The sequence below is a fragment of the Erpetoichthys calabaricus genome, chromosome 4 (assembly GCF_900747795.2).
Source record: "Erpetoichthys calabaricus chromosome 4, fErpCal1.3, whole genome shotgun sequence".
Classification (NCBI taxonomy): Eukaryota; Metazoa; Chordata; class Cladistia; order Polypteriformes; family Polypteridae; genus Erpetoichthys; species Erpetoichthys calabaricus.
This window is the reverse complement of record NC_041397.2, coordinates 102,355,603-102,427,691: the sequence shown is the minus strand read 5'-3', so window position 1 is coordinate 102,427,691 and position 72,089 is coordinate 102,355,603. Positions and strand designations below refer to the sequence as shown.

Here is a 72,089-nt window from a genome sequence, read left to right as displayed (position 1 = left end):
AGACACCAGTTCATCACAGGGTACTCTTCCTCACACAAAATAAATGTGCCAGTGTGGTTCTTCCGAGTGATGATATAGATGAATAATTTTTGGTTTCCAAAACAGTCATCCACATGAAGGTTCCAGAAAGAACCTTTATTTATTTAGATCCATAACAGCAGGCTCCATACAGTAAATACCCATGAATAGATGGTAACAGATCTGTGAAATACCAATGTATGCAAGATTTTAAGATTTTCAAAGGAGTCTTGCTGCTTACAGGACTGTATGTCCAGTAATACAAACTAATCTCTTATGTCCTATTAAGTAGTCTATCATACATTAAAGATTTTTGGTTTTTTTTCCTTCCTTTTACATATTAGGAATTTTTTCAACACACAAAGAATCAACTTCATATGCAAAGAACCCTTCCTAGAAGGAGATTGTTCTTTGTCAAGCAATGGCTCTGTGAGGAGCCACACTTCTCAGTAAAGAGCTATATAGTGGCAAAGATCCATTATTTTTAGGAGTGTACATACCTTTGGGTTGTATGAGAAAATCAAATGTTCCTGGAGAAAACCGATACAGATGTCACTCAAAAAACTCTATACGTATAGAACTATCAGTTACTAGTTCAATCACAGACTGTAGTTGAACTAGTGATCAAATCCATTACCTCTGATCTGTAAACTCTGTGCTATTATATCATGCTCAGATTTATTCATTTTGAGATACAGGTAAAATTCTGTTACAACGAATATCTTTACAATGAAGTATTTTTATGGTCCCGACAGTTTCCCCATATGACACGACTCTATAGAAATCTTGTTACTACGAAATACATTTAGCAGATACATTCATTACAACGAAGTGCCCAAAAGACCTTGAAATGCCTGAATGAATCATCCACAGAGCAGTTAGTTCTGTGTGTCACAGCTCAGTTGTGCACAATGATCCCCAAACAGAAACATTGTAATTTTTTTTTCTTTCTTCGAACTTTCCTCATACTGTTTTTTTTTTGCTGTGATTGTTTTCTGTGGTTTTCAGTGATAACCTTTTGCTTATTGCTCGTTAACATTTGAAAAACATCCATTGGAATTTAACTCATTGTCACCCTCCTATAAAAACAGCAGACACAAAAAAATGATAACAGTTCATATTAGAAGAAAAAAACTCTACATTTTTGCAGCTCTCAATTGCGGCAAAAAGAAAAAAGACGTTGCCAGTGAATTCAGAATGTCGCCATTGACACTGTCAACGTTCTTCAAACACTGAGCAAAAAAAGAAGAAAAATCTCGGGTTGCAAAAGTATGCAAACTACTACATTTGAAGATGTCGTAAAAGCAGTTTTTATGTGGTTCATTGATGCTCATTCAAGAAACATTCCTATTAAAGTGGCACTCATTCAAGAAAATGTGAGGTTTCTAAACTCTCTTGGGACCGCCCTCAACTGCACAACACGCCAAAGAGCGTCCCGAAGTGCGATCACCGCGTCTGTGGAAGACTGTTTATCCATTGCAAGAGCAACAGCAGGCTCACAGCTGTGCTGCGGCTCCTCACCGAAACAAACAGAAAAGGGAACAGTATTACTTGGCCACTAACCTGGCCACGATCCTGCCTGACTGCTGTGTCTGTGTGTAGGATAGCGGCAGATCCCACTACAATAAATAACCCTGCTGCTCCTGTTTCAAGCTGAATAAAGCTGGTTTTGCTAAAGTATCAGACTAAGCCTCGTGTTTTGGGGTGTAAGACGGACTTAAAGCGCGACCCCAATCTTTTATGATTTGCTTCTGTGGAGCTTCACTGCAGCGCCAAGTTCAGAAACCTCACAATATGAAGAAGAAAAAAAGGATGATTCGGCTTCTGAATGATAACTGTACTGCCCACAACATGCTTCCAGATTTAGATAATGTTTGTGTTGAATTCCTCCCAGCCAGTTTCACAGCAGTGCTTCAGCCATTGGATTTGGGCATCATTCGCACCCTGAAAGTGCATTATCGCAAGGAAATGCTGAGAAAAATTCTCGTCAGCATAACTTGTAGACAGAAGGAGATTAAAATTAACATGAAAGAAGCTATTGCAAATGCCTGGACGCAAGTTAAAGAAAGCACTATAGTAACAAATACAGAATCTCATTACTACGAAATTTTCATTACAATGAAATATTTTTAGGTCCCTGGCAGTTCATTGTAATGGAATTTTACCTGCATTTGGTTTTGTACTAGATAACACTATTAAAGGTTTAAGGCATATTTCTGAAAACAGATTGTAATCTCAATGGTATAATAAAATGAAACTGTACTTATTCAAACTGTTAGTCCTGTTAAATATTTAAAGGCAAACTGTATTATGTATTGTGAAATCCACGTGTCCAGGTATTACTGGGCTAAATGACCTTCACTATGAATCATATCAATGTAATTGAGGTAAAAGAGCATGCCCTATGAACAGAAGAGGCAACACATTTGCATAGAGAGTTAGAGAATTTCTGGCAATTATTAGGAGTTATGTGGATCACATAGTTTGTGAATTCTCTCTGTTTAAATTTATTGGTGTGCAAATAAATTTAAGTTAGGATTGTAAATGACTGTCACCAGCTTCATGGCCTCATTTTGACTAGAGAATCAATATTGCACATTATAGAAATTAGCAGTTTCATTACAAATTCATTATGGAAACATCCCTCTGCACATTTTTCAAGCCTGGCCAAAATGTTTGCAGAGTCTAGGGAAGCTAGCATGAAAGAGAAATTAACCTTAGATGTCATATGAACTCATTACAGAGGTCTTGCAGATACACACTGACATACCCACAATGAGTAAATTTTGCATTTGTGATGTTGTAGGGAAAATGAGTACCTGGAGAAACACTCAAGTAGACATGGTGGGGAACATGCAAACTCCACTCAGACCTAGAGCTTTGGAGCTGTGAAGCAGCAGTGTTAACCAATAAGCTAACATGCTGCCTATTATGAAAACATATACAGTATTATATATTTACAGTTTCAAAACACATAGAGAAAAAGCTTGCAATAAAAATGAGCAGTCTTAATCTTTTGCATGTTTTAAAATGTGATTTAATTATAATCTGTAAACTGCCACATGAATTTCATCTAATACTAATATATTTTAGTAATTTTTGTGAATAGTTTTCTTATGTACTTACACCTCAACAATAGAATCTGAGCCAAATCACATTAATCTCAGCTAAACATCAGTTCATCTTCACACACATTTTGGGGTTTTATTGTTTCCCATATTTGAGCTTTAGAATTACTTCAGTCATTTTTCCACCTATAGTTTTATGATAGTGTTACACTTTGTCCATCAAAAAACATGTAATTCTCTTTAATGTGGAAAAAAAATATTAGTACTGGATATCGATGACAGAAATGTACAACATACCGCAACAAAGAAATGAGGATTGTTCCCTTGAAAAGGTATGAAGATTTTTACTCCACTGCTTGAGAAATTAATTTCAGGCTTCTTATACAGTATATTACTGAAAGTTCTATTTGTTGCTTTCCCATGTTGAGCATTGGATATGATATCACCGGGCAAGTCAGAGCATCCAAAGCAATACTGTTCATATAGTTCAGTTTATAGCAAGGCAGCCCACACAAGATAAGTCATGAAAATAAATCTTCCTCTTCAATTATGAATGCTTCAGAAGCGGCAAGCAGTGTGGTATAGGAGCAAACACATGGGACAACAACTCACTTAATGAACCACTCATTTTATTGGTCCCACTGACAACTTTTTTATTGAGTTTTTCACATAAACTGTGCCAATACTTCCATTCTGTTGCTGACAGTAGAGCACATAAACTCAAGAAAATTAAGAAACCCTTCATCTTAAAACATTCTTGAGGACCCTTCCACAGAATAATATAACTCTATTTTGAAACTGTGAGTGCAATTGTCTCTGTGCTCATGAGTTACTTTAATGATATACTGTAACTCCTGTAATTCCACTATATCAGTGATGTTGGTAGAAATATCTATTTTATTTATAGAAGAGCAGCAGTTTCCGTATGTCGTCCTGCACACCATCCAATTTATTAGCCAGGGGCCAATTTCTCCCTTTATTTGATGTCTTTTTTCAAATAATCATTTCTCCATTTGGCAGAATGTGAAATAGACATTAATGTTTTGTTAATCTTTACAGTTCCACTTCACTAACTAGGAGAAGCATAATGCACTGCACAGGGACTAATAAATTGTTGCCATAGCTTTTAGCACATATGACTTCCTGTAGGCTGTTTATTAATTTTGGTTTCAGTTTAAGAATCACTTTCTTTTTTAGATTTTGCCTCAGTGACTGTGTTTCTTTAGTTCATTCTTCACCAGGATGCAATCAAGGTTCTGCCTAGACTACAAAATATTAGAAATTAAGACTCTCATCTCTCTAAGCTTTAAGACTCCTTCTCTTAACTCAAGAAATGTTTAACAGACTCATTTCACAAAAACTCCTCAGTTCCCCTCTGTTGAACTTATTGCTCTGAAGCCAAAGACTATCGGGTGACTCTGAATTGGAATAACTTCATCACAAGCTCATCACAAGCTGCCTCCCTGGCACAATGCTAAATTAGTCTCTGAATCAAGGATTCCAAGACTCCTGGTATCTCAGGAGTCTTTCAGAAGGGAAAGAAAACAATTGGACTGTATATAAAATGGCACAAAAGTGCACACCTGTATCCTGAAAAGAGAAAAATAACAGAGAAGCATTAGCAACAGTACAAATGATCAATAACAAATGCAAAAAAAACAGAAACTAACACTTGTAGTCAGAGCATGATATATTAAAGCAGTGAATCTTCAGCCTAGATTTAAAAGCTGAGACCAAAATGGCACAGTGTACATTATATTAGCAGACCATTATACTGTATATCTGAAGGGTCCTGTAGATAACAGATCGTCCTCCCACTGCTGCTTTATCAATTCTTGGATTTTCTTTGTTTAGTAGACAAGCATCTTGGAATGGATAATCTGTTGTGATTTTTAATGCAATGATTAGTTCAAATAGCTAAGAAGGGTCTAGGCTATTTAAAATTAGATTTGAAGAAACATTTGAAATCAGTTCTAAATTTAACTGGAAGCAAATGTAAGGACCTAAGGACAGTGGTTATGTGGCTGTACTTTCTTATTCTAGTAATGATTCTAGCGTTTTGAATTAACTGAAAGCTTTATCTAAAAGCAATCTGAAAATGCAGGTAAATAACACAATCACACATCCTTAAATGTTTTGTTTAAAAATGAAAATTAAATTGATGGTATTGCAAATGGCAATATTTCTTAAACAGGTGCTGATATTAAAGATTCATCTGCACTGGTATGCTTATCATTAATCCACCCTTATAATGATACAAATTTTGAAAGTAATAAAAGCAAACTCCTAGACTGTAAATTCAGAAAACATCTCTTTATACAGTAGAAAATAACACCCGTTAAAAATAATAAAAACTAATAAAATTGTATTGAATTACATAGCAATGTAAATGCAAGCAAATATCAACAGTAATTGATACATAGAAACAAAATGTGTGCAAGAGTTAATCTTTATTTAACAAAGTAATGTAATAAAATCAATAGTTGTAGGGTGCTGGACAGACTCATAAGTATAGCTTAAACGGCAAACAGGACAAAAATTCTAAGAGCATTTACTTTTGATTTTTTTTCTTATGTTACTTGAAAGAAAAATTTACACTGATGGGGTTGCTGTGTGTTATATGTGTAACAGAACATACATCCTAAACTGCCCTATACTTCCTTTGATAATGAATTCACTTTTGTAATTCTAGACATCTATTTAGCCTCGTCATATTATTAAGAAATATTAAACCAGTCCACTAGAAAATTATTCTAAACTTTCATGTAATATTTGTACTAAACGTAAGGCATTTTTATACATACGGATTTGCAGAAAAGAAAAGTAATTGTTATGTTACCTTAAGTTTTTATTTATTCTTTTCTTAACTCCTTGGTTATTTCTAGCTAGCCATACAAAACTTTATGAACCTATAAATTATTGGTATTACATTGTATAGCACTATATCAGCAACAAACTCCACTAATTCCTAAATTATTCCCAGGCTCCCAGTAAATTGTGTCTCAATGAGGCACATGACCAATTTAATACCACCACAAAAGCATAAACAGTTAAAATTACCTTTGAGAGAATTTATCTATTTTTATCCAGTATTACTTTTGTGCTTTTATTGCCAGAGTGGTAACTTTCTTTCTCTGCTAATGTTTCCCAATGCAGCAAGTATATTCTGCCTTTTTTTATCCAGAAAAAAAAAATCTTCAAATAAATTGGGAGGATGGGGATGCTAGGCAAACAAGTTCAGTTTTATTTGTGATTCTGATACATTTAGCTTGGTTTCAAGTTCAGTATCTGTTTCTAAGATTTACCATTTCACTTGTCCTGTGTGTTAAGACTCAAGAGCATTCAGTTAGTTTCTCCTTTGGCAAAATTTGTGCGACATTTGTATTTAGTTCATTTAATGTCATAGTAATGGCCAGTTATTTATAATATTTTATGTACATTTTACAGTGTTTGGAAGACTGGTGCTAAAATGCTTTTTGTGTGTATTAGAATTTCACAATTTGTTTTTACTCCTCATGTAGGTAGAGTCTATCCCAGAAGTGCCACGTCCAAGGCATGAACAGGATGGGCTGTCAGCTCATCACAGAGTACACTCACTCATATTTACTCTCACAGGGCTGTTTTGGAATCGCAAATCAAATTATTGTGCTTGTCTTCAGGCTGTCGGAAGAAACTGCAGTACATGGTGAAAACATGTACAAGCATTTTGTGATCATGTAAACTCTGCCCACAGACAGAGCCCAGACTACACTGGGGCCTCGGACTCCAGAGCATTGCATAGCAGCACCTCTGATCACTGCCGCTTTACGCCACCTTTCTTGTTTCCAATGTACATTAAATACACCTGTAAAATGAATGTTTTAAAAATGTTTAATTCTGTAACTAATATAGTATGTTATTCCATTCTTTCACTGACAGAAACTGTATCTCTGTTGTAGGAAGTACTGTGTTTTCTATCACAGGATCATTTATTGCCACCTTTTTCATTCCATATTTATTTTTAGTAGCAACAACATTTATACTGCCCATGTTCAATAAGCAGAGGGGAAGAGCATCATACAGCATTCGTGACATTTCCAGCTTTACTTATGTCTGCTTAACTGCATGTTTCCTGTCAGTGCTGGCAAATCATACAATACATAATCCTCGATTCTTGTTTATTGCATACTGTACATTTTATTTCCATAATACATATGTTACTAGTAGAGTTACTACACTTTCAGTTTGAGTTTTGGGGAGAACTGTCAATGTAATTCTATTCATGAAAATAACACACATCATTGTTAAATGTTTAAGAGAAAAAAGCTGCACACTGTTAGGTTCAATAAAACTCCTTTCTTAATAGGAAGAAGCAGACACAGATATTGACTTAAGTGTTATTCATTAATCACCGCAGGAGGATCAGAGCACAAAGCTCAGACAGCACTCTGTCAATGTACAAATTGACATTTTTTTCTCACTACTGTGGGTGTATACTTGTAAAAGGTGTTATTCATACTCATGCCTGAAAAACAACTGAAAATCCACAAGGCAACCTACTGAAAAAACATAACATATGATCAAAGAATTTACTGAAATTTAGTCAAACAAATTTCCTGGCGACTTCTGCATCTTCATAAATTTAAATAAATCAAACTGTTTTGAAGAAGAACTATGAAGGCATATTTAAAGCAAGATTATTTAGATTGTTTATTTAGTTTTGTCTTTGTGAAATGATAAAAATACTAAAATTCCCATATTATTTTGACCATGTACGATATACTATTATTAGTATTTTAATTAATTTAAATTATTAACCATTGCTTTCAACAACTATAACAGCAACAATATTTATTTATATAGCACATTTTCATATAAATGATGTAGCTCATAATACTTTACAGGATGAAGAAAGAGAAAAAAAAATTTAAAATAAAATTAGGCAATACTAATTAACATAGAATAAAAAGTAAGGTCCAATGGCCAGGGAGAACAAAAAAGAGAAAAAATAAAATGTACAGGGGTTCTGAGGCCACGAGACCACCCAGCCCCCTCTAGGCATTCTACCTAACATAAATGATCTCAATCAGTCCTAATTGTATTCAGGGTTCACATGGAAGAACTTGATGATGATGGTCAGGTGGAGTTCTGGCCTTCAATCCATCAATGTAGGGACAGCACGGTGCTTTGATCGGGTGGTGGTGGTGCAGATCACCACCACAGAAAACTGGAAAAAGAACAGTAGAGAAAGTAGGGGTTAGTATGGATTTTGGAGCCACCATGAATAATAATGATAATTAATTGAATATACAGAGCATTAGGATTAAACGAAAATGAAGATTTTAGAAAGCCATTTTACAATAATGTGTTTTTAGCAGTTTTTTAAAATGCTCCACTGTATTAGCCTGGCGAATTTCTATTGGAAAGCCTTCAATCTAAAGTTTGCTTTATTTAGGTTATATGGATTGAAGGATAAGTTGTATATTCTTTCAAGTCAAAGTTATTTCTTCACAATCAGTGTCTATATTAATTTGACATGTAAAACTTTGTTCTAAAGTGAAGTATTTTCATAAATGTTAAAAATACTTTGTCTGTTCTTGCAGCTTACACTGGGATTCTATAGAACCCCGCATCCATACATGATAGAAAAAGCCTTACAACTTGCCAAATACATCAATTTTTTCAAGGCATAAATGTGATAAGGTATTGATCCGCATCTTGAGATTAGACACTTATTGCAAAACAGCATATCTATTTCATTTAAAGAAGAAAAAAGCTAACCACTGTTTTGAGATTGAGCCATTTTTAAAGGCTGTGAGCCTCATGCTTTCACCAACTTCCCTATTTGTCTTACACTACAGTAATTTCATTGCTCTGTAAACAGCTACTCAATAATAACGGAAAAAAATCACACTTGTGGTCACACATATTCTTTCACTATAAAGAAAATACGGTTTGCTCCAGCTGGAACCAAGCTAGTGTTCTAAGTATAATCTGCATGTATTTAAAGATTGACTGGCATTAGGGTCAATGAATTTACCCACTCAAAGGCATTGTTCTTAGTTCTTTTATTACTATATCATCAACAGCTCATCATGCATTAAAAAAAACTCAATAATTGGTTTGTGGCACTTTCTGTGAGAAAATGATTACAGGTATTTATAGTTTCCCTTGTTATCACAATGATGCCTCAAAACGTGGAAAGCGTGTTTTCTTTAATCAAAACCTTTGCCGGATGTATATAAGTTTTAAGGCTTTTTCTATCACGTATGGATGTGGGGTTCCATAGAGCCCCATTTTAAGCTTCAAGAACATACAACTGTTTTTAAAATTTATAGAAAAGTGCTTCAGTTTAGAACACAATTTTAGGTGTCAATTTATACTATGACTGTGAAGAAATAACTGACTTGAAAAATACCAACCCTATCCTTTAAATGTTTAAATAGTTGGCGATACAGCATGCAGTTCTTTAATGCTCTCTTAAAGTATAACTTTGGCATTATGTGGGAGCATGTTACAGATTGCAAGAGCAATTTATTGATAGTTGTACTTCATAGCATATTCATGGCCACAAGTAACTTCTTTAATCTTAAAGGAGACTTTTTCACTTCATAATACAATGTTTATGTTTAATACAATATTACTGACTAGCCGACGCCCACCGTAGCATACGGCAGTGTAAGAATAGGAACGGAAAACGGTGAGAAAGGAATTCAGAAATCAAGAAGAAATAAATACTTCTTAAAAGACGCAGTGTGCATGTAGAATTTCCAGCCAAGCAGGATTACATGTGAAAGTGATAAATAAAATCAGGCTTTCCGAATTTATGTACTATGGCCATAGCATCCTGATAGTTTTGTTGCATGTACCGTGGACTTCCTGGAAATGTGGACGGTAATATGATCATTTTGCCTACACGTACGTTGTTATTTTCAGAGTTTGCTTGCAGTGCGTCTGATAGTCCTTTGTATTGTTCCACGCGCAGATCTTGTTGATGTAATCTGAGATAGTTGAGATGCGCGCCCTCTGTTTTAACATACGCATCTACGACGTACTGTTGGAATAGTTTGCCGCTGGAGTGCAAAATACTAAATGTATTCCTCATTGCTAATCTGTACGCGTAAAATTGGCATTGAGTAAGCCTTATTCGCATGGCGGTTCTTTTATCGGGAACATGTTGTAAATCTCTGTGCCAGCCAATGTCTCTATAAGGGAATAAAAGTGCATAATAAAAGTGGGTAAACCATAGGATCGCAATTCATATTGAGCGTGGAAATCTGTTTACAGGAGTTGCCTATGGGTTTTGAAGTGGAAGCAGGATGAACCAGAAGAGAAATATATACAGTATAAGAGATTATTATGATACAGTTTTTTAGCAAATTATAAATGTAATGAATACTTTTTATCCTGATCAGTTAACTAGATAATATAAAACTGTAAGTTTAAAAAGTAACTGTGACAGAAATTTGCAAAACCCTAGCTTAACTATAGTAAATACAATCAGAAGCATTTCATATTCATTTCATTGGCATTAACTTTGTCAAGACCCAAATTACAGTATTTGTCACAGAAGGGGTCTGTACAGAAGGAGTGACACTTCATAGGAGTGACATAAATAACTCTATTAAAGGAGTGACATTTTATTGGAGTCACCTACCACACACAACTTAAAGTACGCTCGACAAAAAAATCGTTGCTACCACTTAGATGGTTGGTTGGATGGTTGTCACTCCTTTGAAATTTATATCTGAGGTTTCACTCCTTTGTTATGTCACTCCTATGACATGTCACTCCTTTGACTAGGACCGCACAGAAGTTGAGACTTGGAAGCAATCATGACTTTAGAGCCCTTAAAGGATAAGGTCAGTACTTTTCAAGTCAGTTATTTCTTTACACACATGCTCTAGCATATTCTATAAATGTTTCAAGTCAAGACAGTTGTCAAGTATTAATTGACATATATGTCATTTTGGAACAAAAAAAGACCAATATTATGAGATTCAGCCATTTTAAAAGAAAACCAGCTGTGTGCACTACTTGAGCACTTGCAGTCTTCCTCAATAGCCTTTCATCCCCCCAGGGATTGATTTCCCTTCAAAAGACTAAATCACAGTAAACTGTTTGTGCCAAGTGATGTGTTTGTTTTGATTTACTTTCATATTTATTTTAGAACACAAAAAAAATAAAAAAATATATCCTTACCTAGAGAAAAATAATACCAGGGATTTTTGATAAAATAATTATTTCCAGATCCCTTTTGTTGTCATAAACATGCATTGGAAACAGAGAAGTCATGTTTACTTTTATCGTATCTCAAAGAGGATATATTTCATAAGTTTTAGGCCTTTATTTTTCCAGTTGTGCTTTGTGCTCCATTGCTTTCAAAAATAAAGCGCAAAAGACAAAGTATTTAAAAAAATTATAGAAAATGCTGGATTTTGGAAAATAATTTAATGTGGGAACTGCATACAGTATATACCGTGCATGAAGAATTAACTTTGACTGAAAAATTCCTAACTGAGCCCGTAATTTCTGGATATGGTTAGTAGGTTTGTGATACCTGTGGTAGGCCTGATACCTACCCTCATCCTGTAGTTCTTAGTCCTGAACCCTGTTTTACCTTTTAATGAAACTGTTTGGCTGACAATCCCCTTAACCCCTGAGACCAGAACAACATATTGTATGAAAGTCAGATTAATGTTAGAAAGCCTTCTTTTATTTATTTATTAGGTTACAAGATGTGATTATAGTAAGCTAACTTCTTTTCTAAATGGTATACAGAAAAAGCTTTATCATGTAAATAAAATAATTTAAAGAAGTGTGTATAGTCTAATGGTATTGTTACAGAGAATCTACCTTTTTTCTTCTGTCTTGAAGAACATCCAAACAGACATCATGACATTTTTTTATAACATTTAACTTTAAAATAAGAATCTCCTTGAAACCATCCAGGGAACTCAATCACACTGCTCCAGTAGTTATTCTGTAAATATAATACCAGATCATGTCACTTGCAGAAACTCTCAGATGATTCTGAACTTATGGGGTGTATTGATAAGGGGGATGAGACAGAGTTTAGGAGTTGGATGGAGAAGTTGTTTTCTTGGTGCAAAGAGTATTGTCTACAACTTAACATCAGCAAAACCAAGGAACTGGTTATTAACGTTCACACACACCAAAGAGGAGGAAGACATAGTTCTCTTTTTTATGGTACTAGTGACATGTAATATATTTCTGCTAATATAAAAAAAAATCCTATTTAATCCTTCGTCAAAGCCCAATGGTGTCTAATACTAATTAACTGAAAACAGTGCAACCTATAAAACTATGTATTAATATAAATGGGCAACACATGAATAAAAACTAGACTAATTAATTAAGACTTCTTGAATCTTGAATGTAGTTTTAGAATTCTCTTATTGTTTTCTACCAAACGTTAAAATACTACTGTACAGTACATTCATTTAAAAGAAGAAAAAGCTGGTGAAGATTATATTACTTGGAGGACTTATTGTTGCTGCAGTCAATATTTTTTGTTCATTTTTCACTTCTACTCACTGTGAGCTTCAAATGTAAGAGATGAGATGTCATCATTTGTAGCTGAAAGGAAGCCAAGTTATTCTACAACTCTTCCCCAGGAGTGATGTGCATATTCTATTGGTTACTTTAGCTGCACACTGTACCGATAATTTATGGCCATATTTTTCACTGCCTTTATTAGTTATATTCAGATATTAGCAGAATGTCACAATGAAGATGTCAAAAGAAGTTCAGCTCCTGTTTTGAAACTCATCTTCAAACATAATTAGGAAGCCTTTTTCAAAATGATTAAATGTCTAAAGTGTGCCTCATCCTATGATAAATGTTAATATTTGAACATAAATATGGAGACTTCAACCACTGTATACATGCCCAGTGCCTGCAGAGGGTGCATTAGTTTATGTCCATTTGTTATCTTCTGCAGGTTTCTTCTTCTGACTGGATGTAAAACAGGGTGGTAAGTACCTGTGTTCTTTTTATTTATTTAATCATGGCTATAGCCATCCTTTCATGACTTACAGGATTATTATAAGACATTTTTATTTATGAGAATCTACAAATAATTATCAGTCATATTATGAACAGTCATTATTTTACTTTACAACTCTTAAGCAACAAATCAAGTCTTAATGAGCTGTATATTTTAACTACTACAGCTATTAATCTCAGTCACACAGTGTAATAGGATTATTAGTTTACAAGATGATGAACCCCTTTCTACCTGCACATTCAATCCCTAATCATACATAAATGTATTCTGTCTGAATAGCTACAGCTACAATAAAAATGTTCCAGGCAGTAGGAACAGTAAATTCTTAGAAAATAGCAGCTGTTAAAGTAACAGAAGAGTATACCATTAAGAAGAACAATAAAATAGAAACAGTATATAGTGTAAGAGGCATTAGATTATCTTACTGATTATATTTTTTAAATATTTAACAGTTATCAATATGCGCATATAGGTGGCACAGTGGTAGTACTGCTGCCTTGCAACAAGGAGGCTGGTGTTGGCATCCTGAGTCCTCCCTGCGTGGAGTTTGCATGTTCTCTCTATGTCCTCTGGGTACTTAGGCTTTCTCCCACAGACATGCTGATTAGGTGGATTGGTGATGCTAAATTGACCATGTGTGTTTGTGTGTTCACCATGTGATGTAATGATGCCCTATCCAGGAATTGCTCCTGCCTCAAACCCTATACTTGCTTGAAAGTCTTTAAAAAAAAAAAAAAATTTATATTGCAGTTTACAATAGTTACATCTTGCTTGTTTGCAATTTTTGAGATTGTTACCTGAATTTAAACTTGCTGCTGAAATTTCCTAAAAAAGAAAGATAGGTCAGTCTTAGATTTAATAGTCACTACTAGAAGTATTGCTGATTTTTGTAATGTAGTGGGTACAATGTTTGTAATAAATAGAAAAGTTAAAAGACAAGGGCGCTACAAGTATGCAGAATGAACAGGAATGAATCTGGGTCGATGGCACACTGCTGTCAAGTCACATTGAGTAACCTCTCATGCAATTAAGCCTGAAATAAGCCTCTGGTAATGGTGATTTGATTGTTGTTGCTATGCAATTGCAAGTAGTAGGCATTTCTAAGGGCATTATATGGTAAGGCTTGTGACCTAACAGCTGCAAGGAAAATAAAATGGTGGATAAACCAAAGTCTGTACATAGTTGCACAAAATAACAGGAAGATACTTTGAGTGTGCACACAAATATGAGAAGTACAAGTAACCAAAATATATAACAGAAACAGCAATTTATGTCAAATTTTACAAAGGACGGTTTGAAGACTACAGGGATGCTACTGTGTGAAAACCTTGTAATAAATGGGCTAAAATACTTAAAATATAAATGTATCGTATAGAATATTTTTGATAATTTATATTTTTGATTAAGCAACCCAAACGCAAGAGGATTAAATTAACATGATGCTACAAAATGCCGTTTTAACATTTTATACACATATATTTTTTGGGAATACATAAAAGGGTTGTAATTCACTGGTAAACATATTCACAGATGTACTGTAGATTTTAATAACAAAAATTTTCCCTACATTTCACCAAGGTTACCCATGTGCACAATCGCATACAGTTGAAGTTACAATAATCTGACGTAATCTTCTTAGAACTGCTTTGCCTTACTGTTTGAACATACTGTGTCTTTATGTGTATGCCATATGTAATTACTAATTTGTAAAGATGTAATTGCATTTTACCTGTGAACATGTTACAGTGCTCTGAGCCTACTCTTACAGAAGAGAAGCAATGAGTGAACCCCACTGAATTTGCTTCACCACATGTATGGAGAAATCATGGAAATATCTGTGAAATGCATTAAAGTCAATGAGGAAGGAAGAACTGAACTAGTTCTGAGAGGATTAGAATGGTGCAATCGTCTTATTAAGTGATCCTGAGGTGTATAAAAAGGTCTTCCAACTATGTAGGACCGATTATTGTGGCCTATAATAACAAAAGACACAGACATAACTTATACTGCAAACAAAATACAACAAATGGCCACAAACTAAAAATAAGCAAATAAAATGTCTGTCATCATATTCATGGAGTTCCAATCTGGACACACACATTATCCGTGAAACAAAGCAACGGTATGGGACTGGTTCGTTCGGTCATTTGAATTCACAGCTCCAGGTGCAGTAAGAATGTCATTTTGTTTCCCAAGCATCTGTTCAGATGATTCACACTTTCTTCTTCCATTGAAAAGATACGCCTTGTAAATAGTAATACATTTTTTGTTTATATTTCTTAAGTGTGTCCTGTGCTTTGGGATTGTGGCTTGGCACATGGCCAATTTACATGCATAACTGTGTCACCAGACATATGATGTGTCTGACTTTGTCTGTTATAACTGGCCATGAACTCCCCAGATATTTACTTTCTCCAGGAATCTATTGAATGATGTTTTTGTTTTCCTTTCCTCCATTGTCAACTTGTCAAATCTCAGTTACAATGTCTGTACACACACATATATATATATATATATATTATTAACAATAATCCTGCCGGCTACGCCAATTGTGCAATATAAATGAAATGAAAAAGAGGCTCCACAAAAAACAAAGTTTTGGGGACCATCCCTGTATATTGTTCCACGGACAAAAATGAAGCAGAAAAAACTGTTTTCAATGATCAAAAGTACTGTAATTTGTAACATTTGATGAAGTACATGAGACAAAATGGTGTTTATATACAGATGGGAAATGAGTACAGGAAATGGTTGGCAGGAAATGATGCCAAATTCAGGAGCCAGAAACGACGTCATTCTGAAGGAACCGGAAGTGAAGTCATCCAAAGTGGCCGGAAGTGGTGTCATAAATGGTGCCGGAAGTGACGTCTTGGCAGCCATTTTGGAACCCGGAAATGGATGGACTTATTTTTCCTCGGTTTTCCTGTTGGAAGATTAAGAGATTCGGGTAAGTACCACGTGACAACCCCTTGTCTCACGATGTTTCACTCGCCTTTAGGCTTTTTGACTGCCTCCTAAGCACATGTGTGTGACATGAACATAGGCCCAGACCCACCGGGTCAGGTGACCTGCACCGAGAGGTCGTGGGCACGGGAGAGGGCATCCACATTGGCCTGCAAGGAACCGCTACGATAAATAACACTAAAACGATAAGGTCAAAGGTCCAAAAACCACCTAGTGACACAGGGATTAGATTCCCGGTGAAGGGACATCCACTGTAGAGCAGCATGATCCGTCACCAGAATAAATTCCCTTCCCAATAGGTAGTACCTTAACTGCGTGATAGCACATTTGATCGCCAAGGCTTCTCACTCCACCGCGGCATACCTGGTCTCCCGGTCCAGCAGTTTCCGGCTGAGGTACATAATGGGGTGTTCAGAACCATCGACGCATTGGCTCAACACGGCCCCTAAACCTGTGTCCAATGCATCAGTCTGGAGTATGAAAGGAAAAGAAAAATCAGGAGATTTTAATACAGGTGCTGACGTAAGGGCCAATTTTAAGGTCACTGCAAGCAGTATCAGCCTTATCATCAAATAACCACTTTTAAAGGTGCTTGTTTCTTGTTAAATTAAATAAGGGCGTAGCAATTTCAGAGAAATGAGGTACAAAACGGCGATAGTAGCCCGCTAAACCCAGAAATGCTTGAACTTGCCTCTTAGTCACCGGACGGGGCCAATTGTTGTTGGCATCAATTTGGAGCATTGTGGTTTAACAGTGCCCCCACCCACCAGATAGCCCAAATATTTGGCTTCTTTTAATCCAAAGAAACATTTCTTAGGATTAATGCAAAGTCCTGCTTGTGCTAGTGTGGAGAGCACAGTTTTGACCTGCAATACATGTTCCTCCCATGTGCCGGAATAAATGACAACGTCATCCAGATAGGCTGCACTGAATGAATTGACATTGGAAAGTTGCTGGTGCCCCGTGCAAGCCAAAGGGAGAACTGTGTACTGCCAATGTCCACTTGGAGTACTAAAAGCGTTATTTTCTTTAGCGGAGGCCATTAAAGGAATTTGCCAATACCCTTTAGTCATATCAAAAGTAGTTAGGAATTGAGCATTCCCAAGCCAATCGAGTAAATCATCCACTTGTGGCATGGATACACATCAGATTTAGAGACCTGATTAAGGCACTCAGAAGTCATTGCAAAACCTCCACAACATATCAGGTTTAGGAACTAAGACAATTGGACTAGACCAAAGGCTATAACTTTCTTCAATAACCCCTAATTCCAGCATTAGTCTAGTTTCCACTCTACTTCCGCCTTCTTTGCCTCCTAGAGTCTATAGGGTCTTTCTCTGACAATTATCCCCGGGTCAGTAATGATGTCATGTTCAATCAGAGCAGTCCGTCCTGGTAGCTCGTTCACTACTTCTGGTACTGAGAGGATTGCCATTTCTAGGTCCTGTTTTTGTTCCGGGGTTAAATCAGGTCTGAAATTAAGGCAAAACTGTTATATGAAAAGGGAGCGAGGCTGGCCGGAGGAGGGATCAATTTCCCTGTCCTTCCACGGCTTCAGCAAATTAATATGATATACTCGCTCACTTGTCGATGATTTGGTTGTTTAACCAAATAATCTACGAGTCCTTTTCTTTCCTTAATTTTATAAGGGCCTTGCCAATGTGCCAATAATTTAGAATGGGAAGTTGGAATGAGCACCATTACATGATCACCTGTGACAAATTCCCAAATGGTGGTGTTTCTATTATAATAACAAGACTGCGCTGCTTGAGCTTTTTCCAAAATTTCTTTTAGTATTGGCCTAATTTTTTCCAATATATCCATTAATTGCGCAGTATATTCAAGTATATTTGAGGTAGGAAGGAACTCCTCTTCCCAACCTTCTTTTAATATGTCCAATAGCCCATGGGGTTGTCTTCCATATAATAATTCAAATGGAGAAAAAACTGTAGAGGCCTGTGGGACTTCCCAATTGGCAAACAATATGAGGGGAAGCAACTGATCCCAGTTTCTCCCATCCTCGTTAACTACTTTGCGTAACATCTGTTTTAAAGTTTGATGAAATCGCTCCACCAACCCGTCTGTCTGGGAATGATAAACCGATGTTTTCAGATGTTTTATTCTGAGTAACTTAGCCACCTCCCTGAACGTCTCCGAAGTGAAGGGAGTCCCTTGATCCATCAGAAGCTCTTTGGAGATCCCTACACATGTGAATATCCCTACTAATTCCTGTGCAATGTTTTAAGAAGTAGCTGAGTGCAGGGGAACAGCTTCTGGGAATTATGTGGCATAGTCTACTAGATCTAAAATATATTTATGACCTCTCAACGAGGGTTCTAACGGTCCTATGAGGTCGATACCGGCTCATTCAAATGGTACATCAATAAGGGGAAGAGGGACAAGAGGAGCACAGTCCCTCCTAGGAATCTGACGAAGTTGGCATTCGGGACAAGAAGCGCAAAATCGTCTGACCTCCTCATTTATCCCTGGCCAATAGATTTGGAGCTTAATTCTCTCCAATGTTTTTTCAGAGCATAAATGGGCTACTAGAAGGTGAGCATGCGCTAGTTCACATACTTGTCACTGATAAATACGTGGTACTAGGAGCAATGCCCTCACTTCACCCCCGTGTTCTGCCACTCGGTACAAGAGTTCATTTTGTATTATAAAGAAAGGCATCGGTGGCATGGGATCTAGGGTTGTATGACCCTCAGTAGATACTATTGCATTCCTCGCAAGTTTTAAGGAGTCATCATTCCATTGTTCTCTTTTTAAGGAAGAAGGGGTAATTAGAAATTGGGCCGATAAATTTTGAATTGGGTCTCTGGTGACCTCAATGGGAGGGGCTTCTGCCACCACATCCTCTACGTTAACTGTATCAGCTCCAGCAGAGGATGATGGTACATCAACTCCCTCATACTGAGTACCTACATGGGTCCTAGTGACCGTTGTACACGGCGTGGAGGCAGTTGGAGTAGAAGAACTCTCCATTATTAAGCCCAAATTCTTTTTAGGAGCAGTTGTGTTTATACCACTGTTAATTTTCTCCCAATCTCTCCCTAATATGACTGGGAATGGGGGATCCAGTAGCACTGCCATGGTTAATTTGGTCATGAAGTGATCTACTGAAATCACGCAGCTAGCGTTCTCTAAATATCAGATATCCCCATGAATACACTTTAGGCTAGTTTTTATTCTAAGCCACTGTCACAGTAAAACGAATCGGGAAGCAACAATGGAAATGTTATTCCCGGAATCGAACATTGCTCTTACCTTCCTGCCATTTATAATAACTGCACCTGTATAAGTAAGAGACAAAGGGTTAATCACAGTGGCACAGTACCTTTCTGCTTTAACCAGCAAGCAATCCATTGGTTCATTGGTGGAGTTTGGGGACAGATGACCAACCTCCCCACACTTGAAACAGCAGGGAAGGCTGAAATGTTTGTCCCTTTTACGGACGAGAGGCTGGGGAGCTTGTCGAGAGGGCTCAGGGGCTGCCCTACGTGCCTGTTTGGTATGGCGAGAGAACCGTTCCAATCACCCTGATTTGCAAGCCGCCCAGTGACATTCAGTGACCTTGATCAAGGTGTCCATGTTTTCAAAATTTTGTTTCCGGATTTCCTGGGCGATATTATCAGGGAGGGCATGAACAAAGGTCTCACACGCTAATAGCTTGGCCATTTTGTGGGAATTGTTAATATCGGGCCTTAGCCAACAACACACCTTACTCCACACCTTGAACGCCTGTGTTCTTATAGGAAGTTCGGGATCAAACTGCCACTCCCTCCATTCTCTCGCCTGCTGTTCCAGAGAGATAGTGTAGCGTTTGAACACCTCCGTTTTTAGAATGTCATAGTCTGTGGCCTGCTCCTCAGTTAAATCATAGTAGGCTCTCTGCGCTATCCCCTTCAGGTAGGGGGCCAGTAGGTACACCCATTCCAAAAAAAATACCAAAAAATAGGTCTCGATATCATCATCCTCAGTCAAGTATGTTAACTACGTCAGTAATGATCGAGCAGCCTCCGTCCATACCGCGGCTGCAGCGCGAGCCTCAGACTCAGCTAGCTGTGTCAGAGTTTTGCCCATCTGCACCTTCAGGGTACGAAGTTCGCCCATAATTGTGGAATGTACAGTATGCAGGTCCTGTGCCTCCGTCATCTTCGAAAAAAAATAATCCTGCCGGCTACGCCAATTGTGGAATATAAATGAAAAAGAGGCTCCACAAAAAACGAAGTTTTAGGAACCGTCCCTGTATATTGTCCCACGGACAGAAATGAAGCAGAAAAAACTGTTTTCAATGATCAGAAGTACTGTAATTTGTAACATTTGATAAAGTACATGAGACAAAATGGCGTTTATATACAGATGGGAAATGAGTACAAGAAATGGTTGGCAGGAAATGATGGTGAATTCAGGAGACGGAAACAACGTTATTCTGAAGGAACAGGAACTGAAGTCACCCAAAGTGGCCAGAAGTGATGTCATAAATGTTGCCGGAAATGATGTCTTGGCAGCCATTTTGGAACCCGGAAATGGATAGATTTATTTTTCCTCGGTTTTCCTGTTGGAAGATCAAGAGATTCGGGTAAGTACCACGTGACAACCCCTTGTCTTGCGATGTTTCACTCACCTTTAGGCTTTTTGACTGCCTCTTAAGCGCACGTGTGTGACAATATATACAGTATATATATATAAACACATTTATTGTACTTCTATAATCCTTGTGCTTATTAATAAATTGTATTATTTTATTCCTTATTACGAGTGGGCCTTAGTTACCTTGATATATGTCTAAAGGTTATAGACTGCCTCCTACAAAAGAGGAAGATAAGGTAAATAAAGTAGGAGCCTTTTAGAGTTACCTGATTAATTACCTGTATTACCAAAGGCAAAACAAATAATTAATCAACCACCTTAAAATTACTTTTACATATACTACATTATTATGGTGTCCATGGGTGGGCGTCTTATATAATTCATCAGAATCCTACAATGATATATAGTGAAACATCTATGACTTTTTATTAATTTGATGTTTCATTAATGTTTTCATGTTTGCTATGTCTGGGTGTAATCATTCATTTTTGTGGTCAACATGTAAGGAAATGCACACATAATGCCAAAACTGTTGCTATGAATAGGGACTTAAAACCATCTTTGAAATCACAGATTTAAAAACAAAACTGCTTGCATATAACTGATATCCTACAGAAAGGATAAAAAAGTCATAGTTAATCTTAAAATTTGTACTTCTGACCCCATGTTTTGCTATGCCCTCTGAAGGTTTGGTCAAGAATAAATTATTAAAAGCCTTGACCTGTCTAACCATAGCAGTTCTGAAAAGAAAACTATTATTTTTTTCTTTACTCAGCATGCTGTCCATCTATCAAAAATGTTACCAGACTTACTCCAGGTGAGACACTTGTATATTAAACATATGAATGTACTCTTATCAGCTTTTAACAACAAAACATAATAGCTTATAAAAGTGAAAAAAGTTAAAATCAGAATGAGCACTAGATTGATGCGTTGAACTACCTTTACAATACATTGGTATTTCAAAAACAGTCAAGATGCTGCTTCAGTGTAAACAAGTTGTAGCACAATAAACTGAACACCATTGTTTAGAATATCTACTGTATTCTAATAGTAGTAAGAAACTAATTTGAAAATATGTTTTACCTTACTTATAATAACTAATTGCAAAAATGTTAAGAGTTGGTATCACTATATATGTTGGATTATGAACATGTTACAGTGCTATCTACCAAAGCCATGAACAAATAGTGCAAGTGTTATATTTCATGTTTTTACATTCAACTTGCTCATGTACATTGCTTCACTAAAGCTGTAATTGTGGTTAACGCAGCATTACAAGCATGGTTGCAGTTTATTAAACAATTTAAATTTGGGAAAAAGAAGCTAAAAATTAGAAATTAATTTTTGGAAATGTTGGGCCATTAGGCTTTTTTTTATTTACGGATATCACAATGTATACTGTTGAATAATGTCCCACAAACCAAGAGCATCCATTGTATTTTCATTTTTATTTCATTGATCTTTTCCAAGTTTGCAAAAGTGACATTTACCAATGTTTGCCTATAAAAATAAAATCTGCTCAGGCCAGTTTATAGGGTAGGTGACACCTCTAAGCAAATAATATAAATGCATTTTCCATATTGTTTTCTCATAAAAATATTTTTGCTATGTATGTGTAACTCATTTTACACCTTTGGAAAATGCTTTGGCTTTAGGGACACATGATAAATATGACACTGCGTTTCTGAAGGTCAGAAGTTTCTTATATTGTGAATGCAATCCAGTCTTTGACAAATGTAATCTGTTCTGTAAGTACATATAAAAAATATTCTGCTTTATCGAAAACTGAAATCTGTACCTAATTTTTCTTTTTAGATACATTCTGTCTCACACAGTTGGCCCTTTGGAAATTCAAGTTGTTAAAAGGCCATATAACCAAAAGAAAAACAAAATACATTTGAGTTTTACAAGTGTTACTTTCCTGTTACATTATTTAGTTTCTCAAACTAGCATTGTCTGTGATGTTTCTATCCCTATTGTTACATTTCCCTGCTGCAGAAAAAAATGATACTTTCTTAATAGAAAAATGTCTGCTTCAGTAGTCTTACATTATTGAAACTCAAGCACTTAATGCTTCTGGGGTTCAAATGAGAAGTGACCATGTGTACCATTTTAGAAGTTATTATTCCAGAAGTACTGTGTGAGTGAATATATGCATGCCCATCTATGCCGTTTATGTCAGAATCAAAATTTTCAAAGTTGAAATAACTTATATTCTCTTGAGGTCAATGGTTCGTTATTTGTGAAACCATGAAGGCAGAACAGTATTAAATATTGGCAGTGAAAACCTTATGAAAAACTTCTCAGTACGGTGTAAATTAAATAGTTTTTGAACTTGAAACTTTTTTGGGGGATTTTGTGATATCTAATGTATAAAGATGAATATGTATTTTGTAGATCCAGAATGTTAAACCTATTTCTTCAATCTTCCAATGGCCTTTCTTGTTTCAATAAGTTTTATTGATTTTATATATTATAATGTAATGAGGAGCACAGTTCAGTCAGGAATAAAAACTTTCCATACATTAATTTTTGGTTGCAATAAGAAATACTTAACACTAAAGCCATTTAGAGATCTATGTGAACAAAGTGCCCATTGTGAGGTATGTCCTCACATACTGTACAATCAGGGGTAAAGAGTGCTGATGGGAGTGAAATAAAGTCCAGGTTTGGTCACTAAATAAATTCCCCAGGAAGGAAAATTTTGGTCTCAAACCCAAATTTCACTGACTAAATCAACGATATGGAACCACTTTGTATACCTTTGCCATATCCTAAATATGCCTCCTAAAGGTCACTTTACTAGTAAAGTGCTGCTGTGGTCACTAAATAATGTTCTCCAAGGGAAAAAAAATTTTAATGGTATTTTCCTGTATAAATGGGAAATTTGGGCAATTTCCGGCAGAAATAGGTTTAACATTGTGGATATGAATACCAGACAAACAAGCAAACACATATTCAGCTTTATATCGTAGATATCACTAAAACCCCCCCCCCCCCCCCCAAAAAAGTTATGCAGTGCCCCAAGCCACCTACAGAGGTAGGTGTCCTGCTAGTAGTTCAGGACCAGCCAAGACCGGGAGTTGATGCAGGCAGAGTCAAAACAAAACATTAAGGAGGTAGAATATTTAAAAAAAAAATATATATTACAGTAATCTCTTGGGGGAAAAAATTCTCGTACAGGAATATATAGAACGCACACAAAAATACAAAAATAAAGGAAAAATAATACAGCAAATGCTTCACGCAGGCAAATCTATGTACAAAAATAACACATTCCTACTTTGGTTCCACATACTTAGCAAGTGATGCATAACCACATTGATGATAAATGGGCAGTAGTTATTAATAAATGTACCAGAGAGCAGAGATTAAAGCTTGAATGAGATATCATAGTGATATAGTAGTGACATCATGTGCTGCTTCATTGCTTTCTGATTCCTACTATACATAGTCTGGCATGGCAAAACTGAAAGTTAGGTAATTGCGTGTCTTTCCATTGCCATTCTTTTCTTTAGATCAGACAGACTTTCAAAACAAAGAAGAAACTGGTAAATTTATAATAAGGCAGCTATTTATTTATTTTCAGTCATTTTTATACAGCTTCTTCTCCCTTGATTTACAACAGACACATGCGGACTATGCCCTGCAGTTGTCCTGTGCTTTTGACCAAAATTAGTTAACTTTTTCTTAACAAGAGCCCACAGGTCTTTTTTTCCTTTTCTCTTTGGAGCAAAAGCTATCTTTATAACAAGAAAAACCCACCCCAGATTTTAACTGATTCAAGTTGCAAACTGTGAAAATTTCTGTTTTCAGTTTTGTGATTCCCCTGCCTCTAACATAAAGCCCAGGAAATTTAATTGATAAGCAGACATTTTTAAGTATATATTGGACAATGAGTTCTGCAGTTGCTGGCATGATTCTGTCCTGAGGAAAACATACAAAATGAGCAGGTTCCCATACTTAAGAGTATGAAAGTGAAACAAATGAACAATGTGGAAAGTCAGTGTAGTATGGAGTTAACAGCTGAAGCAATAGGATAACCATACAGGTTATCAAGATTGTTGGAATTTTTAGTAGGATATAAAAAACACTGAGATATGGAGATACTGATTATGATAAAAATGTTGCAAATATATCATTAATGATTTCAATGATGTCAGAACTGCTAAGGAGGAAACATGGGGTGTATGTTTTCTGTTTATAGTGCTTCATAACAAGAAATATCATTTAATTATCTGCGATCTTGCTCTGCATAAGTGAATTTGTTCATTGCCACAAAAGTTCCATCATTATCTGATGTTCATTCTTAAAACCAAGCAATGCTTTGTGTTCAACCCGAGATATAACAAAAAAACAAGTACCATAATTTTTTCAGTGGCATCCATATCCCTTATAACCACTAATCAGAATCTGTTAATTTTAGAACTAAAAGAACAAGGGAAATTAAAAGTATACTTAAAAGGAAGTGTGGACTGTTGAGTTCCTTATCATCTTATAAAATTTGAACAAGTCAGTGTGTATGTTAAAAATGTAATATATAAAACTATGGACAGAAGAGAAAAGAAGAAAAAAAAGAAAAATCATTTCTTTGATAAGAAGAAAATCTAATTGCAAAGCTCATAGACTTGAAGCTTTGTGCCACTCTGCAACAGTATTTTGGGCTTCCTAATAGGAAGCATCATTTCCTCCACACTGATCCTTAGCACAGGTACTACAAAGGCAAGTGTACTGAGCCCCTTGCTATACTTCTTTTATACCTAAAGATCAATAAGTCATAGGTGCTGCAGATCCATCATTAGATCTGGCAAATATACCACCATCGTAGGCCTGAATACGAACACTAGTGAGATAACTTACAGAGAAGAGATTTGCCTTCTGACACAATGTTACCATAACAATAATCTCTCCTACAATGTCAACAAAAACAGTACATAGATTTCACGAAGCAGGATGCAGACCATCTTGATAAAGATGCTGTGAAAACGGTCACTATATTTAAATTTCTGGGAGGTCCATCGCTGGACATTGGTACAACAGAACTGTACTAATGTAAGTTCAGAATTTTACTGACACACTTCTCCTTTCTGTACCTTGCATAGTCACTTTTCTCCCTCCTTTGCTCTGGCAAATGCCATTTAACCATTAGCACTTGATCCATGATATTAAAGTAGAGTTTTGATCCATAGGTCACAAAACTACTCAAAAGCAACCGATATTGCCAGCTGTGTAAGGGTTTCTGGTATATATCATCTGATGTCGTTTTAAAGTTATGATGTTGTAGTGTTGTATTCTTTATTGATTGTCGGTTTCGGACTAATGTCACTAGCCTATAAGACACATGCAGGTAAGAATTTCATTGTACTGTGTTCACATAACAATATACAGTACTTGACATTAAATGTACCCGGGGCTTTAATATTTAGTGTTTTTCTACTTTGCCATATATATTTTTCTTGTACATGTCTATCATTTACTCAAATAAAACCTTTTTGACCATATAAATATTTCTTGTACCTGTCTATCATTTACTGAAATAAAACCTTTGCCCATGCCTCACAGAACTGATTCAGCTATGCAGTTCTGAAGGTTATCTTTTATATGCAACTCACATCATGTCAAAAAATTTAGGTTTAGGATTTAATTTGGCAAGTTCAAAAATCTTTATTTTGAGTGTGCAGTATTTCTGCTTGCCTGTAAGAACAATATTTGATTTAGTTTTAACATTTTGACTAATGGACTCACACTCTACTAAATATTTTGTAAGGAATTATGAAGCTCAAATGAGACCTAAACCACACTACTGCCAACACAATGTTTATGAGCAGGTATGAGTTTCTAATGCTGAAACAAAATTCTTCACTTACATCAAACATCTGTAACATATAATATTAGTTAGGAATAATTTCGATTTTGGAGCCCATTGTTTCAAACGTTTTTCTATACCCAGATGTTAGCCACTCATTCTGGAGAAAAAGCATTTTACTTTCAGACGTATCATGTACAGCAAGTTTTTACAATTTCATTCTTAAAGTTTACTTTTGTATATTAATCATGGCAAAAAAGCTTTACATAATTTGATGTTAATCTAAATTTCCTTACTTGGCCATCTTTCAGTTACTGCATTGGCTGAATTTGGGTGGACTAGATCCTTTTCATAGACAGTGTGTGCAGAAAAATTCTACAAAAAAATTTTTAGTTATTAAGTGGTGAATATACAGCCATTAATGTATTCGGATTTGTATTCTGATTAAATACACAAAACATGTAACTTATTCTGAATACTTTATGCATACTTTTCAAATACTTTCAGGAATTAATATATAGCTTAGTTTATGAAAATGGTGTATCAAGTTAAACATACTGTATTTAAATTAAATTGTGACCTGAAATTGCACTTCAGTCTCACATAAAACAGAAGCTTTGTTTTTACTGTTCATCAAAAACAAGGGAAACAAACTTTTTCAGGAAACTTTTATTAATAAAAATGGAATACTTGAAAAAAAATTACTGTAGCTCAGACTGTGTTTTAGCCATTTCACTTTCTTGAGTTGTTCTTCTTTTAAGAAGTAAACTTAAAAAGAATTCCAATCTATGCATTTTTCATGTGGCACACATACTCTTTACTAACCTACCATGTAAATAATTCACTAAAATATTAGTATTTGCATATAACCTATCCACACCCTAACATATACTTTAAATCATATCAACCCTGATAGCACAGTTATAGCAGATAGCTAGCGGCCAAACCAGCAGTCTGCCAGCATTTGGCACGGGTGGTCCGCTGGGATTTTGCCACATTACCTTTTGGTGGCAGCAGGTAGCTGACAGTCAGTTCTTGGGCAGCAGAAGAGCATTTGCCAAGAGAAATATGAATATTTAATTTATCTTATATTAAATATTGTTGTTGCCAAACCATTAATTGACTATTGTTCCTGCAGGGAAGAATTTAACTGGACTACAACATACCTAGTAAAATACTTCATATTTTTATTATAGTTGAACAGCAGAGATTATATACTATACAAATTTAGCTTTCATGCAACACAAACTTGCCTAATTTACAAAAAAAATTAAGACATAATATATTTGAGATATATGTACTGTAAACAATAGTATAGTGAACAAAGAAAGCAATGTCAAAATAAGGCCTACTGTTTTGTCTAACAAGGTGCAAAACAATGGTTACCGCAAAATACTGCCGGATTACGCCAATTGTTATGTCTTGGTAGAGTAATATATATATTGCTCTACTTTCCCCTATTGTATTATTAATATGTAGCCTTAGAATGCCTAATCTCACAGACTTACCACTGTTTATAAGGTATTACAGTATATAACTTATCCCCACCTTCCCTTCTATATCTATAACCTTAGGCAATTAGATGTAGTAAAAAGACAAGCAGAAGTTAAGTTACAGTTTAAACAATGTATTAGTATTATTGATAATATTCATAAATAATAACAAAATGCAAAGTACATTTGAATATTGGCAACCATACAACCTGATTAAATGGTGATATGTAGTTCAGGAAGCACAGACTTGTAGTTACTTAAATGTCTCTAGTTAAGGCATCATTGGTGCTTAGCTTTCAGCCACATGTCTGTTCAAAATGGCTGCTGAGCTGTGCTGTTCATTGTGTTCTCTTCATCATCACAGGTTAGCAAGAGAGATGCTTCTTCATCATATGTTGGTTGGTAAGAGAGAGATACTGAGGTTAAACACATACATTTATAGATATTCTGTCCAACCCCAAGAGCCAATAGGACATCATGGTACTTAAAGGCCTCTGAGACAAGCCAATTCCAAACAGCCATACCTCAGACCAATGGGGGAAATAGAACATCTTAACACCTGCCCCAAAACCATATGTTAAAGTACACCTTAGCCCATTTGCGGGGGTAGAAATGACTTTAGCAAAGAAACACTCGGCAAACTGGTTTAAAACACATCCCCCAAATCCTGTCGTAAAATTCAAACAGACCCATTCCGAAGGGGGAGGGTAAACACTAAATTACATTCCTTTGCCTAAATTAGAAATAAAGACATCCATCCATCCATTTTCCAACCCGCTGAATCCGAACACAGGGTCACAGGGGTCTGCTGGAGCCAATCCCAGCCAACACAGGGCACAAGGCAGGGAACCAATCCTGGGCAGGGTGCCAACCCACTGCAGAGAAATAAAGACATGCAAAACATTTATCAAGTTATATGTAAAATCTCACATCACAACACCTACCTATTATAGATATTTTAAACCATATAATAAATTTGCAAAAATAGCCTAATATATCATATTAAAGTAATAAAATGTATATGTGATATGTATACAATGTAATATAAATTAGAATATTAGCAGTAATAATATTATTAATAATATATAGTACAATTTTATGCACATTTGTATGTTGTCCAGTCTCTGTGTGATGTTAGAGATTTTATTAGTGAGCTCCTCGTGCCTCTTCCACATCACCATCATGGTAATTCTGAAGTAATCTGTAATGTAAAAAGGGATATATCAAAAAATATAACTGTACAAATAGATTGTAAACAGAACAGCCTATAGCTGAATGATACCTTTAGTAATGCAAGCTTCTGGAATATTTGTTTGGTTGTAGGCAAAAAGAGGCAAATGTTGTCCCTCAAAGATAAATAAATACACCCATAAGATCCAGGCAGCTAAAAGGTTTTACAGTTTTTTTCAATCCTCAGTTCTGCAATTCTGAAGATACTGTCTCAAAACTCTGTATGCAGCCTGTAACACCAACACATAGCTTGGCCAAACAGTTAATCTCCCCTCCAAAATGCACGACAGCTGCCAAAACAGTTAATCTATGTCTCAAAATAGACTCATACCACCAAAACATTACCACTTTGTGTCTTTCTGGAAGACCACTATATCACACACAAAAGAAAGGCTTACAAAACACTAACAAGAAACAGCATTAGATAACATATAAAATGGTTCATCATTAATTAAATCCAAATTTTATTTTTCATACAGTATACAATACAGAATACTCATTACTTATTGTCAATGCTACAGCCAGAAACAAAACATACACACCTGCAGTTGTTCCACAACAGTAACAATACTATACAGTAATTTTCTAATCTATCCACTCCTCTGGATATGTACCACAAGTTCTCACCCACATCGCATCTAATGTCCTCTCTAGCGATGCATTGTAGGTAGCATCTATTGGTATGCCTGATCCATCCTTGACATTGCTCCAGCGAAATTTCTTAGTATCCAGCATTCATAGCATTCAGTAGTGACATGTGATCATGTGGCCGGTGGTCATAAATCTTCCACCTCCATGCTGAAAAGAATTGCCCAATACAATAGGGTTTAGGAAGGGGTAGTATAGTGGCAGAAACATTGAGGACATCCTTGGATGTGCTGCAAACCACTCTATGACTGCAGTGGAGTGGTGGAATGCCAAATTATCCCAAACCACAACAAATACCGAAGCATTTGTGCTCACTCGCTCTCTGTCATCCTCTGGTACCAGTATCATGTAGAGTTCATCAAGGAACAAGATGAAGAGCTCTGTGATGTATAGGCCAATGGCTGGTTTATATGATAACACACCATCATTGCATACTGTACTGCTGCACACATTGTGATGTTAGCTCCTCTCTGTCCTGGAACTTGCACTGACACTCTTTACCCTGCAATTCTCTGTCCATGGTGTTATTGTTTCACCAGGTTAAACTCAGCTTCATCCACAAAGATGAACACATGGGCTGTTTGCATAGCCTTCACCTCCATGACTCTCTAACAGGAAAAACACAAGGTACCAAATTGCGAGGATTACAGTACCATACTATATACATAGCTTTGTATGGTGTTTTATCTTCGAAGCCACAACCACTAAAGAACAAGGAGTGTTAAATTATATTGAATAGACCTCTTACCTGGACATATTGGTATCAGAGTTCTTTCACACGTACACTGTTCCTCTCAAATGGGACAGTATATAAGCGCTTTGTGCTTACTTCATGTCTGTACAGGACAATGGCAGCATTGCCAAATACTGTACTGTCTGCCATAATTCTGTCCTGGATTTCCTGGAGTGTTATGGCATTGATAGTGATGACCATGTCACCAATGACAGTTTCCTCAGCGGTAAATATTCTGCCTCAGCCCACTGTGCAATGTGATCTTTGGATCCTAAAGAACAAAAACAATACTCAATTGATATCACTTTACTATATATAGTAAATACTATGAAGTAATATGCAGTTTTGTCTGACACTGCTGAAGAATGTGCATCTTACCAGTTGGTATGATAGAATGTTCTTATGACTTGTACAATTGTTGTGTACTGCAGATTTGGCTGCACTCGTAACCCTGCTTCTCTCAAAGAAAATCCATGGTTGATAACATGGTCAATGACTGTAGCCCTTATTTCATCTTTGACCACTTCCCTTGGTCTTCCTCTCCTTCATTGCCCTTTCGTTCTTCTTGCAACACATTTTCTCTTTGTTGTTGCTGTTCTGCTTTGCCCATGTTTACAAAGGAAATTATTCCAAACTAGCCAACCCGCGGCATAGCATACGCCGCATAATTATGTATTGATGGGTGAACACTTCCTGAAAGACACAGTTGTCCAAATGGGGTGGGTTTGAGGATACAACTGTGAGTGAATGAAAAGATGGAACTCTGGAGAGAGCAACATACAATTGTCCGTGACTGAAAACTGGGTTTGGCAGATACAGGCATATCGTTTTGAAAGTTTGTCCCTGTGCCTTATTAATTGTCATTGCAAAGGCCAATCTAACAGGAAATTGTCTGCGTGTAAACTTAAAAGCAAATTTGAATCTGATGGGGTCAGGGATTCTCTCTCTCTCTCGCGCCTGTGTGTGTCTCTCTCTCGCGTGCGCGCCTGTATGTGTGTGTCTCTCTCACTCTCTCTCGTATGCCTGTGTGTGTCTCTCTCTCTCTCTGCTCCTGTGTGTGTGTGTCTCTCTCGCGCGCGCGAACGCATGTGGGCTGTAAGTGAATGAAAAGATGGAACTCTGGAGACAGCAACATACAATTGTCCGTGACTGAAAACTGGTTTGGCAGATACAGGCATATCTTTTTGAAAGTTTGTCCCTGCGCCTTATTAATTGTCATTGCAAAGGCCAATCTAACAGGAAATTGCATGTAAAAGTAAAAGGCAAATTTGAATCTGATGGGATCAGGGAAATCTGGGGAATAAGGACAGTTTGTGAGGTAGCAGCTGCGATTGTTTTACATTCCAGTACATTGCGGTGAATGCTGGTAACAGTCAGTCTAGTGCCTTTACAGAGACTTCTTGCTGGCATGAGGTTTCTGAGAAGCATGACGACTGAACCAATTTTAAGTTTGACTTTATGCGGAGGCATGCCAGTCGGCATCGTTTATGGTTGGAACTATGATGGTATATGATCTTCTTCGAACCTCCGACTTTCGTTCTTGATTAATGAAAACATTCTTGGCAAATACTTTTGCGCGGATTGTTGGCTCTGTAGTGCGTGTGCCATGGTCGGCTGCTTAGTGAATTGTTGGTGTGCGGGGTTCGGCCTTGCGTGCGTCTTGCTTGCCATGGACTTAGTAAATTATATATATAGATATGACCTAGTTATACAGGATGATAATGAGATCAGCTGACAGGAAAACACCTGGTTAGGTAATCAACTGAATTGGATACCTGATGTGTTTGATTTCATTTGTATTATATGTGGTTATAATATATAGGAATGTAGTTTTCAATGCATGTTTAATATTTTTGACAACAGTATATAAGCATGTGCAAAATGCCATCTAAAACATAAAGTTTTGAAAATAGTGGTTTTTGAGTGAGAAAAGTATCCATGAATTTTGAGGCATTTAGTCAATTTTAATTTTGTATGAAAGCAAGGCAAAACAATTCACAGTTTAGCCCATAAACACAAATGTTTTTGGTGACTGTATGTAGAGGTTTGAGAAAGTGACCTCAGACTTACAGGATATTGCCTTGGCAATTGAAAAAAACTGTAATATTTAGTATAAAATCCAATATTTTTAAATTGATGTTAATCTTTGGTTTATCATAAACACTAGAATACCTGAAGCCTAAGAAAAAACTCGTAATCCTGGGCCAACTGTGGTCATCGCTGCTCTTGTGAAAAGAATGGAGATAGATAGATGGGATAAATGCCTTCAACTCAGAGAGGAAGATGCAGGTTCGTTGTACCACGTGAGCGTTACTGAGACAATAAAACTGAATAATAAAAAAAATGTGCTAAATTTTACAAGTAGCCAAAATTTACACTGGGTGTTACAGACTCAAATCAAATGCATGTTTTTATTATAGTAATAACCAGGAGTGGTGCTGCAGTGAATACACTTGACTTGAGCTTTCATAGTTTTCCCACTCTTTCTCTGTACGTTTAGCATTCATTTGCTCAGAGATTGATGCGGTTGCTGCTTCCTGAGCAGTTCTTCCTTTCTCCACCCTGGAGGCCCACTTCTTCTCTTCTTTCATCTGCATCTTTTCGCGTTAAAAGTGATTAAGTCAGTGTTTGTGTTGCTATTACTTAGTATGTTTTCTTTAATTTTTCACATAAGCTGGCACTTAAGTCTTCAATCTGCCTCAAGAATGATATAAGATCTGAAGAGGTAGGGGAAGTGCTGGCAAAGGTGGTAGGGATGAGAACAGCGCCCGTACACATGCGCCACAGGGCGTCCTACTGGCCGCTGCCAAGAGTTGATTCTACAATAAAATAAAAGAAAAAGAAAAAGAGGAATAACCTTGGAGGTCAATCATCACCCCGAAAGCGGATAGTAGACGTTGCATGGTATATGTGTACCAAATTTCATGTCAATAGGTCAAACGGTTTGCAAGCTACAGGTGTATTTAAAATTTTGGACAGACAAAGGGACAGCCATGGTAGCATATTATACAGTATATAAAGATAATAATAGCAGCACACTACTCAAAACGCAGAGCGCCAGGACTCGAACTGGAAACCTTTCAGTTATAATTATAAGGCAGCAGTTCTTAGCTCTGTACCATTCGAGAAAACATATTAACTTTCTGACGATTAACATTTGAGTTTGGGTTTGTAACTCATTGACAGAAACATGCAAACTGAATGACTTTTTTTTTTACTTTGGTTATTTTCTTAAACATAAGTGCATGTCTTTATTTGACATTTGGACTTCAGTCTTCACACACTATACATTTCATGTCGTTATTAGTATAACATGGAAAAAAATTCTACTTTAGGTATGTGATCAGCATTTTTTGCCTCACATTTCCTTTCATCCCACACTTCCCCATATCTTTGTAGACACGGAACACACATGAAATGCATGTGTTCCAAATAATGATATACTGTAGTATTTACCCTATACAACTCCAGGTACCTCACCTGCAAATAAGGAGCCTTGAGCTGGAAGATCTTTTTGCCCGAGTTCAGCTCCAGCACGGTGTCGGGGGGGGGGGGGGCGGTGTTAGGGGGGGGACTATGAGGGGTTTAGCAGGCTTCTTGTGCTGATTGACACATTTACAAAACAAAACACAGTGATGAGGAGAGGTACAAAGGAATTTAACATGGCCTAGGATTACGAGTTTATTCATAGGCTTCAGGGATTCTAGTGTTAACACTTTGAGTGGCCTATTTTTGCTGATAGGTTGGTTGCATTTAGGCCCTTTACCTGTTGTTAAGCCTAAACAATTTGATTTGTTTACATCAGTTTATTAGCACACCCTATAGGTTGAAAATAAATAGGCCTAAATTGTACAGTAGTTTGGTTTGTATTCAAAGTAGTTTACCAAAATGTGGCCCACTTATGTTTTTATCTATTTTTCGGCGCATAATGACCTTAGGCAAAATAGGCTAACCTTTAGGCATAGGCCTGCTTGTCTGGGAATAAGACAGCCCATAATCAATGAACATTTTGACTGTTGATCTTGCAACTGATATTTGCTGCCAGTGAAACATTGCAGGGCCACTACCTATAATAATGGCTGGCTGGCTGGTTGCCACTGGCGTTCTAGTACTTACTAGCTGCTGTTGAGGCACTAACTACTGAGCAGCCAGTCAGTGGCTGAAAACTCTTTTGGTTTGCTTCTGCTGTAACCCTCCCTCCACCAAACTGTTGTACCGCCAATGATGAATGGTGGCATGCTGTCCCAAAACAAACAGTGGACCAGCTTGCTTACTGGGGGATGTGAATAGCAGAATGTGGAAAGTAATGAAGCTGCAGTCACTCATGATGCAGCAAATAAATTAAACGCGTCATGACATAAATACTAATTTTATTGCTGAGGTTACACAGTGAAAGGCTATGATATTGTATTGTTCTATTACTGGATTCATTTATTTTATGCATACTGTACTTCTGCATTAAATTCAGGAGCTGTGGAATGTTACTCTTCTCTCCTGTGTAGGAAAAAAAAAAACAATACAGATTCATCACTGAGCTTACAGTGCACTGTGGATGGCTACAATAATTTTGTATTGTTATGTACAGTATATTTACTTTTTGTAGGATTTTTTTCCTATATGGAGTTTAATTTGAGAAACATTGCTGTATTTTTTTTCTTACACTGCTACTTTATTTTTAGAAATGTAAGTTCAATGTTGTCTGCTTATTCTGTGTGGGTTTCTTGCTCTGAAAACACCTATCTGTGTTGCAATCCAACGTTGTCTCTCTGCTTTGTTTTCTTGATCAGTCTTGGTTGGTTTGTTACCTGATTTTAGGTTTGAATAAACCACCTGTAATACATATTCAGCAGATAGATATCACTTCTCTGCCCATTGTCAGCTTTTCTTGAAAATGAATAGTGACAATAAAAAGTTTTTAGCAAGATTTTGCCTTTCTAAGTGGATTATCTGATATATTTTGGTATATTCAAGTACTCAAGGCCTTGAAGAACAAACTACAAGAATCAAAACTCTTTGCCACAGTTGTCTAGTATGTGTTTTCGTATAATTCCTGTACGTGCCGAGAACCTCTGTTTACATTTTTTGTGCTTTTGGAGAAATTTAGAAGTTGAATATAGTCTTGACCCACCTGTGCCTCAGAACAGGTCATCCACTTGAAGCTAAGCATGTTTGGGCCTGGCCAGTATTTGGATGGGAGACCATCTAGGAAAAGCTTGGGTTGCTCCTGGAAGAGGTGCTGGTGAGGTCATTAGGAAGCACTTATCACATGGTCTATGTGTGCATCCCGATACCCCAGTGCACTGATGGGGACTATAAATATGGCTCTGTTATTTGGATGAAATATAAAACTGTGGCAGTGACTCTTTCTGGTAATTGAAGATCCCTGGGCATCTTTCAAAAAGAGTAGGGTGTATCCCGATGTCTTGACTAAATTGGTCTGGTCCATTCTGACCGCCTAATCATTCCGTCTCTAATTGGCTATCTCTCTAATCTCTTCATCACTTAATAGCCAATGTGTGGGGAGCATTAATGGCTGTTGCCACATCATCCTGGTAGGTGTTACACATTAGTGGTGATTGAAGTGTTTCCCCTCTCTTTATGTAAAGCATTTGTGGAAGTGAAAAAAGAGCTATTTAAATGTGTTTGATTATTATTATTATCATATTATTATAAATGTGTTTGTGCTAAAAATATATAACATTTTGGAATTAGTATTTGAAAATTTGAACTTGTTCAAATGTCAGAGCATGTTCCTCAAGCTCCTCATTTGAGTCTTCAGAGGGTTAAAGTGTCAACACCAGGTGCTAAGACCAGAAATCTGAAACTGCAGGGCTCTAAGGTCACCATTGCCTGCATATCTCTCACCCCTTAGCCTAAGAAAGAGAGATGGATATCCTGTGTATCCCTTCAGGCCTGGATCTAGACAACTTAGAATAAGTAGTGTCTGTTAAAAAGGTTACCATCTGACTGAAATGAATACAGGTGGCAAATTTCATCAGTTGTTGTAGTTATTTAATTAAGAAAGAAACCTGTAAAGGAGTAAAGCAAGTTTTTCTTCAGATTTATGTTAGTTCTTACAATTCATGTTCCTAGTAATATTAATATTTTTTTTATTTCTGTACTTGCCCCAGAAAAGCAAACAGATTTGTGGATATATAAATATATTCTATTTTTGTAGGTCAATGAACATTTTAATGGTCCTTGTCTGACCTGCATATTCCCTTTCAAATTAATGTCATTTTGTGGGTTATTCAGACAACAATAAAAGATATGATTTCCCCTATCCAGTGGTTGATGGCTTTTTTAATTTAGCAAACTAGTTGGACATCACTAATCATTTTTCCTGCTTTTGTACATTAAAATAAATAGATTAAAAAGGATCAGATCCCTAAGGGACAATAACTAATGTAGGATATTGAATACATTATGAATAAGTTATACATATTTGACCTGTGGATTTGCCCATTACACCATCTTTGAAAGCTATTAAAAATGATTGCTTTTTGGGAATTTGGAAACACCGCTGGCTTTAAAAGGGTATGGATATTTCACTGTTGTGGATTAAAAAAATTAATCAAAATAAACTGTACAATTTTAAAGGAAACTATATACTTTTATTGTGTGTACTCTACAAGGTTATTCCCTTGCAGTTTCTGAACAGGTTGTTTCCATTATGTTGTACTAGTAGCATTTTTGGGGAAAGAGAGCTTGAAACTCGTTAGGACATATAGACTTCATTTGTACCAGCACAAGTAAATTAGAGATTAGATCATATAACATTTTAACTTTTTACTTTTGTTATTTATATATGGAAGCCTGAGTATGATCAGCAGAACAGAATGTTCTGTTATACAGCACGATGCATGGGGTACACGTCCAAGGAAGTTATGGTAAAGCTTTATAATGCACTGGTGAGGCTTCCTCTGGAGTACTATGTACAGTTTTGGTCTCCAGGCTACATAAAAAACATAACGGCACTAGAAAAAGTCCAGAGAAGAGCAACTAGTCTAATTCCAGGACTTCAGGGGATAAATTATAAGGAAAGAATACAAGAACTGAGCCTTTTCAATTTAAGCAAAAGGAGATTAAGATGAAACATGACTGAAGTGTTTAAATTATGAAGGGAAATAGTACAGTGGATCAAGACTGTTACTTTAAAATGAGTGCATCAGGAACACAGGGACACAGTGGTGAACTTGTTCAGGGTAAATTTTGCACAGACATTAGGAAGTATGTTCTTTACACAGAGAACCATAGACACTTGGAATAAGCTATCAAGTAGTGTTTTAGACAGTAGGACTTTAGGGACTATCAAAACTAGACTTGAGGTTATTTTAGAAGAATTAAGTGGATAGGTCTGGAGAGCTCAATTGAGATGAATGGCCCGTTCTCATTTTGTTTTAATGCTCTAATACTGAAATTCAAAAAATTTTAAAGCTTTGTTTTAGATTATACAAATAAGTCACAATTTTAGTATATGCCAAAAATGTCAAATGTTTGTGGATGCTGTTAACAAAACATGTGCTATATACTAACCAATTAGTACATCTCTCCAAATTTAAAGGTTATACCAGGAATATGTGTGTAAGGCAATTATCAAAATAACATGTCATATGAAATAAATGAATTCATGGACTTTTCTTAATCCTTCATTTGATTGCATTAAAAGTAAAATCTTCAGCAAAAGACCAAACCATTTAAGATTTTTACACTTTCTTTGTAATAATGAATATCAAAAGGAGGTTTACAACTTTCTGAATCGCTACTAAACACTGAATAAAGCAATCAAAGTAACATTTTAAATAAAGCAATGAAAAATATAAATACATAGTGGCTGGCTTCATTAAAAAAAATGCTTTTTGACAGTTTTGAAAATAATTGTATCAATTGTAGTTTGCTTCGCATTGATAATAGGATTAAGTTGGGAAAGTTGTGAAATAAAAAAAAAATTGGTATAATCATGATCACTATAAGAAAATAGGAGCAGGCCATGAGATTCTGAAAGAAGCTGGTTCTGAAAGTACTGAAAAAGATGAAGACAGCGAAAGCAATGGATCCTAATAAAGTGGTTTTGCAAATTTTGAGCAAGCTAAATGTCCCGAAGTTGAATGGTTGACAGACCTATCCTGTCATGACAATTGAAAAAAATGTCCTTGGTCCAATATACTGTACAAAAAAAAGGCTGATCTTCTGGAAAATGGGTCATATCGAGCAGGTAACAGTGGTGGTTAAAAGAGTGCTAGAACAAACAATCAGGGATCAGGGAAAATTTAAAGAGGTACAGTTTGGTTTCAAGCCAGAAATGGAAACAACAGATGTCTAAATGGCATTTGTTTTTTTAATAGCCGTTTTGTTACTGAAGGGTAAAGTTTATGAAAATTACGTTAGTAATAGTATGCTGTATCAGAATGAGACATGGCTGATGATAGTGGAACATGAGGCAAAGCTTTGAAGAACAGAGATGAGAAGGATAAGATGAATGTGTGGAGTGTCATGGGAGTCAGAGGAAGATGAAGGTTGAATTAAGGAAAATACTTGGCTTGAAGACCATGAATGTTTTGCTGAAGATGAGGCCAAAGAAGAAGCTGCTGAAGGCAGTGTCAAATAATATGAAAAGAATTGGCCTCATTCCAAAGGATGCCCAGCACTGTGTGTGAATCAGGAAAATGATATCAATGTTATGTAATCATACAAACTTGTAATTTGCACTATTAAAATTTTGTTATCTTTTTTTAGAAAAGTAAAACTGATCATTTTGAATAGCATTTGACATTTGCTCTTTTTATATAAACAGTTTGCATCTTTTGTGTAAAAGGAACTAACATTTTTTAACATAACCATCAGCAGGTAACAGGATGTAAAACAGAAAAAACAGCACTATCATTAATCAGTATATCCCACTAAAGTGTTTGTTTTAGTGTAATACCACCTCACGGGTGGGCTGAGGCATGTTGCCAAAATCATAACACACAGCATGACCAAAGTACGGAAGACTAGATGGATTAATGTGCATAGGAAAATAAGGCACTTTTATGTGATATGGTTAATCTGGCTTTATGCTAAAGATTTAGTCTATTTTTTGATTATGATTTAGCTTAGGCAAAACTTTCTGTAAATTGAAATAATAATATTTTTACCATTTTTTGTTTTTAATGAATCTTGAACAGATCATTTAAAACAAGTCACTAAATGTTTAAACCATTAAATTAATAATTAATACTTAGGAAGTGACAGCTTAAAATAATACATTTAATATAATGGTAAAGTTAAAGAACATTATTTTTTTTAACATTATGTTAAATGTGGCTTCTATTTTTTATTCTTTTACTTTAGAAAAATGTATTGTATATTATATCAACTAATTTATTCAGGTTAGACTGTCATAACGTAAGAATGCTGTCTCAGCATTGATGGTAAAACAGATACTAGCTGTGTAGCCTTTTCTTAGCTTGAATTTCCGTAATTAATTATTAAATAATTGCTTTGTTGTCTCTTTCCTGTCCTGTCTGAGCTGTTCTTTCTAATAAATATATAAAGAGATTTTTACTTGTGTTAATTGTGCATGACTGATGTACTTATCATTAATAATGATTCTGTATTTTACTATTGCATAGATCTTTCAGACTGAATTTACTGTAATTTACAAAGACCTAATACATATCATTTAATTCTATAACTGCTTATGAACATTTTTTGCATGTATGTTTTACTATATCTTTAAAGCTCTCCAGTACTCTAAGAATATGCATCATCATTTATCTGTACATCCATCTCATTATGGGACCTGCTCATTCCATTTCAAGGTTGCAGGGGCCTGCAGTAACAATTAATATCCAAATTATATCTGTTGTTGAAACCAGTTGATGAAGGTTGTTTATATACTGATGTTTAATTCGGCATTTTTTAATAAAAAGGTTTCAGTGTTAACATTTTTCAGGAAACAATTATGATTTTTGAACGGCAAACATAAAACTAATAACTATGTAATGAAATGGTGTCATTTTAAAATACAGGAATTTATATTACATGAAAGCAATAAAATAAAATTGTGTCAATTTTTTTTTTACTGTCCAAAGGACAATGATTAACTTTGTAGTTATATCATCTTATCTTCTGGGCACTTGAGTAAAGAGTGGGGCTGAGCTAGATATTGATCACCACTTGGCAGTGAGCTGGCTTAGATGTATGAAGTCCCTGATAGACAGATAAATAGGTAGTGAGGATGTTCTGGGAGCAACTAGTGGGTTCCTCTGAAGAGAATAAGTTAAAATCACACCTCCAGATGGTTCTCCTCTGAATCTTGGGAAAGGTTAGAGATTTGAACAGACCTTTTTCTAGATCACAGTATTAATGGCAGAAACCCTAGAATCTGTTGGTGGATACCAGGGTTAAGAGAAGTTGTCAGATTAAAGAAAGAGGCCTTCAATGCAATGTTAGCTGGAGAATCTCCAGACCTGAGGTATAATACTTAAAATGGTAGCTATGGCAGTAGTAAGAGTTTGGTGAGGCCATGAAGACTAGCTTTTAGATGATCTCAAAAAAATTCTTGCAAACCATGTATTGATTTAAGAAGGGGAGATGGAAGTTGTCCTGACTGTTTTCAAAAATCGAGTTTCATTATGAGGTGGAAAGGGCACTGAAGAACTCCTAAACCTGGCACATATGCTTTCTGAAGTCACCGCAGGGAATAAAAAGTAGTGACAAGGCTGCAGGTGTGCAAAACATCCAATTGAAAATGTTGAAAGAACTGAATATTGATTCGGCTTGTGTTCTTTCTTCATTGCTGCATGAAAGACTGAGATAGTGCCTTGAAACTAGCAAAATGGGGTGGTGGTCCCATTTTCAAAAGGGAAGCAAGAGTATTAGTTTCAGTTACTAATGGATCAGACTCCTCAGCTTCCTGTGATAGTCTGTGTAGTGGGGATTGGCAAAAACTTACACTCTGTGCATCTTGTAATTTGAGACCAAACAGGTCAATGGTAAGAGATTAATGAAAGACAGACAAAATTATTTAAAAAGTGACATAGTAACAAAGGAATCTCAAAAAACATCATTCAGTGGCATGTCATCAGATAAATAAACACAGACCAGTTGATACACGATTGAAGAAAAAAATGTACAAAAGAAACAAGCCCATCCTCTTCCCTTCTACTCCAAACAAAACAAAAACCATCAAAAAGATAGCTCCCCATTAAACGCCCCAACCTACTGTATGTACTTAATATGGCTTTATAAAACATCAAAATTGCTACTGTCTCTTAAATGTGCAGTAGGTTTGAATTTGGACATCAAACCTGTCCAAAAAACAACCCCTAGTTTTCACAGCTTGGTTTTATGGAGTCCAGTCCCTCCCACCGCACATTTAGTCCCCACCTATGACGGAGTACACTGTGATGCTGTTCATACTTGGGCTCCTCTACTTTAGAAACTGTACACTAAAAGCAGGTTCAACTATCCAAAGACAGTCAAACTACTCCCGCTCTCACTCTCGTTTTTAGGCTCACATTCTCTCCAGTAAGTACTTTCTGCTGTTTCCCCAGGACTTTAAACTGTTCTTTCGGCTCTCTTTACACTTGGCAATGCACTGCACTTAGTGACTTTTTTTTTCAAGCAGTGTCAGGATAGCAACATGCTGTTGCCTTCATCAGCTTGGAGGTGCATACGTGCCACATAGCACTCTACAGCCCACGCACGCATATCCATGCTGCTGCAAAGCATTATCCCTACCAGACCATCATCACACCTCTTTCCTTGGCAAGCTAAGTAACCTTCTTAGATATTTATAAAATAAATAGTTATTTACAGAGACTTATTCTTGTGACATGCCTCCCTTTGAAAGCTGTGTGATACTGGATCAGTGGACAAATGGACTGGTTATAGTAGTTTCCAATCCATTACATGTGCATAGTGGACTTGGAAAAAGTTTGTGAGTATATACCCTGTGGAAGGTGCTTAAAAAGTAAGGGATTCCTGGGCTGCTGCTTCATACCATTCATTCCCTGTATTTTCACAGCAAGAGCGGTGTTTACATACTTCATGTGAAGGTGAGACTGTTCATTGAGGGTAGTGTACTCCAGCACTGTCTAATCTCCTTTCTTGTTTATGATTTTCATGAACAGAATATCAAAGTGTAGGAAAGGTTTGGAGGGCATACTGTACTGTTCTAGAAAACAGAATTGCATCTCTGCTGTTTACAAACAATGTGTCTGTTGTGCTCTGGAATTGTCCACAGCTAAGTGTGATCTGTTTGGGATAACAATTATCACCTCTAACTCTAAGGTGTTGGTCCTCTCTCAGAAATAAGGAACTCAGTCCCTGCCAAAGTTAAGATACCTTTGGCTCTTATTCGCGATTAAGGGAAGAGACAATTGTGGAATTAACCAGACAAGTCAGTACAACGGATACAGATTTATGAAAGTTGTACTGGCTGTGGTAGTAAGCAGGAGCTTGATCCATGGAGAAAGATGTCAGTTATCTGGTCAGTACGCATCTCTACCCTTACCAATAGTGACGAGATGTGGGCAGTAATTAGAAAAAAATTAGATCATGAGCATAAACAGCTAAAATAAGGTAAATGTGCTACTTTGCAGGGCTCGATCACTGTTACAGGGTGAATAGTTTGGCAATATGCCTAGATATTGGATTGAGAGGAACAAGATGTGGTGGTTTTGGCATGTACTTAGGATGTTCCTTTTGTGCCTTCCACAGAAGATGTACTTTGAATAGCCCACTGAGAGAAGAATCAGCAAGATCAAGGCACACTGGAGTGATGATATCTCTCAGGTGCCCTGGGAGTATGTGGGTATTGCCCAAGGAGGATTGAAGTAAGTCAGTTTAAGGTTACCAACCAACCTAACCCACGTGTCTGTAGACTATGACATTAAACAAGAATATCTGCAATAACAAAATCAGGCACAAGAAGAATGAGAAAATTCTACACATTTACTCATTGAGCTAATCATGATATCACATTTAATGTGTAAAAAAAGTGTACATTTTTTTTGCCTTTTAATATTATGTGCAACACGTTGCCATTTTGCAGCTTCATAATTTTCTTACTGTGATGCTGTGATGTGCAAGACTGCTTCTAGGGTCTACCTTCCCATGCTCCCCATCATAACCCCCTTGCAGCACTCAGTACAGTATCTGAGATTGTGGATTCAAACCTCAAACAATCTCAGTATTGTGCTCATAGTGTTTAAATCTTTCAGGTAAACATCTCATAGCATTCCATGTCTTGCTTTGGTTTGTTTTTTTTTTAGTGTTTTGGTTCTGGTGACATCTCGTCCTTTGATCAATTTGATAATTCTCATTTACCCTTCCTCACAATTATGCATTCTGGTTTTAGACAATGGTATTTCAGAGTTTTATATATTGACTCATCACAGTTTTTTGAATACATGGGCATTTCTTGGTCTGTTTGACTCCATCCTCACACTTACTCCTTTCTGTATTGCCATCTGGCATTTCAGAGAGGTTGGCTGGGACTAAAAAAATGAGGTGAACTGGGCGTACACTGCAGTCCAGCTGAGCTACTTTGGATACTCAGGATGGGAATGACATATATGGACCATAGAACTACTTAATTAGTCATTTAAGCAAACAGGTACAGTCCAGGATTTGTCAGCACTTTACGTCATCTTTCATTTTGACTGAAAATGTGATTTCACAGCATGGCCGAGTAAGCAATATTCATTTCGAAAATACAATAGTAGATAACATTTTAATTACAACTCTGAATTTGAGAATACTGTAGTTTTCCCAATTTGTAATACTTGATATAATATAATAAAATATAATATAATGTAATCTTTGTGATGCCAGTATAGACATACTTTATTAACATATATCAAAGAGATACTTTAATGATCAGTTGCTATACTATATTATTATATGTACTTTACAGTTCATGCACAGTGGTAGTGCTGCTGCCTCATAGTAAGGAGACCTGGGTTCACTTCCCGGGTCCTCCCTGCGTGGAGTTTACATGTTCTCCCTGTGTCTGCGTGGGTTTCTTCTGGGTACTCTGGTTTCCACCCACAGTCCAAATACATGCAAGTTAGGTGCATTGGTGATCCTAAATTGTCCCTAGTGTGTGCTTGGTGTGTGAGTGTGTGTGTCCTGTGGTGGGCTGGCGCACTGCCTGGGATTTGTTCCTGCCTTACACCCTGTGTTGGTTGGGATTGGCTCCAGCGGACCCCCCGTGACCCTGTGTTAAGATATAGCGAGTTGGACAATGACTGACTGACTGACTGACAGTTCATGCAACACTAAATAATAATGTTTGTTACTAATCATCCTGACTGCATTTTATAAATAACTACTCAATTATGTTTACATTGAATAATTACATCATGTTTAATTCTAATCTTATATGTTGATTACCAATGACTTATTATCAGCAATGCAAAATAAGTGTTTACAGTCCCAGTGCTAAGTTCATGTCTAACTGCCAATGAGGAAATTTCATTGACTCACCAATAGAAAAGCTTATGCAGCTGTAATAAACATATTTATAATTTAATTAAAGTGGAAAATGAAAAATAAAGAGGGATAAAAGAAAACACTACTGGAGCAAAAAACAACCATCTAAAAATCAATGAAACACAAAAGTTTCAAAATTGAGATATACTGTAACTGGGATTGGACTACCCTGTAGTGTTTATAAAGGCTTGTTCCCCTCTGACCTGTTATGTTGTGCTACTGATAATATCTCCATGAACAGTAGCAAAGATGACTGCTCTAGCTGCAGTTAGTCTTTCCTGGATAGGCCTCTAAAGCTAGTTCATTAGTTCATATAAACATAACAAATTTCTCAAAACAGGAGAATATAGTTCTGTCTATCTAGCTCTATGCCATTTTGTGTTTCTGCTACAGTACTGGATTAGATTATATTAGATTAGATTACATAAACTTTATTAATCCCATGGGGAAATTTTGATGCAGACAGCAGCAGAAACATAAAAAACAACGATAAAGACTCACAGGACTGATATTACTGCCAATCAATAGATAAGTAAATAAATGAATAAAAATACACTTAACGATTACATCAGGTGGAAGCCCTAAATTGCCTGATAGCAGTGGGCAGAAAAGAACACTAGAGGCACTTCTTAGCACACTCTGATGGAATGAGCCTGTTGCTAAAAGTATTCCAGGAGAGCACCTCCAGGAGGGAATGAAGAAGATTTTTCATGATGGCATTCAATTTTGCCGTTACCTTCTTTTCCAGAACAGCTTACAGTGTGTCCAGGTTTCACCCTGTGTTGGAGCAAGCTTTCCTGATATGGTTGTTCAAGCCTTGTGCTTCTTTTGAGCTCAGGTTGCTTCTTCAAGAGACTGCAGCCTAGAGCACCATAGTGGCAACTATGTATTGATAGAAAATTGCCAGCAGCTTGCTCCACACATCAAAAGACCTGAGTCTCTTTAGCCAGTTGTGAAGGATGGCCGGCCATATATTCCGGCCCACACCTCCAAACCACCAGGTGGAGCCCTCCCAGCAGTATGGAGGTTCCCCAAATTCCAGCAGGGCCTCATGGACCATGTAATTTTTATAAACAGCCCTGCTGGATACCATGGGGACCACCAGGAGCCGCTGTAGGGAGGCTTATGGAATGCTACATACCCTATAACCCGGAGGTACGTCCTGATCACGTGACCAGAAGGAACGACGTGCTTCCGGGTTGAAGAAAAGGAGCTTTTATCTGACCCGGAAGTGTTCACGGTCACATGGACAGAGAGACGAAACACTTCCGGGTCAAGGACTATAAAAGGACTGTGGGAAATCCCACACGTTGAGCTGAGCTGGGTGGAAGGGTGGCAACGCGTCTGGGAGTGGAGGATTGTGATTGTTTATTTTTTATAGTTATTGTTTATGAGTATTGTGGAGTGTAGGTGCTTTGTGCACATTATTATTATAATAAATTCAATTATTGGACTTTTACCTAGTGTCTGACAGGTGGTCTGAGGGTTCAAGGGGTCACAGGGACCCTTTAAACTGTCACACAGTACAGTCTGCTCTGGCCCTTCTTGTACAGTGTCACTGTTGCAGTGGCACATGTACAGTGCTTGTGGGTGTATTAGAGCAACTGTCCTTAAAAATCTGAGCTGAAGTTCATTTAGTGCCTGCACTTTATTTTCTTAAAGAATAAGTCTCAACAGCAGAAGGAGAGTACTTCTTCAGCAATTCCATTTGTCTTCCAGTTTTTATTTAGGTTTGATCTCTAGCTTGTTTAAACACAATTTCTGATTACCCATTTTGATTGTGAATACTTAGAATTTATTCTCTCTTGGATTGTCTCTTGAATGCCTCTTACTCCTTTTAAGTAAATCATTTTTTACTCCAGATGTTTGCATAATCATAACAAACTATCATTCTCTTAAGTTTTATTTACTCCATATCTATGTATTACAGATTTAAAAATTTGGTTCAATCAGAAATAGAAGTGATCCTATATATCACACAAATTAACTGTCATTTTTCACAGTACCATAACCTGCATCCTCAGACAAGGCAGGGGTTTTGTCCCAAGTGGTGTCAGAAGTAAAGATGTCTTTGTTAAAGATCTATCATATTTAAGTAGTGGAAATTGAGAGCAGTGATGGTACACCCACTTTATATAACAGACTTGCTTATTGGTATTTGTATGTCAGATTTTTGTCCATAGCCATGAACATGAGGGTTATGGATTATCCTATGGTTTGTCTCTATATACACATCATAAATAGGTAATTCTGTTATCTTTTTTATATGTCTATTTTCATTGTTTATGTTTGATTTACTATGAAATCAGTAAGAACAAAAACCTGGAGAAAAGTGACTAAATAAGTGTTTGTACTTTATAGATGTCAGGATAGATATTCCATCCGGCATTTAGAAAAAATGTATTTGTATTTTTTTCATAAAATATATCATGATGTACAAAGCCCTGGAGAGGATGTGGGTAAAAAAAATCTTTTTTCTCAGATCAAGTTCAACTATCAATACTTGTTTTTTTAGTATTTGAAGATACTGATACCATTGTAGTAAGGCTGGGATAGTATTTGTTTATGTCCATCAACTGTCAACTTCACTGTTAACATCAAATATAAGACTCATAATTTGGAATAAAACAATTCAAAATTGAACAAATAAGTCAAAGTAGGGTACATTACATAGCTTAGATTACAACACCATCTTTAAAATGGCTCAAATTTCACAGAAAAAAATAAGACAAAATCACATAGATTTATACAATTATTGTATGTAAACCAAAGCAACATTGTTTCAAGTCTTTCAACATGGGATGTAATAGTACAACACAGGAATTTGGCTAAACATAACAAGAACGTTTCTCTTACTGTTATCCCATTTTTTTTAAGATAACTAACTCAGTGGAGTAAAAGAATACAGGTCAATAGTCATTGGGGAACACCTACCTCTGGATAGGTCAATGTCCCTTATGGGAAATTAAGTGGCAGTTTCCTTTTGATGAACAAAAGCATCTCTGCATGTACAACTGTAAGCTTATTTCAAATTTCATGTAACCATAGGTAAAAGTGCAATAAATAATCACTCACTCTCTACACTACTACATGGAGTTGAAAGGTATTTCCTTGGCGTCTGAGACAAAGTGAGGAATCGCACTTTGTTAAATGACCAGTACTTAAGTGGTTTGTCTGAATGAGAAATGGTGGTCTCTCCCAGGTAAGTTTCCAGGTGTATTGCAGCAGTTACTGGAACACAGCTCATTGATGCCGCTGCATATTCACCTACAATCTCATTAAACATACACTTCAAACTACTACTTGGCTGGACCTTCTAGGGACTTTTGGCAGGTGGTGCTGCATATTCCTGTCCAGCTGCCTCTGGGCCTCACAATTCCTGCAGCTCCAGTAACATCATCTCTTTGATCTACCTTTGCTGTACAATTATTTGAAAAGTACCGATCCTTATATTTACAACAGGAAACATTTTTTTCTGATTATTTGCATATCAGTTTTATGTCCAATCAATAGACAATTTATGATACTTTATGACATTTCATGCAAGCAGTTGAAGTGATTGTTCCAAAATGCTACATATTTATTTTTTAGAAATATTGGCAATTAAGGATTTTTTGTAAGTATCCACCCTAGAAAAATAATTATTGAATTTATTAACATATAGTCATGTACAGGACACAAATCTGTGCAAATCTATTTCTAACACATGCAGTTTCAAAAGAATATCTGTCTGTCTATATGAGTGAGAGTGAGATATATTCCATTGAACAAATTTTTAATAGTGAGTATATGGAAGATTAAAATAATGAATTGGGATAGAAATATGTGATCTTTCTTAGACAAAAGCAAAAATAACATTACTCTAGTAAAGTAATTCATTTGAATGCAGAGTCGTCAATATTGATGCAGACACACTGAGATATCTCTGAATGTTAATTTGGCTTGTCATAGAACAGCCTATTGTGATAACTTACTTTGTTCTGTTAATAATTGTCATTTTTCCCTAAACAAATTCTAACCTACTTATCTTAACACAGTAAAAAATAATGTGTTGTTTTACCTAATACTACAGAAAATAGATTCATTTTATGAAAATGACTTAATAAATTATAGCCTTACAGCCACTTATTGATGTCTTCAATTAAGTGAGCCATAACTAACTTCTGGAGTCCATGTTGAGATTTTGTATTCTGAAGATAGTATCATATAAGTGACCTGACAGTATCAACTTAGTGGATGCAAACTAACAGCAGGAACCACTGAAGGACAGATGAGTCTTATAAAAAAGGTAATCAGTCATCCGTAAAGCAGAAAAATCATATTAGAGCAAGTAAGAAAATGTATACATGGTGTGAAACTTTGGTGTGTTGAGGGACTTATTTAATGATTTTGAAAGCTGGAGCATTTTTAAATGTTTTAGTGGCTTCTTCAAAGAGAAGGTTATCACATTTTGCTTATTAAATATTTTTACAACAGTACAACAACAACAACAACATTTATTTATATAGCACATATTCATGCAAATAATGTAGCTCAAAGTGCTTTACATGATGAAGAAAAGAGAAAAAAAAGACAAAGTAAGAATTAAAATAAGACAACACTAATTAACATAGAATAAGAGTAAGGTCCGATGGCCAGGGAGGACAGAAATAAGTACTCGTATCAAAAATAATGGCAATAATAGAAGGTAATTTCATGTGTAAGTAATTGCAGTAAATGTTTTTAATTACACTTTACACTATAAATAAAATTAAACTAAATTGAACTCTAGATAGGCTTGTAGTAGATGAAATACCTTTCATGGACAACAGAAACCAACAAGTGATGAAAAAATGCCTTAATTGGTGTTCTGTTGTTAGTTGTAGGTTGTGGAGGGCCTGCTGTCACTTGTTCAATTTTCATAAAAGTACCTGATGAACATTTAAAAGCTCTAGTGAAGTCTCAAGCTAAAAATGTTGGTTGCATCCAACTTTGATGGACAGCTATTATGTCATTTTGCCAAAATAGTATAGTGTTGTAGATATATTGAATCATTATTACGTGGAGATAAGGTAGCTGTGAGGTTACTTTTAGTGTAAATGAAATTCTGAGTACAGATTTATTCACTGTATGTACAACATGTCACCAAGCCACAGCGAATTTATTTTCTCTTTCATTAATTTCTACAGAAATTAAGGTTCTTCCATTATTACATTCATAGTTTTTTCACTTACCCGGAGAAGTTTTCCAAGGAGCAGCGGCCCCATTCATAAAGCTTGTGAACGCACAAAAAGAGACTTGAAATGTGCACACAAATATTGGGATTTAGAAAAGAAAACTTGACAGGGGAACATGCGTATATTTACAGCAACTCTGACTAATGCATACGTAACATTTTGGAAAAACTGGGAAATTACAACACCCTTGATCAAGTAGGAAAATGCAGGCAAAACAGCTAAATGGTGACTCGCACACATAATAATAAATATCACAGAGTTGTTATTACAATGTGCGTTGATGTGACAAACTTATTAAAACTCAGATGTGGTGAATATGATGTACAGATTGCATTTTAGTTCCCTTTTAAGAGGACAGATGCTGCGTATTTGCACTTAAGAATTTTTTTCTTAAAACAACCTGTTGTCACTTCTCTACAAGTCAGGAATATCTCAGCCAAGCTTCATTCCGTCTTGAAGGAATTAAACCAACATAAAAAGTCTGGTTTCCTAACATAATCTTAGTACTTTAATGCACTTATAAGTGCAATATGAAATGAAGGTGCTTTTGTTAACCATAAGCATTCTATTAACATACAAATCATCTTTGATACCAAGATGAGACTGACCATCATCACCAGGGGCCTCATGCATAACGCCGTGCGTAGATTTCGCACTATAACATGACGTAAGCACGAAAGCCAAAATGTGCTTACACACAGAAAAATCCAGATGCATAAATCTGTCCAACTTCCACGTTCTTCCACTACATAAATCTTGGTCAACGCGAAAATTAACGCTTGTGCATGCGCCTGCTGTCCTGCCCCAACTCCTCCCAGAATTATGCCTCTTTGAATATGCAAATCAATATAAATAGCCCTTAAGCTCAGTGTTCTGTGAAAAGACAATGGGAAAAGCACAGGGGAAATAGAATTTCAGTGAATACCAGAAAAATGTACTATTTGTTGGTTTAAACAGTGGTATAAACAACAAAAGGAAGTCAATTGAGTGACATAGCGCGTCGGAGAAACTGGAAAGCTCAAGTTCACAAAGTCGCACAGTGCCCGAAATAAAGAAGAAGTTGTCACATATCAAAGTCGCCATGAAAAGGCGAGTCGTAGCCCACCGTCTGAGTATCATATGAAAGCTCATTTCAGTACAGAGAAAAAAAAAATAGACACACAGTGGGAAAAAAGCACGAAATGTCAACTTTAATCTCGAAATTTCCACTTTAATCACGTAGTTTATTTTGTCATTAAAGTAGAACATCATAATCTTCATCTTAAAATCATTTAATTTACTAGTCTCTCAAATCCCACCTTAACTAAAGTAGCACATTAAATGCTTTGTTTTGTATTTGATCTTCTATGTGCTCTATGTGTGTGAATCACTACGTGCTTCCGGGTTTTATCTTCCTCTGACAGGACACAGAATCCATTACATTCGTAATATTACAGCTCTCTGAATAATTAAAATACTGAGATGTATACTTGATATAATTTTCATGATGATAGTAGTTAAAGCATGTTATTAAACATGGGAACACGGTGACGCAGTAATTGTGCGCGACCTTCGATGAATTTATTGCAGCAGTACTGTCTCTTTCAAATGTGCTAACCCCCAATTCCTGTCCTTACCTTTCTTTCTCCAAATACCCAATTGCCACACAATCAACTCTGTATAGACATTAAGCCATCTGTAAGCTTATAACGCCGATTCTTCAAAACGTTTAAGGAACACTGAAATATCTTCGTAGTACATGTTTAATTATTGTATCCTTCACGCCAGTCCCAGTGAAGCATACAGTACGAGGCAGGAACAATCCGTGAACGGCACGCCAGATCCTTGGTAGCGTAGCGACACTGTGTCCTTTAATTATTAACAATATAGATTATTTAAATGAAGTTAAAGTTTTATCTGTATAATAAACATATTTTGCTGCATTTCATCTTTAAAATTATATCATCATCATATGTAAATACTCGCTTTATAAAGTGGCTCTGATTGTGCAATATTATAACTGTAGTGCAAGTTTACAGTGAGGTGATTGTACTAATAAGTACAAACAGTTCTACAAGGAGCAGTTGATGGACAGATTGATTTTGTTTAGAGCTCTTGGGATGAAACTCTTTCTGAACCGCGAGATCCATACAGGAAAGGTTTTGAAGCGTTTGCCATGCGAGAAGAAAGATAAACCACACAGGAACAGTAGCACTGCTTTGACGCTGGGTGCCGCCAGTCTGCAAAACCGAGTGGAGAACTTGCATACGACAGGGTATGTGGTACCGTGGAAATGTGCGTGGCTTTACGCCAAGTTTAGGTTTTATACATCGCGATTTGAATGTGGAAATGTTCTTACGCAAGATTTCTGTGCGTACGCACTGTTTATACATGAAGCCCCAGGACTGCTCTGGCAGATCAAAATCAGAGAGTTCAGATTCAGTGTTTTTGAAGCAAACCCTAGAGGAAATATTTTAATATTATAAGTTACACAGAATATTTCTCTGTTTTAGGACAGACAAATTCAAAAATTCACTAAAAACTTTCAATGGGAGTTTTTAAAATTTAAAAAACCTTGTGCTGTACTCTCTAATCGAGATATCTCAGTGAAACTCTCCTGACAAATTTCCTTAAAGAAGACGTGTGACAGATTTCAACAAAATCAACCCACTGATAGTGACGTGGTTTCATCTGGACAGACTGATGCACATGATGATGACAGTAGGAGCTTTTCACATTACATATGAATGCACCTACAAGTCAATGTAAAAGAATTCTCATTATTAGTGTACAATCTAATCCAGGAAGCCAAGAAAGGAACAAATGTGCCACCTGCCCTCCAACATTCAAAAACCAGCCACAATGTGTTTTTAGAAATGTGTCAAGTGAAATTATAAAAACAAACTTGCTAATGTTAAAAGGCAATTGATTCTGACAGAAGTTGACGGTAATATATTAACAATAAATATGTAAAGTGACCAGTGTGCAAATCCCATTTCTACCTGAAGCTTTGGCTTAGCATAATACATTTAATGAATTTGGAAATAAAAGTGAAACTTACCTGGGGAGATTACTCAGAATTAGCCACTTAGTTAAAGCATTGGCTTATGCATGCACCTTTCAATCACTTTAGAGAATGAAATTCAAATAGCATACATTCCTCTTATGTGTTCACTGAAATTCAAGAAAATGTAAAATGCTATTTTCCTTGGAAACTTTATTCAGTGTTCAGTTAATGTAGACACTTCTCCACACTGATGGAGCCTTATAGTATGCATCTGTAAAAGTACTGCACACATTACTGTATACACAGGAGTGGTGATAATATCAGTTTCTTAACTTTTCATTATGCATTTTGTCATGTTGTGACCTGTACTCTAAAGGTGATACGATCTCTGTGTCTCATGCTACATGGTCTGAATTACAACTTCTTTCAGCTGTCCAGTTTTTACTGCTTATTTTTGAAAAAATCCTTTAGCTTTGTTTCTAATTTCTCCCTTCTTTATTGTCCTGGACAATTTTTGCCTATGAGAAAACTGAATTAACCATGCACATTTCACAAAGACAATAAATAGACCAGGATTCAAAGTCAGAATCGGTATTTCTAGACACATCACCATTGTGCCACAATACTTGTATATAGTGAATCGTGCAAAAAAAAATTTCTAATACAGGCCAATTGAGGGTTTTGCATCATATCACTTATTAAGAGGGTTAGAATAATGCTTAGTAATTGTCCAATTGGCCTTACTGTTATCATTTCATGTCATTTTTAAGTCTGTATGTAATTTAAAGGCACATCCAGGTCAGGTACAGTTGCAAATGTCCACCAACATTGAGCTCAACACAATTTTGGCTCTTAAAAGGTTAAATAGGCACCACTATATACTATATTATATATAAACGTCTATGCGTGGAAGTGTGTGTGTCTGTCTGTCCAGCTCAGAAGTCAGAGGTAGAGTCAGGGTAAGTACTCCACCCCCAGGATAACAGAAACTTGCATAGCCGCTAAAACACAAGTGAGACTAGCACTTTGGTAAAACGGTACCCCTTTTCTTTTCCTCCAGCCGCTAATACACAAGTGAGGCAAGCACATCAACAAAACAAAAACTCTGAAGAAAGACAAAGTCGCTTAGCCACTAATACACAAGCGATGGGAGCACGACGGCCAAATGAAACCTCCTAGGAGAGAGATGCCCAGAGTACTTCCTTTCAATTACCTGACATCTCTACATTTCAATTTTTTTTCTAACGATTTCAATAGTTTCTAGGACCCTGGTCTTTTTACAGCATGGGCTTACACAGCTAGTAAACTATAATTGTTTATTTGAGTTCCATTGGTAAACTCAACACTCCTACCTGTAACTAAACATTTTCTTATATAGAAAGTTACCCCTGATCTGTCAGAGTAAAATCCTCTGTTCGCCTTTATAAATTCTGTACAGTACATTAAAGGTAAATCGTGCATGAGATTTTCTGTCTTGCATGCTTATTATAACATGGAGTGCTTCCAAAAGCAGACTTGATCATTACTTTTTCCAAAGTGGAACTGTTCTATAGGAGACATTCTCCCTTTTTAATTAGAAGCAATAATTTATTTTATCTGAACAGATAAGTAACCTTTAAAAAAAAAAAGATTTTCCACTGCAATGTGCAAAGCAGCATCAGTATCTCTTAATTACAGCCTACATATACAATATACTTGTCTTTATTCTTTTGATTTGAATAACCCGAAATGCTGCAAGTGGTCATCAACAAAATTACATATTTCCTTTAGAATACCCATAAAGGTATACAGTAATTAGACCTCATATCAATATTCCATATTCCATTAGGGACCATAGCATAGATAATCAAATCTGTATTAAAACAATAAATAATAGCATCTGTTGGAGGCTTTAAAATATGCCTTGATAAATATCTCTTTACTAACAAATAAAGCAGGGATTACCAACAATATTATTATAAACAGCAATCTACTTCTCATTATGGGAAAGTCATTCTGAGTATTTGTTTACATAATTCATATATATGCTGAGTAAAAACATAGCTGCACAATTGAATGTGAAATGGAGGTATAGAAGGGAATACAAAGGCAGCAAAGATACTCTAGTCTTAATTATAATATTCTTGAACTTTCAAACAAATGCCCCTTCCCACATTCCCATTTGTAATATGTGTACACAACAGAAAGATCATAAACCAGGCGTCTTAATTTCAAGATGTTATAGTAGTGCTCCTCAAATGCCTTCATCAGTCTTTGCAGTTAGGACTCAGGAGGTGTGCGTACCCTGAGCTCATAATGAAAGAAGCCCATGTGAGATTACGTGCGTTAAGCACTCCTACACATGGTCCTCACCCACTGCCGAGTAGCAAATTATCAGCAAAATACTACAACATACCTTCATTAAAACAGTACTATATTGTGTGACCATGGAATAAAAGGTGAAAAGCATGTGTAGTAGCAGGCAAGAAAATACAGCGCACTACCCAAAGGTGTTTCATATTATGAACAATTAGCAATTGTATGGAATGGGGATTGTTATCTTACAACATAAAGATGAAATGACAAACTTTGTAAGTTTCACACAAAAAGAGCAATCCTGTGCATTTAAAATAATGCTTTAAAAAGGCTGCTTCCATCATCCACATCTTGGAACGATCATCCATCCATCCATCCATTTTCCAACCCGCTGAATCCGAACACAGGGTCACGGGGGTCTGCTGGAGCCAATCCCAGCCAACACAGGGCACAAGGCAGGAACCAATCCCGGGCAGGGTGCCAACCCACCGCGGGACACACACAAACACACCCAGCACACACTAGGGCCAATTTAGAATCGCCAATCCACCTAACCAGCATGTCTTTGGACTATGGGAGGAAACCGGAGCGCCCGGAGGAAACCCACGCAGACACGGGGAGAACATGCAAACTCCACGCAGGGAGGACCCGGGAAGCGAACCCGGGTCCCCAGGTCTCCCAACTGCGAGGCAGCAGCGCTACCCACTGCGCCACCGTGCCGCCCTTGGAACGATCAACCGTTTTTAAATTCTCTCAGTCCATTGAAGACTTTTGCTGCAGTTGAAGCAATAAAAACACTTCATTACCCTTTGAATGGACTGAATTTCTGCAAAACATAAGCTCCCACATATGATATGAATATATTCCATTTTCCGTAATACTGGTGACTATTATTTAAGTTTAGAAATGAAAAAGCGTATTGTGTTTTGTAACAAATTTGTAACAAATTTTCTGCACGTTGCAGTGTCTATAAAATACATTATAATGTTACACAACATTGAATCACAGTGGATTTAATTTGGCTTTTTTGACTCTAATAAGCAGTATAAAAAACTATTTAATTTCAAAGTGAAAACAGATCTCTTCAAAGAAGTCTAAATTAATTACAAACATAAAACAAAATAATTGATCAAATAAGAGTTAATCTCCTTTAAATCAGTATTTAGTAAATTCACCTTTGCCAGCCATGACTACCTTGAGTCTGTGTGCACAGGTTTCTATACACTTTGCACCTATGGCCCCTGCCATGTTTCCCCATTCACCTTAGCAAAACCGTTTAAGCCCTGTCACACATTCTCAAATAGATTCAGATCTGGACTCCGACTTGGCCTTTCAGGACATTGTTGTTTTTAGCCATTCCTATGTAGCTTTGGCTGTATGCATTGGGTCATTGTCTTACTGGAAAACAAATCTTCTCCCATGACACTGGTTTCTTGCAGACCACATCAAGTTTTCTCCCAGGATTTAACTATAATTTGCTTCATTCATTTTACCCACAAAAGGCTTTCAGGGCCTGTTGCAGATAAGCAACCCCACATGTCTGATGCTTCCATCAACATGCTTCCACTATAGTGGGGCTAGTGTGTTTTTGATAATAGTGTTTAGTCTGATGGCCCAAAAGGTCAATTGTGGTCTCATCAGACCACAGAAAGTTATTCCCACTTTCTTCAGATTCTCTCATGTGTGTTTTTTGTAATAGTGAATTTCTCCTTGCCATTCTCTAATAAAGCTACAACTGGTCAAGCATCTGAGAAACCATTGTTGTCCTCACAGTCTCTCCATTCTAAACTACTGTATCTTGTAACTCCTTCAGATTTATCATTGCTCTTGGTGGTCATCCTCACTAGTATTCTTCTTGCATGATCCCTTAGTTTCATGGACACCTTGCTCTATGTAGATATTTCATTACATATTGTACTGCATGTATAATTTAAATGTGACAAATAAAATTGGATTTAATTTGATACACTGCAATACTATTTCCATTTCATAATGATTTGTTTAACTGCAGTACAAGGGATATTCAGCAACGTGGATAATTTTTTGTATCCACCCCCTGACATTTGCTTTTCAATCACCTTTTCATTGAGTTGCTTGGATTGTTCTGGTGTCTTCATTATGTAGCTTAGGTCACGATACTGACTCAACACAAGTTTGAACTTCCAGAACAGGGGCATTTTCACTACAATCAAATGAAACCCCTTGGCAACAGACAGGTGATCTCCATTTAACTAATTATGCAACTTCTAAATTCAGTTGGCTGCACTGGTGAGGATTTAGGTTATGTCATGCTAAACTGGATCAATCAATTATTTTGTGTATTGCATTTGTAATTAATCAAGACCATTTTGCAGAGATATCTTTTCATTTTCACTTTGACATTGAAGAAGCTAGATTAAATCTAATAGGATTCAAAGTTGTATAACAATAAAATGTGAAAATCTTTAAAGGAGGGTGAATACTTTTTATACTTTATGTTTACCCGACCCAGAGGGAGAAAGAGAGAGTGTATGAGTGAGTGTGTGTGTGTAGGTAAGTATATTTGCAGTTGGGCATCAGGGTCAGGGTCACCCGCCTCTTGGCTCCAGCATTGACTTTGTCTCATTGTGTTAATACTGCTCAAATGTATCAAAGAGTTGAATGCCTTTGCTTTATCTATCCATTCATCATCTGAGGCAATTAATTTTGCATATACATAAGCACATTGAAATTCACAGATTTTTTTAAAGAAAGGAAATCTTTTTCACATGACAAAAAAGCAACAAATGTCATCAGTCCCCATAATTAAAAAAAATTAGGGGAATATATCACTTAAAATCATTCATTTTGCATGACATGGTGGCTCAGTGGTTAGCAATGCTGTTCATACAATTCCAGAAGCCTGGTTTTGAATTCTGGTTTGATTTCTCTCTCTGTTGGGTTGACTTGTTCTTCATGTTTCTACATGATACTCTGGTTTTCTTTCAACATTTCCAGTGCCTATCAGGATAACTGCTAGATTAAACTGGCCTAGTGTAAATGTTTGTGTGAATGTGAATGTGCTCAGTGATGGTATATTATGTCTTTGTGCATCCCATGAATCAGGCAGTGCACTGGGCTGCAAATGAAAACTTCACTGGCAGCATTTGTCAAGCAATACACCGTCATCATGGCTTTGGAATTAAGAGTGTCAGTGTGCTCAATTTTCAATATGCTAAAATAGCTTCTGGCTATGGATCTGTTAATAACAAATCCTCATCAGCTATTGCATTATTTAACTCGAGATCTTTTAATGGCAAAGCATTGATGCTATCAGAATTCATTACAGATTTCAACCTTGATGTAATATGCTTAACAGAAACCTATCAAAAACTGAAATACTTTAAGTCTCTCAAGGAGGTGCCACCTTCCAAATAATTTACTTCTCAGAGGCATGCAGCTCAAGAAAAGGTTGAGGGGTTGTAGTAATTGCTAGATCGGAGTTAAACATCAAAAAAATCCTGATTTACTATCCATTGTCTTTCAAGTGCCTGGCCCTTAAACTAATAATGAAATTTGGTCCTGTCTTACTTGTTGTTCCCTAACGGCTCCCAAAATACAATGGGTCTTTCTTATCTGATCTGCCTGAATTCTTAATCCACTTAAATTCCCTTTCCCAGGCGGTCATTCTTCTTGGCGATTTCAACATTCATATTGACATTCATACATGTAAATTGAGAAATGAATTCCTGTCCTTGCTGGACTGTTTTGATGTGGTGCACTATGTTGATTTTCCTACCCACTCTGATATTTATGTATTAGACCTGACCTACACATCTGGATTATCTATTTGCAACCTTTATAACAGTGATTTGGGAGACTCTGACCATAAAGCAGTACCTTTGATTGTCTCATTAACTCTTCCTCCTCTTACCTCTAAACGTCAAATTTCTTTCAGAAATTTTGAAAATATCTTGCAAATATCTATTTGTAAGATGTGGCTGACTACTTGTGTATTGGACCCCATCTCCACCACCCCTTTTAAACCCTGCCTTCATACCATAATCCCGACTATTACAACAATAATAAATATGTTCCTTGACACCGACTTTGTTGCAGTCACTTTTAAAATCGCTTCTGTAACCCCAATGTTAAAAAAGTCTGGTCTTGATTCTGATAATCTTAACAATTTTTGGCCTATGTCTCACTTACCTTTTCTGTCAAAAGTTCTTCAGCATGTTGTAGCCCCCCCAACTCACCAATTACTGAACTTCTAATAATTTGATGGAATCCTTTCAGTTCGGTTTCAGAGCACAGCACAGCTGTAAAACTGCTGTGCTTCGGGTAACCAATGATTTGCTGGCAGCAGACTCTGGACAAACCAGCATTTTAATTATGCTAGACCTCAGTGCAGCATTTGACACTGTCAGACATGACATTGTACTGTGCAGAATGGAGAACATTCTGGGTATCTCTGGCACTGCCCTGCAGTAGTTTAAGTCCTATCTGACTGATAGGCAAGAGTTTGTTAGTCTTGGAAACAGCAGATCCAGCTCAGCGCCAGACATATAAGGAGGTCCTCCTCAGAGCTCTGACCTTGTCCATCTCCTCTTCTGTTTCTATATGCTTCCCCTTGGCTATATCATTCATAGCTATGAAGTGGGTTATCATTTTTATGCAGATGATACTCAACTCTATGTCAATATTAAAAACAAAACTTCATTAGAGCTTCCTCAGCGCACAACTTGACTTAGTGAAATTAATACCTGGATGGAGGATAACTCTTTAAAATGAAATTGCAACAAAACTGAACTCCTGCAAATTGGCATTAAAACGCAACACAAGAAAATGAGCTCCTTCTCAGTCATTCTTGATGGTGAGCTCATCAGACCTTCTTCTAATGCAAGGAATCTTGGTGACATCTTTGATGCTTGCCTTTTTTACTCCACCCACATAAACCACCTTAAGAAACTTTCTTACTTTCATCTCAATAACATATCCCGTGTTCGCTCATTCCTCTCCATTTCTAATGCTGAGAAACTTGTCCATGCTTTTATCACAACCCACATCGATTACTGTAACTTTCTACTGGCAGGTGTGGTAATGCGCGGCCCTCGCATTACCAAATTTAAATTGAAGAGGCCTTGAAAGTGAAGCAGCAGCATTTATATGGCTATAAGGAAGTGCGCTTACCGTTGGTGTGTTGAGGGCGCTGTTGCAGGAACGCGGGGCCGTCTAGCGGGTGAGTGCTGTGAGGTGCGGTGTGTCTGGACACACGTGGAGCCGGTATAATGGCCAGTACGGGCTTAACCACACGTGTTCATTTTTACACGCCGGTGTCCTCGCAGCCTGCCCAGTGCAGGCGGTTTAAAGTGCGGCGCCTCAAAGAGAAAGCCGGCATTTGATTGAGTCAGAGATGGGGATCCCATAATGTTAAAAAAATGATTTTACTTACTGGTGAGTCAGCAACGGGCGTGCTTGAGCTCAGCATAGCCGTTGTCTGTACTGGAGAGTTTATACACGCACATGACCGACAGGGGTTCGGTTTTAAATACATAGTTGCCCGGGGCGTGTTGCGGAGCGTGGCGTGAATGCGCTACCGTCTACCAGGATTGGTGCATGAGGTAGACGTGTTGGCAGATTGGCTGGACAATCTTGCCGGTTATATTTAAAGAGTTACCGGCCAACAGGGGTCGTCAGTGGACCTAAGAGGTATGAGTAAGCACTGCTGAGCTATTTGGAGGAGCAGTTGTAAGGTATATATACTTATTTGGTGCTGGGATAGTTTTTGATTTTGGGTTTGGTGCAATTGTTGTTTTTGTATATATACACACTTGTTTTTGTGCATTTTTCTTTCCTGCTGGAGGAACGTCTTGAGCCAGGGATAAAAGAAGACAACCTTCATTATTGGAGTGTGTGTGTAGTTTTCTATGAGTGCACTGTTTTTGTAAATACACCATATTTTTCCTTTTTATTTATTTTTATTTATTTCGGAAGAAGTGTCAGTGTTGAAGGACTGTGTCTTAAAGCCCACCTGACACTACTGCATTTTGTTTGTACAGCAATTGTAAATAAACATGCACCATTCACCCTTCAATTTTGTCTGTGTCTCATCTCTCCACTGATCCTGTTCAGTTCATGAACTATCAGATGTCCAGAGTGTAGGCTGGGGCCACTTCCCACTACACAGGATATCACAGCAGGTGCCACTTCTAACCTTTTATGACTGCTCCAGTTGATTCAAAACCCTGTTTCAAGAGTCCATCTGACTGAAAATAGTGTGACTCAAAGCACCTACACCTGAACACCAGCAAAACCAAGGAGCTGGTGGTGGATTTTAGGAGGACCAGGCCCCTCATGGACCCCATGATCATCGGAGGTGACTGTGTGCAGAGGGTGCAGACCTATAAATATCTGGGAGTACAGCTGGATGATAAATTGGACTGGACTGCCAATACTGATGCTCTGTATAGGAGAGGACAGAGCCGACTGTACTTCCTGCAATAAGATGCTGCAGATGTTCTATCAGACGGTTGTGGCGAGCGCCCTCTTCTACGCGGTGGTGTGCTGTGGAGGCAGTATAAAGAAGAGGGATGCCTCGCACCTGGACAAACTGGCGAGGAAGGCAGTCTTTATTGTAGGCACGGAGCTGGACAGTTTGACATCTGTGGCAGAGTGATGGGCACTGAGCAGGCTACTGTCAATAATGGAGAATCCACTGCATCCACTAAACAGTATCATCTCCAGACAGAGGAGCAGCTTCAGCGACAGACTGCTGTCACTGTACTGCTCCACTGACAGACTGAGGAGATCGTTCCTCCCCCACATTATGTGACTCTTCAATTCCACCCAGGGCAGGGGGGTAAATGTTAACATTATTCAAAGCTATTGTCTGTCTGTATACCTGCTTTGTTATCACTCTTTAATTTAATATTTTCTTTATCAGTATGCTGCTGCTATGTGAGTATGTGAATTTCCCCTTGGGATTAATAAAGTATCTATCTATCTATCTATCTATCTATCTATCTATCTATCTATCTATCTATCTATCTATCTATCTATCTATCTATCTATCTATCTATCTATCTATCTATCTATCTAAACCAGCAACATTGTGTGCATAACACTCATCCTCCTTCACTGACTTCCTGTGTCTTACAGTATTAAATTTAAAATTCTATTATTAACCTACAATGCCTTAAAAGGCCTTGTATCAGACTACATCTGCGACCTTCTTCATCGCTATGCTCCTGTTCGCCCAGTAATGTCTTTTGATTCTGGCAATCAGGTTGTCCCTCACACTAACCTGCACTCTATAGGTGACATGGCCTTCAGCTGCATAGCACAGAGACTTTGGAATGACCTCCCGAAATTAATTAAATCAACTGACTCGATTCATTCTTTCAAAACAACTTAAAACTCATCTGTTCAGGAAGGCTTTTAACTTAACTAACATTCTGCCCTTTCCTTCTGTTTACCCCTCTGTCCACTTGTGGTATAATGACAGGTCACGGCTGGGAAATTAGGAGCCCATTTTAAATAAGTAATTGAACAGCAGGCTCAATCTCCGTGGGTGTGCATGCCGTGCAGCCACGGGAGATCGATGAGGTAATTGAGGCAGGTTGTACCTGCATGTGAGGGTGAGGTCTGTCTTAGTTGCTTCAATGGCTTTCTATGGGGTGTGATTGAGGCACTATGCTCACAGAGGCATATAAGGGAGAGCCGGCACAAGAAAAGAAAAAAGAAGAATGGAGATAAAAGTAAATAGACTGGCTACTGAGTGAAAGACAATTGAAGGAGAGACGGAGGTTAAATGGAAGAGACAGAGTGCGAGCGAGTGAGAGCACCTATGCTGCAGGGAGCGAGAAGCAGGTGGTCGGAAGTGAGCTTCAGGGCTGAGGGAGCCTGATGCTGAAGAAAAGGTGATCCTATTGAACAATTGCTGAGGAGTAGGAGTGGCCCAACATGCAGTGTCTCACGCATGCCCCTAGGGCTAGGCGGCGGAGGATGTGCGTGGATCAGTGTGGCACCTCAGGATTGCTGAAGGCTGGGCAATGAGGACCTGAGCTAGGATGTGAAGGTTGACTGCACCTGTCAGTGGGTGTCTCCCTCCTTCTGCAAAGTCAGAACAGGATAAGGGGAGGAGGTAGCAGGTTTAGAAAGGCAGTATTTGGGGCTCAAAGTTTTGTGGATTGTTTCTGGCTTTTAACCTTTGATTTTAATGGATATTTATTGGAACTCTTTTTAACCTCCACTTTACATGGTTTTAATGGGTTACTTATTTATTGACTTGATGCACTGTACTTTTGGGTTGATTTTAATAAAAGCATGTGTCACTGTCACACCTACCCCTTGCTTTGTGTGTTGTGTGCTCATCTGCTGGCTCATCCCTCAGGTATGTTATATTGACAATGGAGGCTTCCAGAGGCTCCTGGTTTGCAAATGGTAGCTTAGAGTTGACTTGCACCATCACACCAGATACTCAGCATAATTTATATGTGTGTTATATAACAAATTATGTTATTTGTTTCAGGCATTTCTTTTAGTATAGTTACTAAAACTAATAACTAATAACTGTTTTTTTATTCTGTTTAATGTTTTGTATATCCTATATTTATCTGTTTAGTGTTCTATGTAGAAAATATTAGTATTCAATGTTCCATGCTAATAAGTGCCTTGTGCCTGGGACAGGTTCTATATAAATGCATTATTGTTATTATTATTATTTATTAAAAGAGTTTGTTGTGGGCCCACCTTCACTGTCTTATGTAATTCTTGCCTAGTGGCAAAGCAGTGTGCTGTCACAATGCATGACACACAATGACAGTCCCAATCTTTCAGTTTTGGCAGTGATCTTGTGGCCTGGAACCCCTACAGATTTTATTTTTTTCTCCAGCTTTCTGGAGTTTTTTTTTTGTTTTTTCTGTCCACCCTGGCCATCGGACCTTACTCCTTTCTATGTTTACTAATGTTGCCTTATTTTAATTTCTTATTTTGTCTTTTTATTTTTCTTTTCTTCATTATGTAAAGCACTTTGAGCTACTTTTTGTATGAAAATGTGCTATATAAATAAATGTTGTTGTTGTTGTTGTATTACCAGTTGACTGTGATGTTTGCTACCATTGGAAAACCTTTTGGACAGTATGCTTTGACATACTCACAAAATCATCAACTTCTTTTGGCACAGCCGAATACAATAGCCCCTTTTTGCCAATCATTTACATCTGTCAAGCAACACATTCATCACAGAGAGAACCAAGCACATGTGGCATACCAGTATTCTGTCTATGAAACAACAGCACACAATACAGCTATTCATAGGACCGTAGTCATACTGGGGTGCCCTCTGTTGGTGTCTGAAGTATGCATCATTACTTATGTATTACAGATGATGAATAATTTATTCTCCGGTAAGCTTTTTTGCTGATGGAGGTTAATCAGTTTTATTCATTGAGCCAGAAGTGAAAAGAGTGACTGGCAAAAAACAGGAAGTGGCTGTATGTTTTTTTTTTCAATTTTAAAATTTTCTGTTATGCTAACTTTTACATAATGGGTATAAAATGTGACAAAATAAGAACACAAAACAACAGGGCAAGAGTTGCAGAGATCCCCGTATACTGGTTGAAGGATCCAATGCTTTAAATCAGCGTCACCATAATGAAAGTTAAACATTTGACAAAATAGAATGGTTTCTCTGAGCTTTTATGGATATGTGGCAGGAAATACAACTGATAGGGAGGAAATTAAATCAAAAGGCGGATGTGATGTTGATTGAAGGAGCCAGGAATTACGTCACAATCAGGGGACGGAAAATGAAGTCATCACGATGAGACCAGAAGTGAGGTAATTCAGGGAAGCCTGAACAGAAATCCTCTGTAGTGAGTGGAATGGACATGCATACATGGGCGTTACGTCAGGTAAGGCCGTTTTAGTCTTCTGTCTTTCAGTTGAGGAAGAGAAAAAAGGCATTAATGCTTCGTTCCAGTCCCCTACCTTCCATTCTTTCGCACCCTGTCGAGCCCTTTGGTTGTCCCATATTTGCAGGTGTGTGACAACAGGTAACAAAGCAAACAACTATATGTGCTTATTTTTGTTTATTATTATAATAAAATAATAACACCCATTTGCTAATTTATTTTTGAGTTTTGATCTCATCAGAAATGTACTAATTACCCAGGAGGTTCATATGAGCATAAGCACTTTCCCCAAAGTTGCATATTTTTCCACTGACATGTTAATTTCAATTTAACTGTTAGATACCCTTTAGTAGTTAAAATAACTCAGGTATATTACAATTAATATTAATAAAACTAAGTGGCAAGGCTTGGCAGAGCATATGAAGAAAATCAAGCATTAGAGGATTTCCATTATTACCAGGAGTCTACATTAAATAATGTTGGTTATATTACATCAATATACTTTTATGTTTTATTAGTGTATTGTTGTTTCCTATTTTTTTAAAGTTGAATTTACGAGGGAGGAACACAATTTTGCCCATGATGAATTTGTGCCGATACACCTGATACAGATTGTAGCAGTTCTAATTAAACAGAACATCAAATGGCTCACTAGCTAAACAATTTTATGCTAGATAGAATAATAAGTTAGGAGACCTAGGATAAAGAAAGCTAACTGGTATTATTTGTCATGTGAGTGCAGACATAAATTGTCCCACCGCAAAGCTGGAATCAATGCCAGAAAGCATACCTTATTCCAATCAGGGTTGACACCAAAGACGCATAGGACACACAGAGCAGTAGAACATATTTAATTCCAGTGTTATATGGTGGGATCAACAAAGCAAAATATTCCTTCATACCCAGCAGGTTCTAATAAAGATTCAATAAAGAGTGTTATGTATGGAGCTGCTTGGCTACAGAAGAATGAATCTATGTTTTATTTTTAATTAATCTAGTTACAAACTTCCACTCAATTAAATCTTCAAATAAGCAATTAATACAAGAGTGGGGCAGAGGTTCAAATCCCTAACAGAGTTTGCTGATTGACCTGTTGCACTTTCACTTTTAAACTAGCACATCAGCTGATTATCCTTTGAAAGTAAATTCTTAATTTAGAAAACTGTAAAAGTCAGTTTAAGAACAGATAACAAAGCAGAGGTTTCTCAGGAGGCTTGAAATGTTTTAATGATAAACAAAAGATTTTTTTTATTCAGAAAAAGAATTTAAGCTTAGCTTATTTGATTCAAGCTGCTTTTTCCATACCCAGATTTCTTGATCTATTATCTTGTTCTCTAAAATCAATAATCCCTAAATTAATTAATGTTACCAATTTAACTGTAAGGGTTATTAAAAAGTGAATATATAGTATTTTAAGTTTTTGGTCTCTGTGTCTATCAGTTTTACAAAATATTTTAAATAATTCATCTTATGTTATTCACAGCCTATTGAAGATGGAAAATTCCTGGTGTCCCACAAATACATCTATCACTATGATGGAAAAGTCATCATTCCATAATTTTTCCATCAATTTAATGCACTTGCTTAATTCATTTTGATGGCTGCAGGGAGCCTGATGGTACCCCATCAGCAATGATTAAGTCAATAATGATTTTACTATTGCCATTAGCAGTAAGAATTTTCATTGAAGTCATTGACCTAGTCTTACCCAGCTCTCAGTTGAGCTGGTGTGCACAAGGTTAAAAGTGATAAACAAACTGGCTCAGACAAGGCAGGAGCAGAGAACTGAAAACATCCTGACTTCAGGATCCCATTTATCAGTAGCTTAACCACATACTCCTGTAATTAACTAACTGTGTATTCAAAAGCTGTAATTTAGTCACTGCCTTCATTTTACTGCATGGCTCCATGCATGTTAATAAAGGCTTCTCCCCCATTATGAAATGGCTCTGTGACTTTATCTTTGACAGCTTAGCTCTATGAGATGGATCCCGCCTTTCCAATGGTACTAGATAAGGAAAGACAGTATTTTCTGTGAATTTTATGTAGGATCTTAACAACCTTTATGAGCTTTTCCAGGATGTGTAATTGCCTGTCTCTTTTCAGCTGTGCTAGACTCCCCACTGGGATATATTATATATATATATATATATATATTATATATACAGTATATATATATATGTGCTTTTATTCCAAATCATCTGGAATTCCTGAGAATCGCAATAGAAAAGAAGGGGATTGAAAAAGAGAAAGTAATGCAGGGCAGGTGGTTAGTAGATAGTCAATAAGTGGGGAAGTGGAAAAAATGCATAAGTTAGAAAAGGACTTTGATATTTGCAAAGCATGTAGCATAATGGTAGATAAGTTAATTAAGTTGATGGTAACATCTTGGGTAGAAAAGAAAGCAATTTAGGGATAGCAACCATGTGTCAATACAAATCCCATGGATTTAGATGACAAGAGACTTCCACAGCCTACTTCAATGGTAAGATAATGGATTAAATGAAGAAAATTCTTGCAATGGGGGCAAGGAAGCCTGCCCAAGTGACAGTTAAGCTCTGGATGAAGAGAAGGAATTAAGATATCCTCGAGAATAGTTAAAGTCTCCTGGGAGTCATAGGCTGATGCAAGGCTTAAAAGTAATAAAAGAAAAGGAAAGCTGTGTACAGAGAATGTAAAAAGGACAATAAATTGAAGGCTATCATCCCCTTTCAGGAAGTTCCAGACTAGCGTAAGTTGGAGGATGGCTCTTATGAGCCCTTGTCTACTTTAGTATTTAAGATTAAAAAAGAAAGTTCACACTTATAGATAACCCTAGAGGAGTACAAGTCCATTATAAGTGCACATTTATGCACACATCTACGCTCACTCATGTTGTTTGAGCTACTGTTCATTTCCATAAATTATTAGCCGCTTCTTGAAACAGAAACAATTACAAACAAAAACTGTTTAATTAGAAATACATACACTATCTGTTTAAACCAAAAATAAAAGCAGCCACAATGTATATGTCAAAACTAAATATGTACTCGACAAATATCTTAAAAATTACTTGAATTGCATTAGAATGAGAAACATCTCATCCTCAGGTGGCTAATCAGGGGATTGCATTTTCTGTTCCATCACAATTTTCTATCCAAGTCATGCACCTCTATTTCAAAGGAAAAAGAAAGTCTTTACAAGGGGACAATGGTGCCATTACAGGATAGTCCCCTCTCTAGTTACAGAAATGATCTGCAAGTAAACCTTAACAATTTTCTTAAAAGTATGAATGAAAATGGGAGGAAGAACCACATACATAAGCAAATGATAAGTGGAGTGCATAGTGATCTTCCTTGGTATTCAACTGTATTATATTATAAATATGCATGTATAAGATTAAATCCTTTCAACCTTGTATTTCAAGGCTCCCAGTATCTCTGGTGTCATTTTCCGCAGGCAGAGGTAACAGTTTTGCAGCATACACAGCAGTGGCATCTTGTGCTACAGCAGGATATTTAGAACAGAAATAGAACAGAACAGGGTAATGATTGTCATGATTGTATTTTGTGCAAATGACTAACAAATAGAGCTGCAATATGAACAGCTAATCAGCAGCTCTAATCAGTGTATGCTAGATCTTGAGCCTGGATTTAAATATTGAGACTTATGAGGCATCTCTCACAAGAGCGGGCACATCATTCCACAGTTTTGGGGTTCTTTAGCTAAAAGCTCAACCTTGCAATATTGTTTAATTAATTTTCAGCAGGCCAGCAGTATAACACAGTTAGATATATAGTTTATATATGGTATTGACAAGCTGTGCTACCCATCTAAGACAGGTTGAAACCTAAGTAATCAACCTAGATCTCTGCTTTAACATTTTCAGTACACCATGCAATGCATATGTCTCTGTTATATGTCATTTAGTATGGGATTCATATATGCAGTGTTAATGATGTGCTCTTTTTTGGAATGAGAAATGAAATGCATTTCATTACTAAAAATGTTTGTGATGCACCATCTTTTGGAATGACAGAGACATAGCAACTGGATGGGCACATAGACACTTATCCTTTTATTAAGGTGGATAAGTACAAAGTAGTAACTAGACCCTTGTTCATTTAAAGTTATGTTTATAAGAAGAATAATTTTAAAATCAGACCTAAATTTAACTGGAAGCCAGTGTGATAACTTAAGAAAAGGAGTGGTTGTAGTTTCTAATTCGAGTACTGAGGCTTTCATCACCATTTTGTATTAAAGTAATTAAAAGCAAAATGGTTTCAATAGCCTGTGAATAACACACTTCTGAATGATATTCTTCAACTTAGTCAATTTTACTAGAAAAAATTAACTTAATTGTCTGTAGCCTCCATGCTTATTAAATGCCCTCTATTATTTTTACTTTCTCGTATACAAACTATATGAAAAGTATTGTAATCATCCAAAAATGTAATGGCAAGATTTTCATGAATCTCGACATTTTAGACCTCTCTGACTTTCTTGTATACAATCCTCCAAAAATTCCACTTCGAAACTTTGATGAATCTCGACGATTTAGACCTCCCTGAGTCCGAAAATACCATTTTTGGAATCATGTGTGTGTGTGTGTGTATGTAAACACAATAATTTGAGTACGCTTTCACTTAGGTCAGTCAAATTTTGCATACAAGTATTAGGTACAAAACATAGAACTTTTGGGCTATTTCTGCTAACTGGAAGTAGTACTTTACCTTTTATACTTCTTTCTTCTTGTTTACCTGGGAAGACCAGCCTTTGAACACTATGCCCTTTTCCACCCAGGCCAAGTAGAAGTTTTGAAGGTTTGCTGTTGTTGGAAGGGTGTCATACATTGATTGGAGCTGGAAAGAAATGTGAAGATGTTCGAGTCTCCAAAGTCCAGGCTATATGAGACCTTCCTCTTTGGTAGGTTCCACTTTGTCCAAACTCTTTTTAATCCTGATTCCACAGCTCTGAACCTTTACGTATCCTCCTCCAGGGTTCCGACCTTTGCTAGGACTATATAGCTCCTCAGTTAGCTCTGTTTTACTCAATTGCTAAAAATGTGTGGTAACAATTCCTTTTCCCCCTGTGTATGTATTCATAATGGTATACTTCAATTTAGTCCATTTTAATAGAAAAAAATACCTGTCTGTAGCCTCTGTGCTTATTAAATGTCTTCATTATCCTATATTTTGTAATAGGAAAAAAGCAGGTTGTAGGCAGAGTTGTATGGTTTGTGTTAAGAAATAGACTGTCGTCAAAATACTACTTAAATTACATGCTGATTCAATAAAACTAATGTTTAGGTTTATTGAGTTAAAAAGTGACAGGCCCGTTTTGTTTAGTATTCTGTTCCCAGCAATTAAGAACATTTTTGTTTTTCCTGTATTCTGTCAGGTTCACACTGGGACTCCTTCCCTAACTTTTGTTTTGTTTTATTTTAAATGTGTTTTCCCCATTTTTTTGTTATTTTTAATAGCTTTTATTTGAATTTATTGCCTTTTAAGAATATGTTTATTTTTAAGTAATTTATCTGTCTTTTATTTAATTACCTGTTATAGTTACATATAGTATACATATTTGTATATTGTCTAATTGCATTTAGATTTTTTTTATCTGCATCTTTAGTTGTAGAGCCCACAGTTGTGGAGTTGTGGCTGCCTTATTTAAGGCGTCCCAGTCTAATTGCTGATATATTGAGTATCACCTCTTTGGTTTTGGAAAGCATTGGAGTTTCTCTTTTTTTGTCTCTCTTTGCTCTTTCTCTTACTAAGCGGAGGAAATTTGCCATTGTAATTTTTTGATCATTTAATAGAATTGTGGTCTAGTGGTTAGAGTTGAAGGATTCCCTTTCCTCCTTTTAGTTAAAGAATTAGGCATTTAATGCTTCTATGGTAGTGAAGAGTTGCTCTTTTTTGAAAGTTCTCCTCTGTATTGTTTTAACTTGGAAAACTGTTAAAGCAAATCTTTTGAGGTTTTTTGTCCTTTAATCTTTAAAGTAATTAAGTGTTCTAGCTAGGTTTTTCCTTATTAGCCTTGAGATGTCAAGAGTGATATTTACTTTTGCTAATGTATTTCCCAGGTGGCAACTTTTTCTCCATTAAAAAAAGCAGCGTCTTTAATAACTAGAGCAAATTTTTTTTATTTAAGTGAAAACTGAATTTAATAAACAAACTCTATAAAAGACCGAGATATGCTTTTCAGTCCAAGCAAGATTTTTCAGATTTCTTTCTTTGGCCATGCAATTTAAGTCACGGCAATTTTGCCAGTTACATACAGTGTTTCCCTTTAAATCTGACAGGATTTCAGGAAGCATTTGGTTATGCCTTATTATAAGTTCATTATTCCTTGTGACTGTTGTCTTTATTTCCATGCTAACATTTTTAGCCATGTCTCTTATTTCCTCATTATTAAATTCTTCTTAATTCCCACGGTATAATATCTGTGGTTATATATATATAAAAAAAAAAAAAAATATATAAATATATATATATATGTATGTATGTATGTATATGTATATATATATATATATATGTATGTATGTATATGTATATATATATATATATCTATAATAATAAAAGGCAAAGCCCTGACTGACTGACTGACTCACTCACTGACTCACTCATCACTAATTCTCCAACTTCCCGTGTAGGTGGAAGGCTGAAATTTGGCAGGCTCAT

General features: G+C 36.7%; 1 long non-coding RNA gene across 1 annotated transcript; it reads right to left on the bottom strand.

The window, feature by feature from the left end:
* Positions 1-29,075: 29,075 nt before the first annotated feature.
* On the bottom strand, positions 29,076-61,206 carry LOC114651353 (uncharacterized). Its single transcript, XR_003716118.2, has 3 exons — positions 60,966-61,206; positions 30,587-30,842; positions 29,076-29,161 (listed from the first exon to the last, which is right to left on the bottom strand). It is a non-coding gene; the product is annotated as an uncharacterized LOC114651353 (long non-coding RNA).
* Between the last annotated feature and the right edge of the window lie 10,883 nt (positions 61,207-72,089).